A 60,948-nucleotide genomic window follows, 5' to 3' on the forward strand; every position below is an offset into this window, starting at 1 on the left:
GGATTAGCGTCGACCGGATGTCTTCGTCCCGTTCGGCCGGAAAGGAGATGGTGTCCTTTTGGGGGGGGGGAAAGCGTGTACGGTTTTGTGTCGGGGATTAGTGTTGGAGCAGAAGAAGCTCAACATTCAACAGTAACTTCTCACACACACACGCACACAGATACACATACAGGATTCATCAAACGTGTTTCAAGAAATGGTTCCCCCTTCAAGATGGGGCGTTTGTTTGAGCAAGGGATTAAGGGAGCCTTGGCTCGCGAAGTGAGGTTAGCAAAGGATTCACTCGTTAGTGGACTTGTTTCAAAGGTCAACAAACATTGGCAGGATAATCGAAACCGATGTAAGATAGAGCGAGCAATCATTATTATCCTCTTTGGATTATTTGCTACTTTCAAACCACTATCGGCCCCACACTTCTCGATGCGGACGACACACAACACACACACAAATACAGCAAACACAGCAAACAACCACTTAATGCGCTGCGGTGCATTATGATCCGGTTTAGTAGTGCTGCGATGCGCCCTTCGCCTTTGCAGCTTATTATGCTTCGGTACTTTTCATTTAGATTGATTGCTGCTCGGTTCTGTCTTTATCGCCGGCACCGTGCAGCTTTCCTTTCCACGTCAACCACGCCACGTAGCTGACCTTTGGTGCAGTTTGTCTGGTCCAGTTTTTGCTCTAACGCGATGCTCACGATCGCTTTCGTTAATAGGCCCTGTGCATCATACACAACCTTACGCAGGGCCCGAGACCTATCAATTTCCTCTTTATGCGCGTCCCCAAGGGGAGCATAAATTGATAAACACATAACAACACACACACACACACACGGCCCCTGATTGGTTTCTCGGCCGCGTGTGTTTGCGCGCGCGTTTCTGCGCAGACCATATTTGCATTCATAAATCCGGGAAAGTGCCTTATTTTATGCGCCACGCGTCAATAACCGCGAGGAGGTTGTTTGTTGCTTTTTTGTACGTTTTGTTCATTTTTTTTTGTTATTACATTTTTGCTACCGTTTGCGTAGCTAGTGATTACCGTAAACATCTCTTTAATGGTATGGTGTTTGTCGTAGAACTTTATCTTGAAGCCTACGGTAAGCCTTAACTCAAACGTACTTGCTTAGGCTTGATATTTTACTGCAGGGTTCTTGCTTTTAGTTTTTGTTTGTGTTTCAGTATTGTATATTATAACATTTACTCATACTTTTGCCTTTTAATTATGTTTTTTACTGATCATTCAATATAATTTTGGATTTAATTATGTTTCTTGTTATGTGTTATAACTTTGTTTGCTTCTTTATTCATTATTTTTAGCTATTTCAAATAATTTTAGTCAAAGAAACATTAAAATATGCACTTATTCAACATCTATACCATCTTTTAGATACAAACACTTGACAAATAAATTGGATGAAGAATAAAACAATAAAATAACGAACGAATTTAAGCCCGAAACAAAGCAAAACTAGCAAAACTTAAAGAAAATAAAATAACAAAATAAGAAAATAAAATAAAGTAAAACCAACATCATGTTATGTTGGTAAACTACCTCACTAACCTACTCCAATGCAAAAGGAAACCCTGTACCGATCCCTAAGCCCGGCTCATGGCAATCGAGTCCATAATTTGTGATCGTTTATGCTTGTTTCGCCAATTGGAAAACGCCACCTGCAGCATTCTCCTTTCCCGTTTGTAATCGTAAAATCAAACAACCTAACATCGACAGCAGCTTCCATGTTTATGGTCGCCTGATCAAACGGTTTGGGGTGGGCCTTCTACCCGACCAATATACTAATATTTTCCATTTTCCACCGATGCCCTTTACACCGATTCAGCGCCTGCAGTGGGGAGCTGCAATCCCGATAGCTGCCCAAGCCCTGTCAGCAGGAATATGGCGGGGGATGATAAAATTGTTGCATTGTTTCCATATTTAAAGCAAGCACACATCTCATACATTTATAGGTGTTATCAAAAAAACAAGCAACCGAACGACAAAAGCAGCTTCCGCTGTGGCGCTACCAAAGCGACCGATTTCAAACGTATAAAGTGAACAGATTTTATCGTCCCCGTTCCATCATAACTCTTTATGGCAATATTAAATATGCCACGGTTACGGTACGCCAGGCAACACTGCAGACACCACAGCGTCCACAACAATTTCGTTCCCAATGCCGCCCCAATTCCCCCAAAAAGGGGGAAAGTGTTTATATGTGAGACATGATGCTGCTGGTAAGCCTCGCCAGGCACAATCGCTTCCAAATGGGATTCTAAACGGGTCTAAGCCATCGTTCCCACTGTGAAACACTGTGCCACAGTAGTTTTGGCGTCGCAAAAGTTCCCTACCATTTCGGGTCTTTCGGGCATGAGTGTGTTCATTCCAGCACAGCTAAATCTTGCTCCAACTTTGCGCTCTACCGGCAGAAGCCACTCGATTTGATAGCACTATCAAATGCCGGCACAACGTCGCTTCGTCTTTGCCGAACGCATTATCATTCCATCATCCCCATCATCATCATCATCATCATCATCAACTTCATCAACATTATAATCGGTAATGACCTTCCCCAGGTTTTTACTCCGTGCAGCGGTTTAAAAGGCAACACACCCGGCAACCCCCTTGGTACTATCCGTACAAAACAAAGCGTATTTGCATAGGCACAGCATAAATTCTACCTTTCCCGGCATGTTTGTGCCGTAGCTCCGTACCGATGTTCTTATCAAAATTCAGTGTCCTCTGGTACACGGGTACAAGTTTTTAAGCCAGAACCTCCCAAACACACACACAATCCACCTGCGATCCGGCGAGCGACGTACCGGTGCAAAAAAAACATGCCCGAACAGTGCAAATATTCTTACCAACAAACAATTTGCATTTGAGCATAAGCACAATAGCCCCCGCCCTTTCGCCCCGTCACACCACACTGCTCCCCGCATGCTGGACGATCAGGATCAACCGTGGTCGTGAAGTGTTCGGGATTAGAGCACGGTCGGCCGGCTCGTCACGGAGGGCAGCGATGACGAGCAATGCGGCCGTGGTCCGTTTGTGCCAAGCGGCGAAACGGTCTGTAATTTGCATGCATTAAAAAGCAGCTTGCCCCAACAGAACACACAGGCGGGAACGGGAACGGGTGACGCGTCGAGATTGTTCCGATGCAGCGCCATCGTTGTTGGCCTGCGCGGGTGCATCATTAGCAATGCCCATCTATAGTATCGCATGGCAAACGGTGCCCGCTGCACTATTCGGAGCCTCTCGAGCATTGAGCAGCGCGATTTGGCGAGTTTAGTGCTCTCTTTCTTTTCATTTGGTTCAATATTTCTCCGGTTTTTTTTGTGTTCTTCTCTTTTGGCTCCGTGCTTTTAGAGCTCCGCTGAGCTTTACGCAGATTCTTTTTCTCTCTTATTTTTGCATATTTATTCTCCCTTTTCCGTCTTTACCTTCCCATTTCACTGACTGTCAAGTTCGATCAAGTGTTCAACCAGCGGAAAATCAACCGTTGAGGTACTTAGCCAAAAAACACCACCCCTCTCCCCCGCGAAAGAGGACAACGGGATAACGATTATGTGTACGCGGAAAATCGACTATACATCTGGAGTGTCCTCACTCAAACACAGCGACGAGCGTGCACCACAGCCTCGGTTCAGTTCACCACCAGAGTTTAAATATGAAAATGATGATGCTCTCTGTTGGTTGAACTCTCTAATACGAACGAAAGTCGAAGCAAAAGCAGTACAATCTCTCTTCCTATCCTGTTAGAGCAATGGCTAGAACTGCTTGCGATAGAGTTCGAACGTTCTTTGATGGAAAGAAAAAAGTCAAACACTGATCCCGAATGATATTGCACACCGTGGTTTGTCCCCCCTCTCGATCCCATATCGGACCGATGTGGAGTACATTTTGCTTCTTGTTTTTTTTTTTCGGAGGGTGCAGCGAGCTTTATTATTTAAGCACACGTGCCCGAGCGCTCATCTGCATTCTGGAGTGTTTCGAGCATGACCATGATGGTGGTGTGCGTCACAGGGATGGAGCGTGTATTGACCAGCTTCATTTTATGCTGCCGCCTGGATGGTTTCTATCTGTTTGTGGGGTGTAAAAAAAATCCCTCCAAAAAGCATTTCCCTTTTCAATATCACCTATTGGGGTAGTGTCCGTAACTGGCAAGGCTATTGGATGGATGAGTTTATTTGCACTTTGTGCACACAGAAGCACAGAGTAACACTGCCATGGTTAGCCTCGTGCTAGGTGGCATTTTTGAATGGGAAATCCCCATAATGCACCACGACTCTCGCGGTTCATTTTCCATGGAAATATGATGCCAATTTTAAGGGAAAATGACCTACAGAGTGCTTTCCGATAGCAGTTGACCTATTAACAGGACTTTAATGTTAACTGGACATCGTTTGACACAGTTTTCTACACATTACCGGAGAGAATGAGATTTGTTTAATTTATTTAAGTAGATCGTAAAAATGATCTTTGAACGATTGTTATTTTGCATTCAATTCGTAAAATATTTTCGCTTTTGTAAAGCAAAATACATTTTCTCCATCTAAATATTTAATTACTACTTTACAGCAAGGGTCATAATGCTCCATCTGTCATGCAACCTTCCATCACGATCCCAAAAGCCATCACGCGAACAACAAGAAATGATCAAACCTTCTTGTTTAAAGAAATTGAAAATGAAGCATAAAAAAAAATACGGGACAAATTTAAACCTCATTTTCGACGATGACCCCGCTCATAGCATTATCCTTTTTCTGTCCGTACTTCCTATGAAAATCCTTTCGTCGAATTAATCCTTCACGCTCCATTACGCTTCATTCGAAATTGACACAGACGAAGTTTTTCCGCCCTTTCTGTGGTGGACGCAGCATTTTCTATTATTTTTCTATTTTTCTACAAATAAAAGGAATGCCTTACAGCCCCTTTGGCACATTGTTCTTCGGTCGAAATGAGTAACAAAAAAAGGGCGGTTGCGGTTTTTTTTGCGATCGCGAGCTGTGATAAAAGTTTATGCTTTATTGCTCACGCAGACAAATACATACCGTTCCGGCTATTCACAATAGAATGTCCTTGTCCTTCCCGCAACGCAAAGCGCAACTTGCGAACCGAACAAGGGTTTGACTTTTCATTTTACCTTTTTTTTCTACCTTATGCCCCAGGCTAAAAGGCTCTAAAAGTCGGAGAAAAGAATTCATTCTTCCTCCACCCACTGTGCGTTCTTTTGAGCTACTAACGACCATGCGACCAATGGAGGTGGGTGAGGTGTTAATTTAACGTCTAAATACGTACGTAAGTAAATGACAGCCGGAACAACGATCGGCGCCACGACAGCAATGGTCCACGGCATTCCAAGGACGGGAAGGGAGCGCGTGAGCAATAAAGAGCAGGGAGAGTGAATCAGATTAATACCAACCACCGATAGACCGTCGGTGGGTGGGTTTAGGGCGGAGGGGGTAGTAGCAAATAAAACTGTAAAAAAGGAGTTTTGGTAACAGTAATTCTAACCGTACATAATAGTCCTTCCCTTGTGTTTATGTTGTAAAAGTTTCTAAAGGAAAACCCGTCTCATAAAACACGCCCAACTTCACGCATCACTCATTAAGCTTAACGAGACTCGCTGTGTATTGTGAAAAAAACGACGATCAAACGACGAATCGGTTGCAAAACGGGGTAAACTAAACTGCAGACGAGAAAAAAAAAACGAAGCAGAAAATAGATAACCAACGAGTCTCATAATAAAGTTGTCTTTGGGATATAATGATATTGAATGTGGTGGATAAGAGTGCGAGAAAGAGAGAGAGAGTCAAATAGAGAGAAGGAGAGAAAAGGAGAGTATCGTTTTAGTCGTGCAATAAATTCCATAAATCAAAGCAAGAACCCTAAACCTCAGCCAACTTAGATCCCGTGGAAGGGGTTGCAATTACAGTTTACAGGCTGTCTGGCTGTATTTTAAGGGTGTGCCTTACCACACTTAATGTCATCAAAATTGTGTAACCAATTATGCTAACAGTCTAAGTGCAGCCTTCATGCATGTCTGTGGATGTGCTATACTTCTCAATAAGTACAGTTTTACCCCTGTTTTCACTTCAAAAAAAGGTTCCTGAATTCGTTCTTTCTAGCTGAAATTAATGGCCAACCCTGTACCTGTAACAAGCAACCCCCGCACACCTTATCACATGATCGCTTCTCTTTGGGTTCTGTTTGAACAAAACAAAAAAAAAATCCCGGGAACCACTGTAAACCTCAACCTAACGAACAAGAACCCAGCCCAGTCTTGATGGAGAACTTTTAATTACGGATCCGCTTCTATGGGGACACACGTTCCCGCCGGTGTCACCGGCCTGGGCCATGGCGGCAGGGGCATCGAACAGGTGTGAGCAACCCCCCCTCCCTCTTTGTTCAAGACACGCCACGGGGCCATACTCCCGGACGGTTCCCGCTGGCTATGTGCAAAACCGTTTTCTTTAATTAGAATCCGGTTCAAGCCCATCTGAGGTTGAGATTTTCTTCACAAACACCTCACAAGCCCCTTACCTTTTCCTGCTTTTTTTGTTTGTGCTCCTCAACAAGGGGGTACTTGTTGGTCTCTCTTTGTCCGTACGGCGGTCGCGCCCAGCGCCCACAGAACACCCGTACCCGGTAAAGGATAACAAAGTTCAGTTTTTTTCTTGAGCTGTTTGTTTGTTTCTTTGCTTGTGTCACCTGAAGAGGTTTGTGCGTAGCGTACACATCCTTTCACACCGTGGCCGTGGCCGGTAGCCCCCCGCCGTTAATTAATAATTATCATCACCGTCACCAGAAGCGTTACAGTCGTCGCCATTTGATGCTGGTGCTGGTGCTGCTCTGTGACAACCTCGCCGCTTTGAGATGAATTCTTTCACGCTGGTGTCGTCCGCTTTGATGGTCCGCTTTGGTGGGACCTTCTTCAACGGTTCGCTGAGTATTCTAGTCATTCGTTTGGCTCGCCCGCTTGAGGAATGCTTGCCTGGTGGGGGTTTGGGTTTACTATGCGTTTTTATCACACCTGCCCTGCCTTCCTTTGCTGGTGCTGCTACACCTTCAAGCTCCATACAAGTTAGTGCCTTCAGGCCTTCATAAAACTCAAAATCCTTCGACAGATCTTGTTTACTGGCCGGGAGAAGTTTAATGCATTTCTTTGCCTACCACCCTACCAGGCGCTTTCCCCGGCTCGGCGCCGAAAGCATCTCCGGTTCCGGTTCCGAACGACGCCAAAGGACCATCATAAAACACACAGAAAGAGAGAGAGAAAGAGGAGAGAGAGAGAGACAGTGAAAGATAGAGAGACAGCGCCGGGTGGTGCCTTCCTGCTGGTTTTAGTTTTTATGGTACACCTTCCAAGCACCTGTGGCGAAAGAGTCCAACGATTCATACGCAAAAAAAGGACTTTGAAACCGAGATCTTCCCGCTCAGACAGCAACTCTATTGCCATCTGCTTGCCTTGGAACGTCCTTTTTTTTTGGTTGTTGCTGCTGCTACTACTACTGCCCACACCGGACATCCTGGCGCAAGCGTGTGCACACCTTCCCCGATAGAGCGAAAGTGAGCCGGGCAAGCGAAAAGGGCTTTATCAGTGTCGTTAATTTTTATTCATGAAAAACCGCACAAATAATGCTTGCCCCGTTTCTCTCCCGGAACACCGTTTTTCGTTCCGTTTTCTTTGGTAGGTTTTTTTGTGTATGCCTTTAGAATAGCAACATCCTTTGGCTGGCGTGCTAAGGAAGCCTTCCCAGACCGACCGACGGTTTACGGTTTTAATGAACAGCTCTTAAGCTCGGGCTCTTCCAATTTCCGGCTGGCCGGAGAAAAGGGCCCGACTCGTAAAACTTGGGGGGGGGGGGGGGATGGTACAGTTTGTACAATTTTTTGGCACGAGTCTCGGGGTGGGCAAATTAAGAAGAGTCTGAGAATGGTGGTGGTAGACAACTGTGTCGTTTCTTAAATTGCGACCCAAAATTATTCATCATTCACCGAGTGTTTATGTAATTGAAAGTAAATTTTAAGGCTTTTTGGGAGTTTAGAAAAAAACACACAAGCGTCAATTTGAATTGCACTTGCTAAAACCACCCACAAGGCCTGCAAATGCTTCCCACACTTTATGGGGGTTAACAGTATAAACTGGTGCATATAAATCTTCCCTTTTGCCGGAGTGATGTGCATACCTTTTCTGCATCTTAAAATAAACGAACCGGGAGCTTCTGACGCATAGAAATTGACGCATTAAACCACTTTCAAACGAACTCTGCCCGGCCCGGCACGCCAGATGAGGATTCATTTCCATTCCACGAAACACACGGACGAGGGGCGGGGGCCGCCGTAAATGTAGGTCACAACTGCTGACTGCTGCACGTACGATGAGTTTTTACACCAGAGACAAACATACAGCGAGAAGAAAGTCATCGCTGTGGGATGGTAAACCCTGTTTGGCTATTTGTTGATAATTAGGTAAATGTCTTGGGCAGCCTACATGCTTGGGTGAAAGAGAGTGAGAGAGAGATCGCACTGGGAGTGGGTGTTAAATGTGTGAATTTTATGACACATATAACGGAACTCAGGTTCCTCTAACTCTCGTAGTGCAGCGTACTGATGTTTGTCTTCTTTTTTCCCCCTTTTTTATGAACAGGTCATGTGTTGAGAGACACCCTGCTTCTCTGTAAAGCAAACAAGAAGCTGATCGTCTGGCAGTGGTTGTACAACAACACAACGACGACGCGACGACGACGACACGACGACGACGACCGCGGTGCAAAACAGTAGCGGGGAGCATTCACCCGTGGTACAGCCGGCAGCCGCGGTGCCACCGTGCAACCGCCGAAAACGGCGCTCAGCGGCAGCAGCATCATACTGCAACGGCGGCATCGACGCGGGCCCTCGCCGTCAGCGCAATCGGTCGAAAATGTGATAGACCCATCCGCGGACGGACGCTCCGGAACCTCGATCGGGCAGCAGATCGCCAACTACTTTCTGCGCATCCGGCGCAGCCGCTCGTCCCACGCCGTCACACACACGCCGATCCGACCGGTAGCCGGAACCGGACGAACAGTAGCGGTACGGGCCAGCAGCAGCAGCAGCAGCAGCATCATCACCATCACCATCACCACCGTCCAACGTCGTACGGTGGGCAGCTGACGAGCTCGGCAAGCTGCAGCTTCGGCAGTCAGCACGGCGACGGTGACGAGGACGACGAGGACGCGCGCGTGGAGGAGAAGCAGCGGCTGCACCAGACGGTAACCGTGGGCAACAGCACCCAGCCGTCCGCCGGCATGGCCGCCACCGATGGGCAGATCATACTGGCCGCGTCCCGCTTTGCGCCGGACACACCGCCCGCCTACCTGCGCGACTTTGCCAAGTGCGATCTGCCGGCCGTCGGCAAGATCGTGAAGGGCCAGTACTACAGCCTGGGCGTGCCGACCCTATCGAATCCGTCGCTGCAGAGCACGGCCCTGTTTCTCAACGCCGGCCGCAAGTACCAGATCCTCGCGCAGCCGATCAAAATCAAGGAGGGGCGCAAAAACACGCACGTCGGCCCGAAGGTGCTGATACCGGAGACGTACCCGGGGTACTTCGAGCTGCTGAGCGAGGACGGCCGGCGGACGCGCTGCATCGAGAGCGTGCTGGAGCTGTCCCGGCGGCGCAACTTCCGCGTGCTGGTGCGCGAAACGGTGCGCTGCAACCACAACAGCAAGTCGCTGCACGCGGGCGAAATACTCACCACGATCTCAGACAATGGCAAGTACCTGCAGTGCCGCACGTCCAAGGACGAGGTCGTCAGCCTGCCATTAGAAGCCAAAGCGAAGTTTTCCCGATCGCGAAGGAGGACAGCATCAGCGGCGTGCACACGGTGCGCAATCTGCTCAGAAGCGCATGCCGGTGACGGTGCGGCTGGTGCACGGGGCCGCCCCGAAGGGGCTGAAGCAACCGTTCGTGCCCGAGCTGCGGCTGCTCGGGTGCGTGGAGGTCGATCGGATATTCGCGCTGCCGCTGCAGAAGGACATGGATTTGGTGTCGGTGCCGCTGAACGCGAAGATCAAGATACAGCGGGCGAAGAACATGGAGCAGCTGGACCATTTCATCGAGTACTCGCGCTTCCTGGACAAGGCGCAGCGGCTGCTGGTGGATGCGCGCGACCGGCTCCAGATCATCGACCTGAAGCTGACGGACAAGGAGAAGAAGGACTCGGCGAAGGCGGTCGCGGCGCCCAAAAACGATGGCCTCCACCCTGTCCGGGCTGACGGCGAACGGGTACGTGCTGAAGAAGAGCAGCAGCTGTGATTCGAACCGCTACTCGCCCGAGATTGCGAGCGGAAGTGGCGGTGGTGGTGGAGGGGGTGGCAGCCAGAACGGTTCGATCGCGGACGAGTAGACGAGACGACGAGATCGACCAGATCTACGACTACGTGCGCGGGTTGGCCCGCTGCCAAGAATCTGTACAAGTTTGAGGCGATCGAGCCACCGCCACCGGGTGGATCTTCACCGCCGACCGGTGCCACGACGCCACTCTCGAACGTGCGCTCGGGCCGGCGACGCACCAGCACAGCCTCAAGACGGTGGAAAACATGAAGACGGCCCAATCGAACGTCCTGAACAACAAACAACAACAACAATCACTACGACACGAGCAACAACAATTATTGCAACATTATCAAGTACTCCAACACACCCAGCAACAGCCGTCACAGCAGCAGCAGCAGCCGCAGGCGCATCACCACCATCATCATGGCCATCACCATCACAGCCATCATCAGCACACGGCTTCCAACAGTCTCGAGTCATCGTCCAAGCACGCCCTCAACGCCATTAACAACAACAACCATCACAGTGGGCACAGTGCGACTACCACAGGGCCGATCGATCACAAACCGATCCCGCCTCCGATCGAGACGATACCGGGCAAGAAGCTGCCGGAGAAGCGGCAACGACCAACGCTGCCGAAGCTGTACTTCAAGAGCAGCATCGGGATGCATCAGAAGAGTCCTACACCTGGCACGACGCGCGATCAGTCCACTAAGCGGTGGTGGTGCTAATGGAGGCATAGTGCATCATCCGCCGATCGCCATCACGCCCAAGGAGATCGCGGTGGAGCCGCAGAGTCCGCTGTTTCACATCCGGTAAGAAACTTCAGAATTCTCCAAAAAAAAAAAATCCAACTCCTAACTGAGTGGCTTCTCGCTCCATTTCAGATACAAAAGCCTGAGCAGCCTGCAGCTGGCCGCGACCACACCGCAGCAAGACACCCATCCAGTCACACCGATCTCACCCTCGCCGAAGGGCCAGTCGTCCGGCCAGGACAAGAACCATCTGCTCTCCAAGTCGGCCAGTGCGGCGGGGGCCGGCCGGGCGCCCGCGAAGGTACGCTCGACTCGTCGCGCAGCGGTGGCCGTACGTCGGGCGATTCGGGCAAGCTGCCGGAGAAGAAGTCCCGCCGGCTCAGCCGGCGCGCGCCTCTCGAACCTGGTGTGGGATCTGCGGCCCCACAAATCGTCGACCGAAAAGTCCAAGAAGAAGCTGTACCTGCACCAGTTCGACCGGCAGCAGGGTACGCTCTACCTGTAACGTGTGGATGATTTTTTTTTTTGTTCTGTTGTTGTCCAGATTTCCTTCCAGAGTATAGTACGGTTTAGTCAAAGCGATTGATGGCGAGCGCTATGGGATATGTCCAGAGCAGGGGAAATAGGTGGCGTATGTTGTGTGCGAAGAAGATAGGGCATTTTGAAGAAAGAGAGAGAGTGTGAGGAGAGAGAGAGAGAGAGAGAGAGGGAAAACCCCCTCCGGAAACAACACAACAGTTTGTGCGCCCAGCTTTTAAAGTCTTCTCCTTCCAAACTCTACTCCTCCTTCATGAACCTTCTCTTTAGTCGTCTCACAACTCAACTCACTGTGTCTTTCTCACTTGTCCAATGTGATCCATTTGTGTGTGTGTGTGTGTGCGTGTGTGTCTATGTATTGTGTAATAGTAGAATGGATTATAAACAGCAGTTAGTAGTCTAGCTTCCTCTTCCCCCCCAAAGTAGAGGTAGACAGTAGCCGTAGTAGAGTGGCAATGATAGTAGCAGCAGCCGCAGCAGCAGCAGCAGAACGTGTCAATCCACAGATGATTTGCTCGATGTTTAGACACAACACCTACAAGAAAGCAGAAAGGATAGTAGGAGAGGATAGTACAGATCGGCAAACAGTACCGGTCAAATGGCCAGCATCTGCAGTACACGGCACGCTTGTTATTGTTGTTGTTGTTGATCGGGTGCGCTCCACAGGGAGCTGCAAGTAACAAGATTCCAATTGGAAAAGAGCTTCACACAGGGAGGATCGAGTGATTAGTAACGAACGGACGAAAGGCTGGAAATTAGTGTATTAGTAGTAGGGGTTTTTTCTCTCTCTCCCTCTCTCTCTCTCTCTATCTCTTCTTTCTCTTGGTGTTTATTTTTTCCCCCAAATGTTCGATTGTCAAACTTCTTTTTTTTTCAACTCCTCAGTTTAGTTTGCTATTTAATTTTATTTGCCATCGTCGTCGCTAAAGGCTGTGTGTGGTGTTTTGAGAAACGTTTCAGTTTACAAGTTTAGTGAATAGAAGTTTAACGTGTAACGCCGCCCGATTAGGCTCGATTTGGTCGAGCTTTTCCCACTCCTCTTCGGTTGAATTAGGCTTTTCAATTAAGTGATTCGGTTAGAAGGCGCACCATAAAGCGCATACAGTAGTAGTAGTAGTAGTAGTAGTAGTAGTAGTACATTTATACACACTGCCCGGTGCACACGACCGCGAGACCATGGCTTTCCCGCGCGCTTTCCAGTGTGCAAAGGAAGGAAGAGTCCGGACAGGAAGACTCAAACGGACGAACGAACGAACGAACGAACGAACGAACGAATGAAGTATTTGGTGTATGTGTGTGTGTGTGCGTTGTTTTAATTCAGTTTAATTAACAAAATCCCTCTTAATAGACGCCCTGTTTGGGGGCAGCCAACCCCTCCGCGCACACAGGTGCAAGTGCATTTCCGTGTTTGAAAAATCCAAGTTCGCTTGCTAATCGACTTGCAACAGGTGTATGGGGTGTGCAAGTGCATCTTGGCCACCTGTTTGCAAAACAGCAGCAGATGAAATTTTTATTTTTCAACACATAATTTCTCTAGAAAAACAAACACACACTTAAAAACATAAAAAGAGAACCAAAACCACCACAAACCACACAATGTGCGACAATCTGGATACAGTGCGTGTGTTAGGAATGTGTGATTGTGCTTTTTTGTTTTGGATTAGTGTCCCCTTGTTTGTTGTGCTTAAGATTTAGTGCTCTCCCTTTTCATTTCGTCTGCCTCACTGCTCACTACTACTACTAGGTCTGCTTACACTGCTAAGTAATTGATGATGATGATGATGATGATATCCTCACCAGAGTGGTGAGGAGGCAGAACCTTCCACACGCTAGGTGTGCTAGGTGCCGCGCGCTAAGGAACAGTCATTTTTTAGTTCTTAATTTAAGTCACTATGAATTAATCCCCCCCTCGTTCTTTTTAAATAAACAAAAAATGCTCTATCAACAAACGATGCGCGTGAGTGAGTTTTTGTTGCGATGTTTTGTGTAGCGAAAATGCATCCCGAAAGCGTCCTATTCTATGATTTAGTTTTAAGTACTGAGAATCACATTGAAGTACGCATCTTTTAGGGTACTTAAAAAATCACCATAAAAATATACATCACACTGTAAAAGTCAGCTGAGAGACAATGCACTTAAAACATCTCCTCCAACCTATACCGGATTTTATTAAACTGCATATCGTGTATGTGTATCTGGCTAAAGCAAAAGCGACACAACACCGTAACTAATTAATAAAATTTAAAGACGATTTGTTTCCATTAAATTAACACACTAAAATAAAATAAAATAGACAACGATAACAAAACGAACAAGCTATGTGGAGGCATACATAATTCCTTCACCTTCGCACACAAACCATCCTGACTGTCCTCTGGCTGCTCGTTGATGCTGCAAGTAGTAAACAATAAGGGCATTAGTATGCGATGTCGCGCTCTTGCTGTACTTAAACACAATCCACACTTACTAACTCTCGATCAGTACCAGCTTGTTGAAGTAATACTCGCGCGACATCTCCACGTTCTGCATTTGCATCGCTAGTTCGTTAATCTCCGCACTGAGCGCACTGATCCGATCGTTCGTTTTCTCTCCGCCGGCAGCTTGTGCTGTGCAGATAGCATTGCATGATTTGTTATCGATACAAACACTCCTCTAATCCTCAGAAAGCACACATCCAACACTCGCACTTACCTCCCGCAGCATCACCAACTCCACCGCCAGCGGCACCCTTTTGCTCCTCTGCGTGCTTTCGTCCCGCCGACCCGTTCGTGTCACCCGCCCGCTTTACCGGCCGACCAGACGAAACCGGCCGAGCCGAAACCGGGTTGAGCCGTTGGGTCGGCCTGAGGTGCTCGGCGTACCGTACCCCATCGGGGCATTGTTTCTCGCCAGCTGCGGATCGTACTCCTTCCCATCGTAGTTGGCGTCGTAAAAACTTCTTGAACCACTGCAGAAACTCAAAGTTATCCTGAAACCGGCCTTGGCCAACCGATCGATCGGTACGGCTTTGTTCACCTTCATCTGGTTCAGCGCGTTCTGGAACATGCGCAGATTGTTCAGGAAGTCGTGCTCCACGTTCGTGCAGAACTTGACGCGCCTCAGCGCCAGACAGCCCGGAAACAGGACGTCCATCAGCTGACAGTAGGCGGCGCCGGTGCACAGCTCCTCCACCTTCTTAAACTCGGACAGCAGCGTCCGGTTGACCCAGGCCAGCAGCTCGATGCGCGACAAGTTCTCCGTCGTCTGGCCGGTAAAGTGTACGTTGACGGCCATTTCTAATCACACAAACAAAACGAGGACACAAACTAACAACGGCGATGCGCGAGGATTCACGATTCTGTTCTGCAGTGAAACGGGCAAAGCTTGCTGAGGTGTTTTGTGCAGGTCAATGAGACAATGGTGTACTTTATCGTTTGATCGTGGTTAGGTTCAAAGTAAGCAGGTGTATCTCTCTCGCTCTCTCTCTTCTTTCTCTCTCTCTCTCTCTCTCTCTCTCTCTCTCTCTTCTCTCTCTCTCTCTCTCTATCCCGCTCTCGAAACTAATGAAAGTCTGCTGAAAGACTTTTCGACAAGCGATGCTACTACATACTTTCATTGAAGCTCGGTCAGAAATACACGAAAGAAAGAAAATTAATATGATTGTTTATCAATTATGGCATTTAAACAAGCAGTTTTATTAATCAAAAATTCTTTTATTAGTGTTTGAAATTGAATAAAAATAAAATAAAATAATAAAAAACGTGTAGTTTCCCTCCTTGCTTCGCGTACAGCGACCCCTAGTGGTTAATAGCCGAAACTGTGTCGGTTGCGTACGAGAAGTTGCGTGAAAGATTGCGTTTACCAGTACGAGCTCTCGCGTTTTTCGGTGCGTAGCTGCTGAGAGAATTTAGTTCTGCTGCACAATGAGCAAAAAAACTAGTAATGAATAGAATGTTTGAAAAATGTCGAATCTTTCAAACCGCAGTAAGAAGCAGGAGGATAATATCAATTGGCGTCAAAGTATCAGAAAACAAGTTAATTCCTCCCTTGAAGGTAGACTAACAAACTGCTACGAAGCCGGACGTGGTTCTATTCATAGAAGAGATTGTGTTGCTGTGAGTAAAACTAAGCCTAAGATGTTGTTAACTGTTGTTGAACCTAAGAGTAAGATGAAATATTCATAAAAATCTTCCTTTCATCTTTTTGGTAGTGAGAAAATAAGTAAAAAAAATATTTAATGGCTTGAAAAGTTGAGGAAGAAATAGTCAACCATCACAATGCACAATCAATTTAGCAAAGGTTAGTTCACACCAACAAGTGTAGAGATAATGTGGAAGTACTTTTTTTCTAACTAAAACTTCAAGCAGCCAAACATCGAACCGAAAGAGCGCCACAAATGTGACGCACGCCTGTTGCCTGGTGTCGCCTAAAGTTGATCACACACTGTTTTCTCAGCGGAGAGACTCACCTCGCGTAGGGTCTCGCGCTAAGCCTTTCTCACGCTGCTCTTCAGTTTCTCAACAGCGTGAACCGTGCGGACGCAAAGCTAATTCGCTCCCCCCGAAGAAAGCCGCTCAAACATTTCTTGGGAAAATTGTAACTGGTGACTTCCTTTACTCTCTCGTGTGTGTGTGTGTTTGTAGGTGTGTGAGTGTGTGTTTGTGTGTGTCTGTGCTCTGCTAGTCAGCACAGTGTGTGGTACAAGGGAAAATTCGTTCAGTGCGTAAGGCGTGAAAAATCATTCCATTGCCGTTGGGCTTACTCGCTCCCAGCGCTTTGTGGTGCGTTCACGCTCTCGTGTGTCTGTGCTCCGTGACATCATCATCATCACCGTCATCGCCATCATCACCAGCAGCAGCATCATCTGGGCGCGTTTGCATCCATCGGCGGTGGTGTGTAAAAGAGTAGTAGGCCGTGCCGAAGTGACCGGTTGATCAAATCGTGCAGAAGCGTTACGAATTTAGTGAAAAGTTTGTATTTTAGAAAAAACTGTTTTCAACCACCAACACACTACTCACGGGTGAACAAGTGAAGAAGCTGCGGCAGACAAGCGAATCATCTGGTAAGTGCCGTTTTCCTAGCATGCCCTCTTTCATCATCAAATTTTCCTTACACGCGGTAGATATTTTTACCAGTCAAGATGTGTTTAAGTCTTTTCCCTTCTTCTACGAAACACTCAATGACGAAGAGGAAACGGTTTTTGCATACAAAGAAGGAAAGAAATGCCAGACAGTCAGCATTCCTTCCACTCGGGCTCTCCAAACACAGTCCGGCAGCCATGTTCGATTTTTCCTCCCAGCCCACTTGGATGCTGTGCACGGGGTGGAGCAGGCCCATAAACGCGCCTACCGCGGTCTACTTCTTCTCGCCACCTTTTCGGGCTTTTAGGCGTATAAGGCGCCCAGACCTCGTCCTCACGATGAGTATTGATTTTTCCTGCTCGCCAGGAAGAAAACAAGCCCTGCGAGTGCGTGCCTGCTGGAAACTAATTTCACTCTGACAAATGCGAATAGAAATGTCAACTCGCTCGGGTGTTGTCGTCGTTTGATAACTTCCAGCAGTTTTGCCCATTTCATGCCTGTCGCCGCATCTAATTACACTGCAAGTCAGGCCCGTTTGGATGTTCTCGAACCATTCTACCGGGGGCCCCCTCCCCCCACCACCAACCCGGCTAGTAAATGGCCATGTTGGGCTAGCGCGCGCGCCAACGCAGACACTATCGCGGGTTTCTTCCGCAAAACCTTGCGTGTGCTGCCAAATATGGTGATGCGGTTGCTCTTGAAACTGTCGCCGTCCCTTCAGCGCCTGGCAGCGCCGCCCTGCTGTTGACCATCGCTTCACAGCTCCATTCCTGGGCCGGGATGGTGTAACCCCTTTAATGCAAAGTCAGTAGATCGGAAACAGTAGATGACTTGTGCGGGGATGATGCTGACTCGTGCGTTTCGTCACGAGCCAGGGGCGTCATGTTTGGAGTGATCGAGCCAGAGATTTGCTTATTTTGCAGTTGTGTATTTTATTTACATATATTGCTTTCCTTCAAAGCACGGGACGATCGGCGTCTTGGTAAGAGCTCACCGGAGCTTGTTTACCTTGTCGGGGGGGAAGATCACGGAACGATCGAAACGTGTCCGTGTGGGAGAAGTTTCTAGTATGGATGGCGAGACGCTGACTGCATTCTGGAAATGTTTGGAGAGTTTTCGACAGCCATAAAAATGCAAAAAAAAACACCGACTTGAAATGAATTGAATTGATGAATTGAAGGAATTTCTTTGGATTGGAGCTCCTTTAGTCATTACGGCATATGCATCCAAATATGTAATGTATATCTGTCACATTATCAGCGTATTAAACACACATCCTTTAGGTGATTTCTGTGATGAATGTTACGTTATTTAAATTTACCCATATTAAGTATTTTGCCACGTTTCTGGATTTTTTTTGCAAATGCACGATACGTTTTAAGGTCATAATTGAATCGCCATAAACCGAACACCCACGAGAGCCGACGACTAGGACGTCTAACCCACCTTCACACTGGGCGGTTCAATTCGATCGATCGATAAGTCTAGACTCCAGGCACCGATAACACCCACAAAGATATCAAACCGACCTGCAGTTTGTCAGTTTGAGTTCCATTTCTGGTAGTACTATTTCTTTTGCTTCTCAGTCTCTATTTAACAAAAAAAAAACGTCCACAAATGCGTCGTGATGAATCAAAGCAACTCACGGAACAGATGCGTTACCCTCCCGTACCCGTGACCCGGATGGCCTTGGCCTGTTTTGCAATTAAAGCAGCTTTCGGGCCGGGCAGCAGAGAAGATCCTGCATCCGCCTTCCGGTTTACCTCGCGAAGATACACCAAGATCGTGACCCGCATACTACCGCTTACAACCAGTTTGCCGATTCGAGCGATTGTCGTGTTGCAGCGGATGTGGTGGCACACTGATGCTGGTGGTGTTTTGGGGTTATTTTTTATTGCTCTTTCATTCCTGCTGGCCACATAAGCGAAAACTCCCATGACGTAAGCGCAACCTTCGAGCTCAATCAGCGAACGTTTGCGCCAGAATACCGGTTTATGCTTCAATGCGCGGTGTAGTAAGCCATGAACTGACGAGCCAACGGCCACTTCTTTTGTTGATGAATTTGGCAAAAGTACGGTAAAAATGGGTGCGAGATTTTGTTGCATTCGTTCGCGTGGTTACTTTCAAATCTTATGTTTTAGTTTTGGTTAAATGTTTGAGATCATACTTGAAACATTCCTTTCCAATACGTTTTATCTTTTATTTATTTAAAATGATTTAAACAATTGCAAAAAAAAAATACATCTTTTTGCTAACTTTTCTTAGTAGATTATTCTTTTTATTGCTTTTATACAATTAAAAATCTTTCTTTCTCTGAAGACTTTCATTTAACATTTTGGGCAGCATACAATACATTAACCATTCTACATCACAACTCCCTCCCTCATCTAATTCAGACCGATTGCAGTTGTATTAGTGAAGCTGTTATAGACTTCAGAGAGCGAGAAGGAGAGAAGAAAAGAGAGTAAGAGCACGAAAATCAGCTGAAAGCGCATCATCAGATGTGGTGGCGAGTATTGTACGGTCCAAAACAGTTACCTGCTCCAACATTAGATCAGTCGGCGGAAGCTGTGAACATCGTTCGACAGACAAAACATACCGCAACCGGTGAGTGGTTGGGAAAGTGCAACAAAGGGGGTGGAAAGGTATGGAGAGTAGAGGGTAGAAGGGTGGCTCTCGCCCTTTTTGTGTACGATTGGAGTATTGGAGAGTGCGATTCCCTCTTGTTTGGGGATTGTTTTTTGTAGTACCACTACCATCATTAACGCTCTCCGCAAAGCACACACACAAGCGATACAATGGACAATTAGAAGGAGAAAGAGAGAGATGGAAAGGAGAAGAGAGAGAGAGAGAATGTGTGTAGGCATTAGCAAAAATTGTTTGAAGAGACAGAAGAGCGCTCCATAAAATCGCATGGAGCAGATGGGAATGTATTTCGCTCTAACAATCTCACGGGTGCTCCATCAAAGTTGGAGTGCTCTCTTTCTCTCTCTCTCTAATTCAAGAAACCATACGAGATGTATGGGATAGTGGGGGCAACGGGTGATACTTTTTTAGATGGCTCATACATTTGTTGAACGATGCACTTTGTAGTATTAAAAATGATATTTCTTTATATTAAATTTATGTGGATCAGTTAAAAAATAATGTTTATAAAATATAAATAATTGCTTTGGTTCACAAGGCAAAGTTGTTCGTTCGGTTGTGGTGTTGTTTATTTTAATAGAATTGAATTTAATTGAATTGAATTTAATAGAATTTCCTTTCATTTTCAATCTTCTTTCAACATAACAACTAACAACTATGAACTGGATCAATCTCGCACAAAAAAATAAATTGTAAGCAAATACACTCAAAAAAATGGCAAGAAAAGAGAGTCTCCTTTGTGCCCACGCTCCCTATATACACCACGTCAAACCGCGTTGAATGCGGCGCACTAGTTTTTTCGCTCAAATCGTGTTGAACGTCCCAGACGGAAAGGTTTGTACTTCGTCGCGAGCACACGGGCTCACCGTGTATTAGAAGCGCCATAGTGGAATTTTAGTGTGCTACACCTTTGTGCTACAGATGCTTGTAGCCTTTTTTTCTGTGAAGCCTTGTGAGCCATGGACCGCAAGAGTGTGTTGTGAACAGTGAAGTGATTGTTACTTTATCGTAATTTTGTTTGAACAGGAAGATAAGCGGATTTTAAAAGCAAAATGAAACGACAAATGCAAATGCACCGCAAAAACCACTCAATTACCTCGTGACGGTGTGTGTGTGTGTGAGTGTACGCAAGCACGCTAATGTGTTGGAGTGTTGAACCAGTGGGTGTTAGTGATGCGGCACGCCGTACTGCTTTCGCTGGTGTTGTTGCCACAACAACCAACAACAACCAGGCAGGAGGCGCTGGAAAAGTCGCTCAAGACGTTTTTTTAAGTTGGTGGAAAAATCGGTTCCTTCCCTCAGAAGTCGTCCTACATTTCGGTGTCCCACCCTGAGGGATAGAGGGAAAATAACGCTTCGAAGTTGGAATTTTTATGTGTTTGAATGTTGTGCTCCCTTTTTTGCGCTCGGTAGTGTTGTCTCTAACGAAATGTTTGGTGTGGTTGTTGGTGTGGTTAGTGCGCAAGGGTTTCACAGAAGGGACGCCCAATAGCGCCCGGTTGCCGTCGGAATGGTCTGGGTTGTTGTTATTTCGTACCGGGGGTACATGGTCCCTTTTGCGGTTTCACGCCCGGGTGTATCGGGTTTCAATCACCAAGCCGCGGGGCGACCAGGCAACGACCAGGGAACGAATCCTCGTGACTCATACAACCGGAGTGGGTCTTGTTGGGTTTGTTGGATCAAATAAATATGAACCACTGTTGGCTCCGTTGCCCCTTACTTTGTGTGCGGTGACTCACGTACCTTCAGACGGTTGGACGGGATTTATCCAACCGAAAGGAACGTGCCGGACCGAGTCGTCGTCATTACGTCTGCGACACACGCGAGAAGTCATGCATATTGGGGTGGCTCCCAATAGCTATAAATCTTTCTCTTTCATGCCAGACGAATCGCTAGATTGTTGATTTGGGAGTGTGTTAATGTGGCGGATTGCGTTTTGCGAATATTGTCCCCATTCCCCATCCGTATGGTTTGGTTTTCTAGGCTCCACGTCAACTGCTGCAAACTTTGTGCGGAAAGGTGACAGACGTAGCAATGCGAAAAAAAAAACAACCAAAATAAACAGGCAAACAACCAACCGGCACCACCGTCCGTTATCTCGTCTGAAATTCCATGCCACCGTTATCATGCCGTGCTCTGTGCCGTGGTCGTTGGGGAAGTGCGCGAGCGCGTTATATTTATCGAGCCTCTCCTTCCAATGCCCTTGATGCATCACCAATGAGAGTGGTATAAAAATAAAAAAAAAAACTCATATGCAGTTTCTTGAACAACCGTTCTCCCATTGCCCGCGTTTCAGCTTTTTCCCCTGGACTAGGGCAGAGAAAAATAGGCTTTTTCCGACTGCCGTGCCTTTTTACCGTTGCGGGGAATGAGTTGGGAACGCGTGGCGTGCAATATAGTAGCAGCAGCAGCGGAGAAACTGCGCCTTCGCCCCACCGGTATTGAGTACGGTAAAGATTATAATAGACCGCACGGTTGAATGTAATTAAGATCTTGGGAGGGTGGAAAATAACAAACAAAAAGGTAAACACAACTACCGCCAGCTGTGTAGCTTCTTCTTTCACTCCACTGATATGCTCCAACGCCAGATCGGTTTACGATTAATGAACACACACACAACACAGACAGTGGTACGGAAGGTAGGAAAGGTTGTAAAAGAAAATTTACTACACACGCTTTCACTTTTCACCGACCTTATCTTTGGATGATTTGATTGTGATTTGCAAGGCATCATCAAGCGAACCTTTTCTCCTATTATTTATTTATTACCATGAAAAGAGATTAATTGCTAACAGTGTGTCATTCAACTCGTAGCAGTGAAGAAGATGTAGGCTCCGTAAGAAGAAGTTCTCACTGAATGCTACAACCAACCAATCAGACACGTATGCAGATTGCTGAATGCTTCTTGAGATATGTCTGAAGTAGGAGCTGGGAGTGTGCTGAATGTTGGTCAAGTGGAAAATGTCTTCTCCTCTGCGGGTTGTGCTTTAGATACTATCGACCACTGAAGTGGAATGAACCCACATCTAGTGTAACCTTAGGCGCTGTAACAACCTCCTCAAGTACTCGTCGTGGCATGTCTTCATCGTCTTTCGCCTTCTCGATCAAGTGCTATTCACAGTGCACTTAATGCATCGTCTAATAAACCGCCGTTTCGGCATCGGCATCAAATCCGGAAGCTGTGCAGCCAGCTGGAACACGCGCCAGCCTTACAAGGTAGCGTTCAGGTCAGGTGCTGCAGTCGGAAACGACAAGCGTAAACACACAAGACGACAGGTTGGTTTCCATGCCGGTCATGCCCGAACGCACAAGACGTTACGAATCGCTGGCCAAAGACAAGTAGTAGCAGTCGATAGATCAGATTTGAGCGGATCTGAATGGCAAACGCTACACAACCGGGGACCGTTGAATGTCAATCAATAGGCAATGGCTTCCGGAAAAATAGATCCTCTGATAGCTATGGTTGGAAGTGGTATCATGACTTTTCTATGCTACACATCACACTCCATGCAGACAGCAACCTCAATTGTCTGGATTGCTTTTATTTGGGAATTGGGATTGGGTTGAAGTTCGACTCGAAATGGTGTGACCCCTCCTCTGTGGAAGCTTCAAGTGTTGAACTTCTGTTCTGTGCCCGAATTGTGACCTCCTTTTTTTCTTGTTCCTGACGCAATCCGGAACTAGACTAGCAGCACGAATTCTGACGAGTTGCTAGTTCTAGCCAACCAAAGACAACTCAGCTCCAAATGCCACAATGATGCAGTAGGTTTATTCATCCACGCAAGCAAGTAGCGCAACAAAACAGTCCCCCCTTACCAACAGACCCCAGCGCATTTATGTCATCATTTGCTTGGTAGTCGGCAAGTCGGCGACTTATTTGGACGTGATTTTATTTCCAGCTGCGGTGCGAAACTAATTAACATATCCATCACCATCGATCCGTGCTCATCGTGGGGAGGTTGTGAAGTAACGTTTCTTACCGCACGTTACGTGTATTCCTTCAAAAAATCCGCCAGCAAGTCTATCGATCGCAGTGCTGGGGGAGCTACTGCAAAGAACCTTTATTGGTGTGGGTGCCGAACAAACAAAAAAAAAACATCGTAGGATCGATTAATGAAAGTAGTAAAAATGTCCTTCGCATAGGGTAAGGAAAGGATTTCACTTCAGGTCACCCACCCCTAAAGGTGTTGAGGAAAAAAACAACGATAGGGGAAATATAGCATGACTCCTTCAACTTGACTCGTTGGGGAGTGCTCGACTGCTAAGACGGAGCTACTAGATTCCTCCTTCAACTTGATCCTGAAACTTGTTCGGTTGGTTTCCTATTAGAAATATGAATTTGTATTTTCTAGCATTTAAGCCCTCTTGGAGTATCGTTTATTTCATTGATTTCCACCAAATGTTTAATGCAATTTTAGTTTTCATTTTAGAGAAACACAATTTCTACTATACCCCGTACCAGATGAAAGTTGAATTAATTTCCTTTCTCTACTTGCCCTACCTTTTTTGCGGTGATCCCTCGATGTCCCTCGGCCATCGAACGAGTTCAAGTTCGCGTTTCCCGATTTGTGCATTTCGTGCTCGTTCGTGTGGAAATTATTGCATCATGTCGGCTGCGGCCGGCTACAGGCATCGATGACCGCAGGTGCTACGCTATAACAAACTTTCCCTTTTACTTTGCGCCGTTTTCAATGTTCCACCGCGCGAACGCAAGCTCGAATCGAATGGTGTGTAATTGAAAAATGCATTGAATTTTAAAGCAGAATGAGGGAAAAGAAAAGGAGTCTCACGAACAGCACGATGGATGAGTTTATCAGATAAAAGGAAGAGTGGTGGAAGAAATGGGATGAATGCTTAATCGATCCTGTCATTAGCCAACTTCCAATAGAGCTTGAATGCGAGCGAGTCAACACAATTATTCGGGAAAATTATGCTTGTTTTTTTGGGATTGGGATTTGTGATTGATCCATTGTGGCGGCCTTATTAGTGGGGTGATTTTGTAATACATTCCCCCCGTTGATCCACCGGACCAAACTGGATCAACCAAACTCTGGAGAGCGTTCCGAAAAAGAAAGCAAAAAAAAAGCTCTCACTGCCTTCCCTTCACTCATAATATCACTCGTATCACGTTTGAATTGATGGCTTAAATATTCATGAATGTCACCCTTTGCTGGGAAAGGTGGACGACGCGTTATGTGTGTGGTGGGCATGGAAAAACGGGTCAATGGACGGGTGTGCGATGTTGTGGCTCTCTTTCTTCCGCAAATGATGAAAAGCCAACGGACCGAAAGCCACAAACACACGCTCCCGTGGTGGGTCCGATGCCGGTGGTGCCTACCTGTCGTAAAGTCAGCGAAATGTAACGTAGCCAAGGTTGTGGGGGGGTTTTGTTGCTGGACAAACGGCAAAGAAGGGCTGTGGCACCGGAGCAAGGGAAAGAAAGTGGAAAGGAAAACTCATTTTTCTAAGCTTAATAACATTTACGATGTTTTTTCTACTCCATTTTCATTTCCATTTGCCTTTGCCTTACCCTGCACAGAGTTAAGATGTGGGTGTAGTAGAGAGAAGAGTTGATTTTCTCATTTCCCGATGTGTTTTTTTTCTTTTCCTTTTCTTTGCATTTCAGTTTCAATTTGTCGTCGTTAAGTGGGGAAAGAATTTATTCTCCTCCCAGCACGAAGTATTAGGACGGAGGTTCGCCCGGAAGCTACAGGCGCTCAACGACATCGCAAACGAACGGAGTGCAATCATTTGTGATATTAATATTTACCTATTTATTACTACTGCAAAGCTCTGCTGGTCTAACTGGCCTCTAGTGAGCCGCGACGGTGTTCGATTGTTGGCAGTGTGTTGTGAAGTTAGCGTGAAGTGATATTGTAACGAAATCGGTGACTAATTGTGTAACAAAACAAAACAAACAAACAAAAAACCATTCCAAAATCATGGAGTTCCGCTTCAACATGCATCCCCTGTTCCGGGCACGGATTGTTCGGATAAATAACTCGCTGCTGCCGACCGGCTTCGTTGCACAGTCCCGCCGCGTTGCACTGTAAGTAGTCATTTTTTGAAATATCCCGATTTTTTATTACATTTTTTGTTTGGTGACTGCCTTTCTCACGGTTTAGTTTCACGTCACAAACAACAAATCGGCAAAAATTAGTTTCAATGCTTACTACCAAATTTAGCGCCCCGCGTCGTGGCCAGCAAGTCATTAGTCTTTTATATTCTCGGAACGGAAAGTTAAGCCATTCAATTTTATTACACAATTTTATTCCACTTCCTTCGTTGCTGTTGACAATTGTGTCGATAGCTGCTGTGTTTCCCTTGCTTTTGCTGTGTCCACCTTTCGTGTGAGAATAATGGCAAAAATTATAAGCTATTAGCGAAATTTGTCCGCTTTCTGTTCCGCTGTTTTCGCGTGCCAAAAATGTGGTAAAATTTATTGCTCTATTGTTACGATCGTTTGCTCTTTTTTTCTCAGTTTTTGTGTGTTTTTTATGTTCCTGTGTTTTCTATTCCTTTTGCTAAACCCAGGCCCAGGAAAATTGCAAAAGTGAAGTTATTTTAAAAGCATTTGGTGTTGGGCTTAAGACAGTTTAGATGGCTTATAGAAATCATGTTATGCTACAGTGAGATTCCCGATCAAGACCAGCTGAAGCCAGTTTAGTATCCAAAAAAATATAAAAATATTATAAATACGTTTGCGTAGTTAACTGATCTCAATTTGATCTCAATTTTGAAGGAGATCTTCCATTTTTTTAAAGGACAAACTCTTGGGGGCGCCCCTTGTGGCAAAATGTGCAAATTATAATGGTGGAAAGCAATAAATAACCACTTTATGAAGATAGCCACTTTAAAATATTCAACTTGAACCACTACAACCACCAAAACTGCCATTAAATTGAATCAAATAAAGCCCAAATCAGTATTCGGGTCATTTTTAGTTTCTCATTTTCTTAGGTACACTCTCAATCCTATTCTCACTAGCCTCAACTACCCCCAAAATGTCCTAGTGATTATCATTTTTATTGCCATAATTATTGCACATTAAATCTTGTTTGGTCCCCAAAAAAACACCATGAAACAACCATCGTCCCGAGTCCAAACCAAGGCACCATTACTCAGAGCACAACTCCTTTCACACAACGCTGCCCTGTGCACAGAGTTTAAACACGTGTTTGTGACCATTTTTGCCCACTTCCAAAATTAGCGAAACCATTAATCATACCCGGGTGGAGCATCTAGGTGTGTCTGGGAAGGGGTTTCCTTGCTTTTTTTTTTGGATTTTGTTGGCTCTGTGTAGCATCACGTCAACACCTTGTTTTGTTCGTGCGGAAGCTCAACACCTCGGGCACCCCGCGGTACTGTTTGGTAGTGTTGATGAGCATTAGCATGCGACGGGTGTTTCCGACACAAGCAGCAGCAGCAGCAGCAGCAGCAGCAGTCCATCATGTATTAGATCACGATCAGTATTTTTCGTTGTTGTTTCGATTGAAAACTGTGCCGGTGTGTGTCGGTGCAAGGTGGCAAATGATTTATGGCCGGAAGGAAAGGTGTTGTTAGTTTTTCCCTTGCCCACGATCCTGTCCAAAACAAGCGAAAGGCGATCAAAATTCGATTAACACTCTCTTCCGTCCGCTGGTGTGTAATTATGCTATGCACTATGCTCTTTTTGTTGCTGATTTATCGACAAAATAATTCCTTTTTGCCCTTTACATTCTCTTTTTATGTGTTTTTGTTTTTTTTTTTGCAGCGATGCCACGGCACAGATTTCGGAGATCATTAACACGATCGGCTCGATGTCGGCACAGGCACAGGGGCTTTCCGTTCCGGTAACGACCGCCCAAAAGCTGCGCAACTCGGACCATCACATCTATCTGATGTTTGAATCGAACGACAGAAAGTAAGTTGCTCCCGGATAGCTTTCAATCATTTTCCCTTTCCAAAGGATTGCTTATAAACCTTCACTTCATGATCCTTTTTTTCTTCTTTTAGTGGTTTCGTCGTCGGCATACTGAAGGTGGGCCGCAAATCGCTGTACGTGTTTGATCCGTCCGGCGAGACGGTCAACGTGACGGCACCGTGTGTGCTCGACTTTTACGTGCACGAGTCCCGCCAGCGCGGCGGTCTTGGGCGCGAACTGTTTGAGCATATGCTGCGGGAGGAAAACATACAGCCGGACGAGCTGGCGATCGATCGGCCGTCCGAGAAGTTGCTCGGTTTCCTGCAGAAGCATTACGGTAAGGGCGCGCTGTAGGGTGTAACCGACGCCACGGATAAGGTCGACGTGCGTGATTTGTTCGCGGGCGAAGTGGCCACCGCGATGGTCCTTTGGTTCCGCACGCTTCTCCGATAACTGAGGGAGTGGAGTGGTGTTGTAGGTTGTGCTATAGGTAGGCTTTGGAGGAGCACATCACCTCTGATGGATGGTGTTTAAATCACGCGATTTCGCTGCACTGCGCTACCGGCGGCACGCGAAAGGAGCGTGCAGCGTGCGATTGGAATGGAATAAGTGCTTGCAGTGATAGCTCACGTCCTTACTAGAGGGTTAGGGATAGAGGAAAATAGATGTAAAAAGGAATATATCGTTTAAAAATATCCAGAATTTATAACTATCCATTAGCCATACATTTACAAGGAAACAAGACTCAGAAATTCAAAGAAAACTTCAAGAATTCATATAGACATTCAGATTTTTATGATCATAGCTTGCTTCTTGTACTGAACGACTTCTACTCTGCTCTATTCCCACACAGGACTGTCCAAGAAGATTCCACAGATGAACAACTTTGTCGTGTATGAAGGCTTCTTTGCCAGCAAGGCCCAAAACTCGACCGACATCGATGGTCGTCGCATGCACATCACTGCTAGGTAAGTTTTGAAGAGCTGAAGCACTCTGCCTAAACCACCGTCTAACAAATTCTGTTGGATAACTCATAGGCTTCATGAGAAGAGTAGGACACTAAACGGACGGGCGCAATGGGTGTGGTAGCGGGCACTACCTTTAACATCCGACTAGCAAAACCTGTTTGCAATACTAATGCTAATCCACTTCTCAATATTCATCTTTTTCTCTTCACACTTCTGTAACCTCCTGTAACCCAATCCTTTCTTATCCTTACAAACACATCCTCAACACATACAAACAATACACACACATCTGCCAAAATGCACCACCGGCTGTCACAGTCCTAACACGAACCTGTTCGGGCCAACGTTTACCACGACGGAGGAGAGGCGTCGTTCCACCTCGCAGACCCGAACGAACGTCGCGCCGATGCCGATCATTGCCCAACCGCCGGTCGGTCGCTATGCGGCCAAGCGGCCAACATGCAGCATGGCACAGGTAAATTACTTTTCCAGCCTGGTTGGTAAAATGAGCTTTCCCGAGGAAAACATGGCGAACGGACACAGTATCCGTTTTTTTTGTAAGGATGTAATTGTCGCGTGTACACGTGCCGGAAAATTTGCATTTTTAACCCCTTTTGATGCTTCGCTTGTGCTAAATATTTCTATTTCAAACAGCTTTTCTGTGTGTATGTGTGTGACATTAATCGGGACATTAAAAATGCAAGAAATTAGATTTTATCACCTGTCAGGGGGAGAAAAACGACAAAGGAATGTAACATTCCGGCTGCTTATATGTTGCGTGCCTTTCGAATCAACGTGAAACTCTGAAGTTTTAGTTTTATTTCTTTACTTTTGCTTTAAAGCAGGGTGAAATTCTTGGAAGGAATGGAACAATATCTTTCCCTCATAGTTGGAAATTACTGTCATAGCGTTTGGGGTGAAATTGTTGCATGTTTAATGTAACTGTTTGCAATCACGCCAACAAACTGTGTGGTATGTGGGAAGAAATTCTGTATTGTTTCTTCGCCGGCCAGCAAAGCACCTTATGGAACTGTCGTGAAAGTGATGAAGAACAATTTAGGCAAATAGTTCATGGACAATTTCCGAGTGTGCACAGTTTTGTTTAGTTCAGGTGTTGGGGCTCTGGTCCCAGTTCTTTGTTTGGTTTGCTTCCAATAATGAGGAATTTCAGGAAAATTCTTTAGAAATTAACATTACGAGGTCCTATTTTGGTGTTACTGCAAACTTGGACCTCGCAACATAAAGTTAGTATCGTACAATTCGAATTGTTTCAGTTGGTATGGATTGGTTATTGAGCTTACTTAAAGTCCCTAAAGTTTGCATGAACACCAACAAACCTTAGCAGTGCTGAGAAGATATCTTATACCAATTGCTCTAAGATCTTTTATCAAGATCGTTGTCTGGCAGATCTACATTTCTTTAAATGCAAGTCTGCAGTTCTATGTTATGATGTGTAGTTTACTGCTATATCTGCAATATCTTCAAGATCTGGTATAAAAATTAACAAAATCATGTTATTCTACGTTCAAAGAATGTCAGATCTTAATTGTTGGTCTCTTAGATACTCCCCAATTGACATTTTCGAGCACGTATAACCGGGAATTTGAATTCCCTTAAACTGGAGCCTTAAACTTCCTTGAAACTGCACCAGTTTCAGGAAATTTAGAAAAAAATCCTGTAAAATCAACTGTTATGCGACTTTTTTTTTTTGCTTTCTTCCAAATTCGATCGGAAATTATGTTTCCTATCGTTATTGTGGGTCATGTTGCCATTTTATACTTCAATAGTATCGAATTTTTTATAAAACAACGTCACACAAAATTCGATTTTGTTTTTCATGAAAAATCAAAGCTACGAATTTAAATGAGCTCGACGGCATAGTCCATCGATAGAAGAGAGTCTAATTTACGAACACGCCAAATCTTAGCGCTTTCAACACACTTGATCACTCACAAATCCACAATTTCAGGCGTATCGAATACTAATCGAGCAGATATGGAAAAACATTATCGAGCAAATGTCACTTGGGTCCTTATCTACCCGTTTAGGTAGTTTCCTCATGTTTCTCCCTTGAAGGTTTGCCTTACAAAGGCATCACTGTGTTGTAAAATTGCATATCAATACTGATAAATCATCACTTTGTAATGATCTGATTGCTTCATCGTTTATGCAAACACCAACACCAACCACGCCTGCTGCTGTCACGGCAATCGATTACACATGCCTCCGGCCTCTTCCGGCAGGACGTCCGCCTAGTTGCATTTCAATTAAACGCCCACTAATCCCCGGCCGGCAGTGTTTCGCATGCATCCGATAGTCTAACTACTGCCCAGCGTCAGCGTACCAATGGCCATGTTGGTGGTAATAAATCTTTGCGCTCCTTTTTCCCTTTGCTTTCCTTTCCAAAACAACCTTCCAAGGACGCGTTCGCTTTACAGTACTCGTTATCGTGCGGCGGGCGCACGGTTTGCGGAACTGCTCGTGCTAACTTAGGTGTGAACTGTGGCCGCAAGACTGCATCGACTTTGCGATAGGATCAGATCGGATACATGCAAAGCAAGCAAACATGGCACATACACAGACACACACACACACTGCTTGCAATTTACTTGTGCAAAGTGTGATGGTTCAAAGGAAAAGAAAATTACCACTTTTTGCTTGGATCGTTAATAGGAACTCCTCGTACGTTATGCGAAGGTTCTTGATTTGCCCGATTGATTGCTCAGTTTTTGTGGAGCAGGGCAAGCTATCCTCCTGATCCCTGGCCTTTTGCGCGGAATTGCTTCAGGTCAGGAAACATTTCTTTGATTTGCGATGGCAACCAGTTATGTCCTTGATTGCGCGGTTGCACATTTTCTTGATCGTTTGTTGTGGTCCAATTTTGAAGAAACTCCTGCACCCTTTGCTGGAGCTCTCCCGTACAACTACCCACAATCATGCAATCTAACCGCCGTTGGTCAGTTTTTCACGCAAATGATCATTTTTAAAGTAGTTGGCCTCATTTCTTGGCTCGATTGTAAAATACACTGCGAACGCTTTCACGCAAACGCCAAACTGGACGCTTGATGGTTGTTTCTGAAGGAACCTAGTTTTCCCACACGCAACCAGGGAGGAGCAGCAGTGCAGTGCGATGGTGTGCAGCTTGTGTTTTTAAAGCCATTTAACTTTAAAAAGCATGTCACAAATGTGGACCACGAGACACACGATTCTCACTTTCAGCGGGAACATTGGTAATGGGTCACGCGAACGGTGTGTTCTACTATGCCTTGTGCCCGCCACCGTGTTAGCTGCATTTTCATTGTCAATTTCGGAACGTTTGAATATTCGTTATGAATTAATTAGCCGCAGGTGGAGAAGGCTTCTAACAGCTTCTCATTTTTTTTTTCGGTTTATGCTTGTTGCTAACTGCTTTTTTGTCAAAACTAAACCAAACAATAGGTGCAAAATGTCGTAACGCAATTATAGTACCATGCAGATTGCAGCATTTTAGGCGGTTTGTCACGCATACTGGATACAGCATTTAAATCCGCCCCAAGGTATGCAATTTGCATCACCATTTCGTCTTAATTTAGCACTGCAAAGTTTCCCCAATTGAAAAAAAATTTGTTTTGTGTTTGTGTTCTAAATACAATCATTTTAACATTTTTCTATTTATATTCGCAATAAATTATAATTAATATCCTTTTTTTTACAGATAATTCACAACAGCCCCACAACAGTTTCTACGGAACCGAACAGGTAATATTCAATTTTTGGGCATCTTTACAACGATTCTCGATAAAAGAGCAACAATGTACCCCCTGCTACCTAAAAAAAACACCACCATTACGGTAGCTTATTTAGCAAACAAAAGATCATCAGCTTACATGCACGCTTTTGTCTTTCGTTTCAAACAGTTGTTTCCCTTCTCTGTTCATTATTTACCCCATTTGTTTGATTTTGTTTGTTTTATACATGTTTTTTTTTATTTATTTATTTCTTTCCAGCAATTTTACCTAAAAAAAACACTCACCCAAAGGCCGGAGGTCACTGATTGGCTTGTAATGTATGTCTTTGGTTTGTCCCTACCCCCCCAATGATGGTTCGTGTATTAAAATTCGTCTAGGTCTTTGCGAAATCTAGCCACACTGCGATACCTGCGTACTCTAATATCGTGTTAAGCACCAGTAGCAATTAATGTACCGTGTCTAAATTAAATCTTCCCCGGTCGAAGCAGGATTTACTTTAAGTTGTACGGCCCTTTGCCCCTAATATTAAGCTCACTGTATTCGTTCGTCGTCTTCGGATCTGCTTTGCAGAAAGTTTATAAAATGTTGAAAGTAATTTATTAAACTCCCAAGTGCAATTCCTGTTCAGGCAGGGTTCGGTTCCGTTCAAGTGTTGTGTTTGTGTACGCGTAAAAATTGTTGTGCCGAGCTGTGGCCAACAGCACCCCACGGCAGAGCAACACAGAATAAAATCGCACATTGTTCGCTTGTTACGCAAAGTGTCTGTTTTCTTTTCTCTTCCCTTCCTATTGTGTGTGTTTTGTATATCGTTTGTTTAATTAAAGGTTTCGTTTTTGCTCGTTTAAGGATGTGTTTTGTATTACCATTTGAAGTGTGTTGCTCATCAACCGCAGGCAGCTCTTCCTTTTCCGCTTAGAGTAGTGCAAAAGTAGTGACTTTGTAGCTGGGTAGCGTGGTTTGGTAGCGCACTATGACTGGAATTGGTTTTTTTCGCTTTCTCTCTCTCTTCCTTTTCTTTTCCTTCTCTGTCCTTCTCTTTCCTGTGGCAAATGTTTCCTTTTCCCACCTCCCCGTTTTCTAGCACCGCTAACGCTAACGCTAATGCTGCTAATGGACACGCTGCCGGTAACGGTAGCAATGGGCATGAGGCCGAGGACGATGCCGCTCATCAGCACCGGTACGAGACGGACTCGATCGAGGGCGGCGGCGGCGACGGTGGCGTCGGCGAGGAGCAGGAGCTCGATCAACGGTTGGCCGACGAGATGGAGCGCTGCGTCGAGCTCGGTGCCGGTGGTGATGAGCCGGACGCCTCGCGCTACACGCCGCACCACGGGCTGGAGGTCAAGTTTGCCGACCAGCCGGAAACGCTACCGTACGACGATATGCCCGAGCCCGGTCCCGACCCGGATCCGTACGATTTCCATCCGCACCATCTCGAGCTGCACGACGACACGGAGGGTGGTGGTGGTGGTGGCTCGCACCGGGACCAGTCCTTATCGCCTCAATCTGTCAGCCAGCAGGCGTCGCCGGTGCATCCGGCCGGCAGCGACTACGGCGTGCTGGGCAGCAGGAAGCCGGCCCGCTACACCAAGCAGAACACCGGGCTGAAGAACATCTCGTTCGGCGTCGGGGCGGCGGTCATGCCGAGCGGCAAGATGGAGTTCGACCAGGAGGAGAACGAGGGCTTCGGCTCGGTCAAGATCAACCGGCCGATCGGGAAGTCGGGCACGCGGGGCAGCCTGCACGATGACAACGAGTCGGTGCACTCGAACGGCAGCCAGCCGGGTGGGGGCCACTTTGATCTCAAGTTTTACCACAACAAGCTGTGGTAAAGTAATGGTTACCGATGGGGATGGCGAAGAATGGTGTGGCGTGGTTTGCAGTGAAGTAGCCTGCTCACAGTAGATCCTAAAGAGAGAGAGAGAGAGTGAAAGTAAAGAAGTAGTTAGAAGAGTGGTTGGTAAAAAGCACAAATGCTAAGATCGAACCGATTGTAATGGTTAGCAGATGATCTTCCTGATAGCTTCCTGCTGCTTTCCCCCGAATTGTTTTGCGCTTCGTGTAGGGGTGGGGGTGGGGGGGGGGAAAGCATCCCACGTGTTACCGAGATTGTTTGTTTCGTTAAGTTGTTGGCTTTTTTGTGGGTGTAGAGTGTGTTGTTTTTGTTTGTTTTCTGCGTACCGGAAGTTAGACGACGACTTCGTGTGGTGTGTTACTTTAAAGCTGTTTTGTTTTGTGTCATGCGCCTTTCGTTGCAGCAATGTGCAGCAAGACTTTCTGAAGGATTACATTATTCATTGAGCGGAGTTGTGAGTGTGGGTTGTGTGACACACGGGCTAGAACCTGAAAACAACCGTACACATCTATTTGTTAGATTTAAGGGAGTGCAGTGCAGTATATAAGGCTCACCTGCAATGGTGGTTTATCATCGTCAACCGATCTTTAGCGAATACTACTACCTACTACACCTACTGTCTAGTGTAATAATGCGTCTATAAAGTGAGATAATACACAGTAGCAAACCTCCTGTCTTACATTCCGCGTCCGTAAGATTCTACATTCCAGTAGTGGCAGTATAATGCAGTAACAGTGTTAGAGCGAGGGTCTCGCGTAGGGAAAATCAAACAAATAAGAAAAAAACCGTGTAATTCGCTAATTCCAACGCCCAGCCCCTGTCGCTTTATCGTCCCCCTTCCTGAACAATTCTCTCTATTCTACTATACAAAAAAAAACAAAATGTATGTCGACGTATAATAACCATTTGAAAAGAAAGAAAAAAAACAATAAACAAAACAGAAAGAAACACTTCCTGGTGGCGGCATGGTGTTTGTTTTTTCTCATTTTCATCATAATGAATTAACAGAAAACTGTCTCCTTTTTTTTCGCTGCTCAAAGTGTCCAGTAGCATTGTTTTATTTGCGCTAAATAAGAGTAAACATTGTGTAAACGTTCTATCTAACGAGAGTAACGGGACCCACGGAGAGCAAAAAAAAAACAGGGTGGAAAATGGGGGGAAACAACACGCAGATTGTTTGCCGCGTGTTCTGTTAACAGCTTTTGGGGCCAGCGATTAAAGTGTAAAGAGCTTTGCGAGACAAAATATCAACATTCAAGTACACGTTGTATAATGATGCACGGGTATGAAAAGTCATGTCAAAAGAAAGATATAAAAAAAACGGTAAGAACTAGTAAAAATGCAAAAGAAACAGTACTTGTGCTTGTTTTTCGGTGGTTTTGTGTAGCGTTTTGCTTTAAAAGAAGCAAAAACCGATTCCACTCCACCAACAAGCAAACACGCGGTTTGTGTGTTCGTTGTGCCTCTCTGATTGTGTGTCCCCCCGAAAGTGCTGTCGTCTATTACTCACGTTGTTGTAGTAGTAATTATAATAATAATAATTGGATGCCTATCCGTAATCGCCCTATCCTAATCTTACAGCGCCGTATTTTGTTCAACCGGTTGTGCTGTATGCTTAAATTGCGGTTTAAAAATGCAATCACCGATCGCGTCTCGTTCGCTTTTACGTGTAAATGCTTCCACCTACCTCTTCCTCTTCCTTCTGGTAAATAATTTCCTTCTTTTTTTCTCGATCTCTACCAAACCGTTCCCATTTTCGTACGCTCCTTCTCTAGTGTTTCGAAATCACAGGCATACGGGCGCGGGGAGGCCACGCGTCCATATCATTGTTTAGAGTGCTTCTGCTAAACTGCTTTATAATGTGCTTGTTACCGGTATACAGCATATTTCCAATATGTTTTTTTTTTTTGTTCATGTATTTTCGCTAGAAGATAGAGAATGAATTTGATATTTCCTAGTTGCGTAAAAGTAATTGCGCAATGCGCAAAACTGTTCCCTAATGAAAAGCTTACGAAGTAGGAAGAAGTAGGGTTAAGGCAGAAATTCTTGCAATAATTGCACTTAGCGTAGTAGTGTTGTGTATCCTTTTCTAGTAATAGTGTTTCAGTTTCATCCATTCGTGCTCCGTTTCCTTCTCCCGTGCTACATTTCCACCAGTCTTTCCATGTGCGTATATGTTAGCGAGTCCATCATGTTCCCGTGTTCCCAACATTCGAGGGAATTGGAGTTGTAGCAAAAGCAAAAATTGGAAAAAGCGACAAGCCAATGAAAGGCGGAAGACCGAATATATGTGTTGGATATGAATCGCGCACACACCCTTCGACCCTTCGAAAAGCATTTGCGCTGGTCGCGTCTAAGACGTTTGATCCTTTAGGCGGGATTGTGCGCGCGTCAGTTCCGAGTCGGCGCGGACCCGATTGAACGCGTCCGTTTTAACGAAATCGACCGTCGTGTACGGTGTGCGGCTTGTCTGTATGGTGGGCTTCGCTGTGCCCGTTTCGCCACCGTCCCGATGATGCCGAGCAGATGTGCCACCGTGATGACCGCCGGTACTGTCGTGCGATAGCGAGCTGGTCGACGCTACCGGATGATGGTGGTTTTGTTGCTGGTGGTGGTGATTTTTTCCATTACTGCCACCACCGTGCGCCGCAGATGCTCCTGATGCTCCTTGTCCTGCACCGACGATACTGCTGCTAGGACCGGCCGAGTAGATGGCATTTTGGTTGGATCCTTTCTGTGGGCTGTTCGAGTGATCCAGATCGAGATACTGTAGGCGATCTTCGTTCTTACTGGTAGCGCGTGGCGATATCACCGAGAGCTGCACGTGAAGAGGAAGCGAAAGAGTTGAGTTAATGCAAAAAGAGGCAACAAGAGTTGTACTTCCAACTTACCATTGAAATGCTCGCATCCTGTGTGTTACCGTACGTGCTTTCGGTCGCTTGATTGGAGGCGAGATTTAACGATACCGGTCCACCCTTCCGACGCATCGAATTAGTACCGATCTGGCGGGAATACAAAGAGCACAGCATTAAAATCACTTTCTATCGGTTCTTTCCCCTTTTCTCTGCTGCTGCAGCTCGATCGTTTGCTACCTTTGGAGTTGCGGGCTTGCGCGTACGATCAACCGTCGGTGGACTCTTGGCAGATTGACCGCCCCCGTTAGCACTGCCACCGTTTGGGATGGGCACTGGCGGTGCCGTCGTACCAGCGCCACCGAGCGACATCTGCTGCTTAACGCCCTGCGTCACGGACTCGATCGATCGATTTGGTGATATCGAACGACGAGCGTGGCTTTAAGCGGCGATTAATGGCCGGGGCTGATGCGTCGGACTGTATTATTATTGTAAAATAAACGAATAAAATGATTATTATTGAAACACTTAAAAAGGAGTTATCTTTAAATGTATGCGTACCTGTTCACTGAAATCGAAACGAAACACATTGCCTTCGATCTTTGTCGGGGCAGCATTGGTGTAGCAGTGGGGCCGGGGGCGTCCCAGCGTACCGCACTGGCTGCCCGACCCGAAATCGCTGATCAGATTTGGCGTGCTGGAAGCGACCAGATCGCACTGGCTTAATGGTGACAGCAGATCGCCATCGGGAAGGTGCATACTACTGCCAGTGTACGGGTGCTGATGGGAACGTGGAATATCGTAGAACTGTTCAATGTGCTAAGGAGAATCATAATAAGGAGCAAAAAAAAAACAGATTAGTATGGAAGTTATAGAAAGGTCATTGCGACTCATTAGTCTAGTGTTGGGTAAAGCTGTCTCGACTCCGAATGTCTCCGGGCGACTCCGATCCGACTGTGATAATTTAGGAACCGATTCCAGCATCGCCCGGAGTCGTCCAGAGTGTTTCGGAATCGTCCCGAGTCCGGAGTCATCCGGCGTCGTTCGGAGTTGTCCGGATTCGCCCGGAGTCTTTTGGAGTTGGAGCGATCCGGAGTCGTCCGATTTCAGTTGAGGTGGAAGTTATTTGGAGTCGGAGTCGTCCGGATACGTCCGGATACGTCCGGATTCGTCCGGAGTCGCCAGGGGTCGTCAGGAGTCGTCCGGTATCGGTTGGGGTCAGAGTCGTCTAGAGTCGTCCGGTATCGATTGGGGTCGGAGTCGCACATTGCACCGAATGGCTTCTGTTGACTCCAATCCGACTCTGTACGACTCTGAATGACTCCAACTTCGGTAAACTCACTCCGGCCGACTCTTAACGACTCCAAATCCGAACGTTTCTGAACGAATTCGGACGATTATGGATAACTCCGAATTATTCCGGACGACTCCGAACGACTCCGGACTACTCTCCAGACGACTCCGACTACGAACGACTCCAACTCCAATTGACTCGGACAATTCCGGACAATTCCGAATTACTCCGGACGACTCCTGACGATTCCAACTCCAAACAACTCTGGACAACTCCGAACGTTTCCCAACGATTTCGGACGACTCTGAACGACTTCGGGTGACTCTGGACAACTCCGAACTATTCTGAACGACTCCGGACGACATCGGACGACTATAGACGACTCCGAACGACTCCGAACGACTCCGGAAGACTCCGGACGACTCCGAATAACTCCGAACAACTTCGGACGACTCCAACTCCGAGCAGAAATAGTGGCTCGAATATTGCCAGAGTCGGAATCGGACTAACAATAGCCGCAGTCGGGTCGGAGTCGTGGGTGCGTTCCAAAGAGCACATCACTATATTAGTCCCTCGGGCAACACTTACCGCGCTTGCTTCTTTCGGTCCGATGGCAGGTGAAACGTTCTCCGTGTCGGAAGATATTATGTCCTTGGTTCTGAAATTCAAAACAATACTTTCATCAAGAACATTTCTTCAATTTTGAAGGATCTTTTCAATGTTTACTCACTTTTCTATACCCTCCAAGTTCAGACTGGTCCGTTTCGGCGGTCTTGGTGGAGCGCCGGGGGCATTCCCAGCGCTAGCACCTTGCACTTGCTTCAACTGTTGCTGCTGCTGCTGCTGCTGCTGCTGCTGCTGCTGTGTTTCTCCTCCGTGTTGGGCACTTTGGAGAAGCGCTGCACATACGTCCACCCGACCGCATCATTCTCGATCGAACTGTCCGACGGCCGGGTGCTTCTATCGATCGTACCACCAGCCCCTCCTGTACCTCCACGAACACCACCACCTCCGTTCGTAGCTCCCTCACGACCACCACGCATTCCATCGCTCGGCGACCCAGCAGTCCACTCATCGTCCGTAAACACGCTCTCCGAATCGGACGGGCTCGATTTACCACTGCAGCTCGGACCAATGCCTTTTGGCACTGTGTTACCGGCTCCTCCCGAGCTCCCATCACAAGTGACGAGGGTCCGGTGGCTAGTGGCCCTCCACCGACGTTGTTTCTCTTTGGTGAGTACGGCTGCTCGTTGTTGACGAGATTGAAGCCGATGTTGGTGTGACTGCGCGGCGTTTCGTAGAAGCGTGGATCGAGCGAGTTCAGCGGCGTCACCGGGCTGCCCGAGTAGCACTCGCTGATCGGGATGTACGGTCCGGACGAGGTGCTCAGGGCCGGGGACGGTTGCTCTGGCCCACTATCGAACGCACTGGTCGACGGGGAACGGTCGGTGAGTTTCAGATTTTCCGGAATCTTTTTACCACCACGTTGCTGCTGCTGCTGCTGCTGTGCTGCTGATGGTCAATATTGAGCGACTGTGTACGCATATGATGCCCCATCGAGCTGGCCGTACCCGTACCGATACCGTTCGTCATTGTTGACGAGCTGGAGGGTTCGCCATTCTTCGCCGTCGGCTTACCACGCAACGACTGGGAGCGTTCGATGATGACGTCCAGGTTCGAGTACGCCTCCGCGTTCGGTACCGTTTGTCCCAGCTTTGCCTCGCAAATGATCGTCTCCCGGTTGGTGTAGTCCATCGAGCGAAAGCCCATCATTTCCTCGTTCTGGTACGTGCCGTACGGGTTGTAGGCCGCCGGTGGTGTACGCTTTGCCGCCTGTTGGCTGTTGTGATGGTGCTGTGACGGATCCGCTGCGGCTGCCTCTCCCACCACCGAATGATTCAGCATGGTCGTTTCGGTTTCGTTTGACACGTCCGTCGTTTCCATTACTGCTGCTGCCCCGTTGCTCGTCGATCGGGTCGGTGCCCTCGTCTCTACCACCGTGTCCGCCATGTTGACCGCATCCGCCATATTGATTGCGCCGATGTTGTAATCTACAATGCAGAAAAGCGAGGATATTCGGTAGAGTTGGGAGCACGGAATGAAAAAAAACCAACAGCAAATTGCTTACATGGCCGATCGTCCACGGTTTGCGTTTCCTGCAGGCTGCACACCTGGCAGATACAGTTCACCCAGCCGCGCATGTCCTCCTCGGTGTCCGCGGCCAGATAGTAGGTGCGGGTCGGCGTCTTCACGTCGAACATGTGCGCGTACTTTTCCTTCTGCCGGTCGAGCCGCAGCCCCGCGTCCACCTGCTCACACTGGTCGAGATCGATGATGCCCTTCAGCTTGCGGCATTTGCGATCGGTGTAGTACTCGAGAAAGAACTGACCGGGCAGCTCACCCTGCTTGAGCGTGAACCAGCGCCGTCGCCATCGCTGCAATGGAGAAAATGAAATGGACAACAGTTAGCAGGGCGTCGAAACGAGACAACTCTAGAACGCCCCCGGGGGGGGAGGAACACCATCCCACATATGGACATATGGCATGTGGGTGACGCCCGAGATGGCTGCGACAAAAACAATAACAGTCACAAAATCGAGTCGACCACAAATATGGGCACACACACAGCATAAGGAAATCGGTTCGGAAAAGGATGACATAATTTTTGCTCACATTGTTGGAAATCGGCTGAAAACTGAGAACTGACAACAACTGTGCCAACGTGTTAGAAATCGATAAACAAAAACGGCACGCTCCTCACTATGTTGCGGGCACGGGAGGTAATGTGCATGTGCGCAGAATATGCAATGAATCATCCGGCATATGGGAAGAAGGTGCCGCTGGGCGATTATAACTGGGCGTAGTACACCACAACAGCACACACAGCCGCGTTAAAAGAAAGAAACAGACAACATCGACTGCGTTTCCGGCGTTGCGAAGATGGCGGCGTTTGTTTGGTCACATGATTCTCCAAGAAACCCCTAGCGATCGCAGGAAGCGATGTTTACATCACAAAACCACCACAAAAAAAAAATTGCACACAACACGCGATCAAAGAGAAATAGGGTGGTCGGTCGGTCTCCCGTAGCAACCACACACATGTTACAACTACCCCAAAAACGCGCAGCGCTACAAAAAAAGTTTTCCCTTCTCTCCTTCGAACCGGATTTGAACCAGTGACCTATGGATTTCTACTTTCTGCATCATCTCTCTCTCTACAGTCCACCGCTCTACCAACTGAGCTATCGAAGGCACTTGTCTCTCCCTCACTCACAACGCGAACCCATTCACAGCACGAACATGGCGCGCGCACTCTGCTTTATCGCCACACTCTCCTCCCTCTTTTGCCAACATCAGCATAAACTGGCCAGCCCACTCGAGTGCGCGTTCAACATACAAAACATGCGTGTATGTGTCCACCTCCAACCCCTCCATACACTGACCAGACACACACACGCGCGCGCGAACAGCACGAACCAAACCGAAGCGAACGGTTAACTTGAATGAGCGCGCCGCGAAAACTGTCTCGCGTGTCATCTGTAAAACTTCGAAAAGTGAATGGACGACAACACGCGGGTCCCCGCCCTCTTCCCGACAGTTTTGGAGGGTTTGTTTTGGAGAAGAAAAATAAACGGTAGTGGGGAGATCAGTCCAGTTTGTCTAGTGCGGGAGGGGGAGAGCGCCCGCTAAACGGAGCTATTTTTAGCATAAACAGTGAACCGTTCGCACAGGTTCGTGATCAAATATCTATGAAAAGGTTTTGTGTTCGCGGGAGGTCAGTTATGGCCCAGTAAGTGCGCGAGCGAGAGAGGTCTGAGGTCCAGTCACTTTGTAAACACACATAAGGGCAATCTGTTTTTTTCCAAGCTGCCGAAGCAAGGATGAGCCTTCCAAGATTCCATTGCAGATGATGATGATGATCGCGTTCGCCAGCCAAGCCAGCACACCACCATTCACATTCCAAATGTAATTGAGTGGATGTGCCTGTAGACGATTGAGTAGATGTGAGATAACGGTCGCACCCAATCTGATAGGAGGCTGACTCTGGAAGATAAACGACAGTCCCTTTGGCCATGCGCCATGTGGATGGGGAAGAGAATTAAGCTCCTACTGAAGCGTCTCAATGAAAGCGGCTAATTAAGCTGATCTGCGCTACAAATCGAGTCGAGTGTGGAGCGGGGTTCCGAAAATTTGTGTCTTCTGCGCGATCGAGATCGAGACACAACAAAACGCACACGACGCAAACGCGTCTCTCGTGTGATCTTTCATCTCGCTTCGCATACGTTCTTCTGCACCAATTCCAATTTAGGGGGACAACGCCATGGACGACTCTCGGTTGAGAAAGTTAAGTTGATGATGGTCACATGGGTTCTTCGCCAGCATTAAGAGACAATTTGGAGCGAAGCCTGTCAGCGGTTTAATATTAGTTGAATGTGTTTGAACTGTCTAATAACATTGAAATGCTGATATTGTATGGAAACGAATTGGTAAATGGATTTTTTTTAAACAAATTGAATTTGACCCCAGTTACATTGTCCAGCTAAGACATAAAATTATCCTATTAATCATTTTCTTGCCTCTAAAATTTAACCTTATATAGCATTGTAGCTAATGTATGTTAAAATATACACTAGTAACGCCTTCAACATTATCTAATCGCTCAGTGCTTTCAAGCAAACTCCAAGGAGCGTCCCATTTCAATTTAAAACACTCTATCTTGATGTCTGAACCTTCAACTAACCCTCCCCGCTCCATTACAAAAAAAAGATGCGTAAAAAAGCAGCAAAGTTATCGGACCAAAGGTCACCGAAATTGCGTGTACCACCCCTTCTTCCACCGCGAATGCACAGCCAACCAAACAACAACGGCGCGTTTGTTTATCTACCGCCGTTCATTTCGATTTAGCAGTTCCCACCCTCCCCACTCTCTAACGGAGGAGGCCACACCAAATTGCGTCGAATGTGCACTGTGTGCATCCCTCCTCTTCAACGGTCTGTCTCATCTCCATCGAGCTAGTAATTTTTCATTGAACGCGAGAGTGCATGTTATGCATGCGGTCAGACCCGTCAGCGGCAGACGAGCCCCAACCGACTGGCCTTCACCATCAACAGGGAGTAGCAATTGTATTGGTGGCACGGCTATCATCGCTGTCGCACGATAGCGATCATCCAAAAAAGCGGTAAGAGCAGCAGGAACTAGAAGGGACTGTCTCATCACTGCTCCGACCGGCCAACGAGGTGGCGGATTATGGGGCACATAAAACGGCTTCATTACGGTATCGGTTGTTCGTGAGCTAGCGAAGCCAAGCGATTGTGACGCCTCGTCATCCTAGCCGGATTATCGTTCCAATATTAGTGCGGAAAGTTCCTTGTTTTGCTCGTGCTTGTGTTAGGTTAGGGGTTCCGTTGCAATGGCGTTTAATTGAACCAATGCGGGTTTCCCTCATTCCATCGATGTAACAAACACCAATACTTTTTTATGCAATCGAGATCTAATTTTCAACTCGAATATCGTTTAATCTGATCCGTCATCTATGGTGTATTATTTCATCTTCCGCTCTAGCTGGTTCCGGGATAGCTGCCAATACAATGCACCTAAAAAATAGAAATGTGTTAAATTATAACTAAATAACACAAAAAGTATAAAAATGCAGCTTTAACTATGTCATCCTAACATTAAGATCTCAAACAAACGCTTACACACCCATGTGTGCTGCAGGCTAATCACCCCCGCCAAAGATCATCTCATCAGCTCTCGGACGGTTTAGACATCACCAGACAACAGGCCAGAGAGTACGCGCGCACTGGTCTACCTGGGTGGGCTGATTTATCCACCAGTCGCGGATACAAGAAGAGTATCGAACCGGATCATCGTCGATGGAAAACAGAGAGCGAAAGCGAGAAAGAGACAGAGTGTCATCCCGCAGCGGGGTCCGGCCAACAAGATCACAGGGCGCAAATGCCGCACACGCCGAGGGAGGGATGAACGCACCACGCAACAAAAATACAGCACACGCTCGATCGTTCCTGCTTCGATCGTATTTCGACAACCAACGCCAATAGAATGTGTGTGTGTGTGTTTCTTCCCTTTCTCGCTGTTTTTAAATACACGGATATTATGATGGGTAGCTAATTAGAGGTACTGTTCTCCGGCTTGGTCGATCCGGAACCGGCGAACGGAATGGAGACAGCTTTAGAAGACGATGGACGGGGAGCTGGATTGAGACCTGATTGAGCTCGACATTTTCCAAACCCCAGTGGAAAATGATTCAAAGTTTTCATTTGTAGCGTTGAGAAATGGAGTTTCGTTCTCTTTTCCATTTCCATAGTGAGCTAATACATAAAACAGCCCTTAATTGCCGTGGGATTGTCTGGGTTGACATTCAAATCAATTAAATATGGGGAAAGGCCCTGTCCCAAAGGCGCCACACATCCCAGTTGGGGTGCGGTAAAGTGACCACGACAACTCGTGGTCCAATGTCGCATGTTTCGTTTGTGTCCTTCTCCTCCTCTTCATCTTCTTTCATTTTGTCCCACAGTTCAGACATTCATATGGTCCGCTTTCTTCCAAACATCATTTCCCATGGCATCTCGTGCGATCACTTCTCTGTGTGTGTGTGCGTATGCACGCTCCGTCACACTTCTATTTCTGGTGTTAATTTCAGCAGCGCCTACTCTACAAGAAAACAAGCAGAATTGTTGGATAAAGACGGGTTATGCGTGTGTGTAGCAGCAGGCACCTTTCCGATCATCTCCACCGGTCCACCGGTCAAGGACGGCCGCCACAGCCTGCTTGCTTACCAGCTACAACCGGAGGCGTTCGCGAATCCTCGCAAATCCTATTGCAAAAATAAAGCCCCCCTAACCCCCTCCCTTTGAAAGACGGTGCTAGAACGGAGAAGAGGAGTGGGAAATCATACACCCCACAGCAAAAGAGAATATAAATGGTGACTCACCGCGCGCCAGATACGTTTCGTCGGTGGCGATTGATGAGCCAGCCTTCGTGGTAGACCTCTTTATTCGTCGTCGCCATCTGGCCGCTTCTCTCCCTCTCTTTCGCACACTCAATTTGCAAACGTCGCACGAATTCTGTGTTCCGATGCTGCTGCTTCTTCCTTTCGGTCCTCGGGCCGACGGTCTGGCGGCGATGGTCGCTTCAAATGTCGCTCGAAATTAAATTCCCGGTGCGTGTGTTTGTGTAGTTCCTCTGCAGTATTGCTTGCCGTTTTCGGTCCGGGAAATTTCGACTGTTGCTCCTATCTCCTTTTCTCTAAATGTATTATTGCTTATTGTTCCGAACGAACTCCCTTCGAAGCAGGGCTTCCCTTTTCCGGCGGGTGCGTCGTTCACCGGTGTTAGAGGAATATCAATTCGAACCGCGGTGTCCGCGCCCCTCAGACCGGTCGTCCCCAATTTCGGCACCTTCGGACCGAGGTTAATAGGTACGGGAGTTCCGTTCTAATCGACCACCGGCAGCAACGTTCGATCGATTGGCCGCGACCATTATTATAATTACAATTTTTATGCTTCGACGGCACCACCTCTCCCTGTTAGGCACTTGCGTGTGTGTCTGTGTGTCTTTATAGCGTTTGCGGTTCTCCTTTCTAGCGCCGGGTGCTGCCGTCCACGCCCATCATCGTCACCAGAGCGAGAGAGAGAGAGAGAGACAGAGAGGGAGTGCGCGGTTCGAGTTTGTTTGCGATGATCTTGTTTCCTCTTGGCCAGTTTAATCTGCTGCTGCTCCTTCTTGCTTAGCCTACTGTTCCTTGTTCACCTGCCTGCGCATCAGCTGCTAAAGCAAAGGCCGCCGGAGGTTCGTTCGGCGGGTGTTGCTGCGATGGCGCTGGTCGATGATTCGCAAAGGGTGGCCGTGCTGTTGTTTTTTTTTTCTGCTCCTGTCGATACTGAACCAGCTGGTGTTGATTCATTCGCTAAATATGCATACACACCACACAGTGCGCTTCGGAATGAAACTAATCGCGAAAGGGTGGTGGATGCACATTTACAATGGATTCTTTTTATCAATGCTTCTCGGCAAAGCTCGCTGTCACAAAGGCACAAACAGATGGGGGTTTGCCCCTTTATTCCACTGTCTACTGGCTACTGCGATCGATGCGTACAGTAAATCCCAGCCAAAGGGCGAGACGGCACACACACACACACACTTGTGCTGTGTTTCAGAAAGGGGGTGGTTGGAAGCGGGTTTGATAAGGCCCTGCCCGGGTACAGTGTCGGGACGGGAAGTACGGGCAATAGCAAACAGGGGATGGTGCGGGGACGGTCGAACCGAAACGGAACACGAAACTCGATAACTTGTGCGATGATAACGCGCGGAAACGACGAAAACCGAAACACAGCGCCTACCAGGACGTACACATTTGAGGGAAATCAATTCCAGCCCCGCGATGGCGGAAGCAGCAGAATAGAGAACGATCACGCACTGTACGCTTTCGGTAAGCAACGGAAACGGATCGATAAATGACGTACCCGTACAACTTTACATTTTCACCACCACCACTCACACACACAGTATCCGATTTTCCTCTTTCGCGCACACAATATTGTGGAATTCACATCAAATCGCATCACCACATTGGCTTAATGTGCCGCCTCACTCACGATCGCTCGACATCTTGGAATATGAGAACCACACAGCAGCCAGACAGACACCACCCGAAACACCAGCGGACCAGGGGAAGGCAACGACGGCAAAATATCACTCGACACACAGAACTCCGGAGAACGATCGGGCGAACCCGAATCTTCATCTCATCTTTCCCACTTCACCTCCATCATCCGCGCCAGACCACGGATGCAGCGGAATTGGCTTGCCGATGGGTGAGCAAAAATAAGGGAACAACCAACAATGACGATGATGATGGCCGATGTAATGTGTGTGTGTGTGTGTGTGTATGTGCTGGTATGTGCCCCCTTTCGGTGTGCGTGCGTGTATCGGTATGTGTGTGTGTGTGTGTGTGTGTGTGTTTGCACTGTATGCACAGCAAGAACAGCAGCAGCAAGCAAGATGTCCGATGTTTTCCTGTGGTTCTGCGGATTGTTTTTCAACCACACACAATTTCAATCACTTTCCAACACCGGCTAAACGAACGAGCGTAACATTTGTTTGCACCAGCTAAAGCACACGCGCACAATTAGCAGCAAACATTTTTCGGTGTGATGAACCTGCTCAGAATATTTATGCACTTCTGCTGCTGTCCCTGCTGTTTGACAACAAGCAGCCTCGGGTGCTGGCCTGCCGTACAACATGGCGCGGGTTTTTGACGTTCGAATATCGCTGCATCTCGCTCATTTTCTCTACCCGGCGTCCTTTACTCGCCAACAGTGCTCGGATTCGAAGTGAGCTTTTATGCCCTCCTCTCCCATTTCACTATAAACGCTTCGATTTCCACCTTTAAAGACAATAGTTCATATGCCTTTCGTTGCGTTGGTGATAATTTACCCGCACATCATATGACGATATGTGTACAGGCATTCCCCGATGTACACCATACTTGATATACGCGATTTCGTTACACGCGATATTTTGAATTTGACGGTTCTTTGAGCAAATTGATTTGATACAATAATTGTCAAATGCAACTAAATTCCAATTTGGGTGAATTTTAAATCCCATTTTGAGGGAAAAAATGGATTTTTTTAGCTGTAATTAGGTCCAACAATTAATGGAGTTGCTAACACCTACGACTTCAAACGAATTAAACTAAAATTTGCAATAATTTTACAGAAACCGTCTAAATCTGATACACGCTAATATTCAAGATACACGCGATTGCCTCTGCTCCGCATTCATACCGTAAATTGGGAATAAGTGTACATAAAAACCCACCACCGGATCAGCTGATGCAATCGGGGAACATGTATGAGCAAGTGACCCGGCGCTCTAGCACCAATCGAACACGATATCCGACTCGAACAAACCCATATAATCGGATGGAGGTGCACTGTAAGACACAAACAAACAAACAAGACAAACATGTCAAATCCCATACATTTTTCATGTTCGATGTCGTGTTCGATTGGTGCTAGAGCGCCGGGTGAGATGGCGAAGCTCAGATGCTAATATGGCACACATGAAATGTTGGACCCTGTGGTGTTCTGCATTTTTTTTTTTGGTCAATTAATTTTATCCACCAACACAGTCGTACACCGGCCATCTTAAACCCTCACAACGCCTTTCAAAAAACGCTCGCCAGCAAGGAAAACTCGCACCGATGTGGAGCATTGGTGAGCTCGTGCCAACGGTTTTTTGCATAGCGAGGTTCCCGTTTCCGAAGGGATGACAGCGGTTGTTTACATCTTACACAACCGAAACGTCATTTTTGCTCTCGCATTTTCAAAAGCACCACGATTTTTGGTGTGCACCACACTTTTTGAATAACATCATGTTTCGCCGGTAAAAAGGCACTCGCGGTTCCTTTTGGTGCAGCATTTTAGAAAAAGCTTTGCCCTTAAATCTCCACGATGGCATTTGGGATTCGGTTCGCGAAAGCCGTGCGCAACAACTGGAAGAAATCGACCGTCTTTGGAAAGCGCACTCGCCTACGGTGTGTCGTACTCGAACGAGAAATATGAGTAAGTTCCGTGGTGTATTTGTTCAATCAAAACGGCTCCCAATGGATGTGTTTTGTGTGTTGCAGGATCAACAGCTGATGCGCTACTACTGCACGGAAGCATCTCGGTAAGGGGACGTCAAGATAAACCTGAACCAAAGACACGCCGAAAGTGTTGGTGCTTCTCAACCCTGCTGCGAACGTAAATCGTCGGAGGAGGATGTTAGTAACTGAATTTGATTTCCATGTTCAAGTTTCGTATTCATAACTTCATAATCCCATTCTAGTTTCACGACTACTGCGAACCGATCCTGCATCTGGCCGGGTTTGAGGTGGATTTGGTTAAAACAGACTCCGAAGGGCACGCCCGGCCGGTACGTCGAGGAGCTGGCCACCCTTCCCGATGCGCTCATCGTCGGTGGCGGTGATGGAACGCTCCTCGGAAGCGTTTCCGGTATGAAGCGCCGCCAGGACGGTGCGCAATGTCCGATCGGAGTGCTTCCCCTGGGCCGCACACGAACACACTCGCGATGAAACTCTTCTCGGCGAGGGCTCCAGCAACTCCGATCTGGAGCATGTGCGCACCATGGCCAATGCGGCATACGCCGTCATCGCTGGCAAGAAGGAAAAAACGGACCTTATGCGCATTGAGGTGTTGCCGAGTGCGGCCGATGAAACGCCGCCGGAGAAACCCGTGTACGCCGTGGGTGCACTGCAGTGGGGCGCTTTCCGGGACATTCTAGCGCTGAGGGATAAGTACTGGTACACGGCCTCGCTGCGCGACTATACCGCCTTCCTGTTCAACGCGTTCGATGGAAAGCACACGTGGAGCTGCAAGGCAAAGATTGCGTACACGGAACCGTGCAGCGGGTGCAGCAACTGCTACAAGGACATGGACGACCAGTGGACGGCGGCCAAAAAGGCGGAACAGCAGCCACGCCGATGGTGTCGGTGTTTGTGCCGCGTGCGAAAACCGCAGCAAAGACGGATTACAGTAAAATCGTCAACGAAAAGTGCTCGGTGCGGCACGAGATTGAGGTGGAACCGTCGGAGCTTGTCATTAAAACGGGAACGTTGCGGTGGACGACCAGGAAGGTGAAAAGGGAACGGACAGCACGAAGCTGGATGTGGTCGTGGGGGAACAGGTGGACTCGAGCTTCGGTTTCATCGGTGGTGGCAGCTGGGGTCGGGTGAGGGGTCGAAAGTATTTCGACTGTCCGGCCAAGGATAGTATCAGCGTGCGCACTGTCGAGCTGCTGCCCGAGCGGCTGAAGGTGGAAGAGACCGACCCGAGCTGTACTACTCGATCGACAATGAGGCGTACGAGGTGCGCCCGGTGCGGATAACGGTTGTGCCGAAAGCGGTCGAAATATTTACCTTCTAGAAATCAATAAACTTAACAGACGCGCGTGTTTGGTGACAAAAGCTTTATAGTTTTTTTTTCGGGTTTAAATAGAGCACTCCACACACCTTACACAGCATATTCCGCACCCGCCACACGCTCGTCCGTAATCCAGTTGATCAGCCAGATGCTACCCTCCTGGTCGAACCAAAGGATCGATATCAGCAGCGCATTGAACAGTCCCAGCAAGATACCGCCCAGCACGTCCAGAATGTGGTGACGGTACAGAATCAGCCGGGAAATGCACAGCGCCACCGTCCACGCCATCAGCGGTGGCCAAAACACGACCGTCACCGGATCCAGCACGATCAAAAAGGTCGTAATAAACACACCGCGCGAAACGTGCCCCGATGGGAAGCTAAACTTATCCGGCCCAAAGCACAGCGGATCATCGTTTATCGCGGGCCGACGGCGACGCGTTGCCGCCTTAATAACCGCCACCATCACAATGTCCGTCAGCAGGCCAATGACAGGTTCACCTGCATCTGGTACCACTCCGGCTTGTCGATCATCCAGCAGAACGCGAGCCACCCGGCCGCCAGGCGATCCCATGGCACGAGTACTCCAGCACCTTGCAGTGCGTCCGGAGGGAGCGCAGTGGCACAAAGTTCAGCATAAAGCTGACAAACTGTTTCGTCATCACGACGTCCCATTCGAGCAGCTTCTTCAGCGCGGGCGGGATATTTCTGCCCTCCTCCAGGCGCGTCTTGGAATCGACCTGTGGTAGCGAAAGTAAGCAAAACGATCGTTAAAAGCAAGTGCAGAAAATGGCGAAAAGAAATAAAATTAGCTTCACTTACACTTTCACCCATCTTGGCACTTGATTGATATTCTTTTAAAAAATAAATTTCTTCGGGCCCTGTCGACGATGACGATGATGACGATGACGCAGATCGTGCGACAGATGCACACGGACAGGAGCAGCTGGACTGATTGTCGGCGGTCGAGATTGCTGACTGAGTCTGGTGTGTAAGATAAATTTGCTTTTATCTGACGCTTCTTATCGACCTTATCGGCCTATCAGCTGTACAAATTTTCCGTCCTCTTATTTCTCTCTTTTCTTTGGCTTTCTGCTGGTGTGATTAGGAAAATAAACACAGCACTCTGACAGCAGGGGGGCTTTGTTATGACAGCCATCCCTTCGGGAACGGCACCAAAGTGGAGTTGATAAAGAAAGAACTTTTTTTTTTCGCATTTCGCGTTCAAAAGCGTGTTTTCTGTTCACGCTTTTTAAAATAATAAAATTGTGGCCTCATTGCCAAACTTTAAAACACTGCCATTAACACGCTAATTGCAATAATCGCAACGGAGGAAGGAAACGTGTTGTTGTTTACAATCTCGCCCGGTCTCGAAACGTCATCACACTCTTCCGCTCTTTCCACGCGGGTTGTTCACACAGCGAGAAAAGAATCGTCCGAGTCTGAAATCGTTTATTTTCAGCCTATTTCTCATCGGCAGCCTTCCAGAGTAAGAGGTTTGTAGCGCTGAATTAATCAGATCCCTAGAGAGGGGTGAAACTTACCGGTTACTCGTTTTCCCCCTTCTCATCCACTACTCACAACCACCCAGGTCCACACCGTCGTCGTGTACACCACGCAAGAGATCGGTCGTGAAAATCTCTCAACCGCGCAAGATCACGAACACAGTTCACACGATCACGAACACAGGACGAGGAGGGCCTGTGTGAAACGACTCTCACGACACACAGAGCAAAAGTGTATAAGCGTCAGCTGCTCGCGGTGGAAATCAGTCAGTTTTTCACACGCATCCGGAACGGCCGTATCGTGCGAGACGGATCCATTTGCCATTCGTTTTGATTTGTGACCGCAGTGCGGAAGAACTTGCCGGTTTTGCATCTTGCAAGTGGAAGATTGTGCCGGAAAGCAGTTAAAGTAAACCATCCGGCGGCGCTCTTTCTGCATTTTCCAATCGCAAATTACATCATTGGTGCCAGCAGCAGAATGGACGATTCCATTGACGAGGAGGTGATTTCGGGCGGCTCAACGATCACCGTGGAGTTCAGGTAAGGCCGTGTGTGTATGTGCGTCAGAGAAGAACCTGACGGCATTGCCGTCATCCAGCAAAGGCAAAGCGAGCAAAGTGTTTCTTTAAAGATACAAAAAAAAAAAGAAGATCCTAAATCCTACGCGCGTCTTTTACCCCACTGTTGGTGCTTTCGTTAGGTTGAAGACACACTTTCTTTCACCGCGCACCGATGACCGAGATTTGAAATGTTTTATTTTATGTTCTCGCTTTTTCCGCCTTTTTTCTGTGTTTCTCCCTACTAAAGTGGTGGAGCGGAAACTCTTTTCGGTGGTGTGAAGGAACACATCGTACCGTTGGATGGATCGAAAATAGGTAAGCGTGCGCGCTTCCCCCGTGTCGTGCGCTGTTGCGTGTGTGTGTGTGTGTGCATCGGGCGAGGTTATTTGAAGGTGTTTTTTTTCTGCTTCACTAATCACCAGTATTGCTCGAGGAAATGCTCCGATGGCTAAGGGATCATCTGCTCACGGGTGATGCTGGTCTGTTCCTCCAGGAAAACACCGTCCGGCCCGGCATTCTGGTCATGATCAACGATACCGACTGGGATCTGATGGTGAGTGCAGACGCGAAGCGACAAAGGAAACCATTTCCTCCTAATTCCTTATTTATTTCCTTGTGCGTTTTGTTCCCGTTTTCCATTCCCAACACACAGGGCGAAACGGAGTACATCCTGCAGCCTGGCGATCATATCCTCTTCATTTCCACCCTCCATGGCGGATAAGCACCGTGGTCGGGAAACGATACCTGTGATATACACTACTTCTACTACTACTACTACTACCACTACTACTGCTAACACTGCAGTATCAAGTGCTGCTGCTTCTAACTACAACTACTTCAGCTGCTCCCGGTCTAGAAGCCGCATGGATCGTGAGATATTGTTATTAGATGGGATGGGCGGTTTTTGTTTTTAAATATTGCCTTAGTGTTAAGAGTGAACTGGTTTTCGTCCCTCTGTCTCCCCCTTTTTGACCGTACGATACGCGGTGTTGTTGTTGTGGTCGTTCGGTAGCAGCAGCACTCTCACATGCGCAGAGAGACACGCAAAGAGAACGGCGCGCCAAACAGGACGGACGATTAATCCTCGCTGCTGATAATAGAAAGTAAGGCTAACGTCACAGCACACTGAGAAGCTTCTCGAGCATTATCGTACTGATGATTGCGCGTTTTTATTTAACTCATTCGGCAACACAGCCCTCCCGTAGGCGTAGCTTTGATCGCGTGAAATGATCGCACTGTCGGCAGAAGCAGTTTAGATTGAAAGGAGGGAAGGAAGGGACACGAAACAGATGCACAAATTAACTCGTTTGATTTTGGTTTTTAAAATTAATACTAAGCAGATCACTGCTACTGTTTGTACAAGTAAACCCGCGACACACACGATTCGCGATTTCCCTCCCTGGGTAAGGATGGCGATGGGAAGTTTCTTTTTGTATACAAATATCCTATTCTTGTTTATATAGTACTGTGCAAGATAGAGGAAGGAATAGGAAAGATTCAGTGAAGGAGAGTGAGAGAGGGCGAGTTTAATGGAGAAATATATACCAATTTAAGCAGATTACTTCATCCTTGTTTGCATGTTTTCCCTTTCAACAGTTTCCAATGTTCGTGTTTTACTCTTGCTCTTCTCTCTGCTGCGTAGGTTTGCAAATGTTTTCCCGTACAGTTTTTGTTTTTTTTTCTCTCCAAGAACTTGCCCGCTTGCATCTGTTTTCCATACATTATCTTGGCGTCGGTGTTTAGCGTCCGTTGGTTTGCAAATTTATTATCCGCTTTACATTGTTGAAATGTGATATCGTTTATTGAAGCGTCCAGAAAAAACCCCTCTCCTCGCACGTTGTCCTTGAGTGTGGGCGGAAGATGTTTTCCGTTTTAGCAAAGAAAAAAAAACACTCCCCGGCAATAACATGTCCACACGACACGAACACGACCCGATCGATATGTGGGATGGAAAAGCGAACCGGGGTTTGGGCGGACAGGGAAGCGCAAATGCCACTCGTGCGCACCACTCAGCACGCGTGTGTAACAGATTTGGAGGTCTAAATGAGGTGCGATATTGAACCAAAAGAAACTAACCAATCCAAAACAGACGAACACCCAGAACAAGGGTCGAAAGGCGGAAGTGGGGAAGACAGTTTAAAATAACATCCATCCCTTCACACGGCTGTTTTTGGAGGAGCACTGCTCCACCCGAAAGCGCAGGGGCCAACCAACCTGTCCCAGCGGAAGCAGCACGTGAAGACACGCCAGTACGCGCGCTTCCACCACGAGCTGGACGTTTTGGTGTACGATTTATTTGCCAAACAAAAGATACAAACGCGCGATGCTGATGTTGTTGTTTTGGCATGAACCAGCGTGGGACGATATAGTTTATGTGGGCAAATGGTTTTCGAGCACGGTTGATCGTTGACGGGCGGTAAATTTATTATTCGCAAAAATTAGACGAAAAAAGAAGCCGGAGCGAGTGGCTATGAACGCGGTTTTGCTGCCAGCTGCTGTCCTGCCTAATTGGCTTTTGTGTGGGAAACGAACACGGCTTTTTGAAACGGGAAACGGGACGGGCGATCTATTTTTGCCGGATGATTACCGGCGTAAGAGGCGTCAAATCTTCCCCTCCAACTAAATGTGGGAGGGGAAAAGGGGTAAGTGCAACGGGGTAAGTTGAAAGGAAAAATGGAAAAACATCTTAATTGCACATGCAAACGCTTTGTTTTGTTTAAATATAAATTAAGCAAATAAATCTCGCTTTAATTTTAGGAAGGATCGTTCGAAACATTCAATCAAATGTCATTAATTCGTTTCCCGTGCTCTGACTACGATCAACGATCAGCGAATCGATCGAGGAAAGGCACACAGCACAACACGCCTAGGTGCTTGATCTGGGGCCAGCATACACACACACCACACCACACGGATCAAACATTGCCGGTACCCGTTGAACTCTTCGAGATTTTACCGCCAGACCCCGTTTGTCTGGCAGCGCGTTTACCCTTTTGTACACCGATCACGCTTTTACCTTCTTTTTTTCAAGTTCAATGAAATTACAATCCGGCTTCAGAGCGAGAGAGAGAGAAGAGAGAGAGAGAGGGCATAAAACGCTTTCTACTACAACTGATCTAAGATGGCTTACGATACTCATTTCACGATCATCTAGCTCAGTGGGGAGCGTTCCACTACAATCATCATCATCAGCACGATCGTACACACAGAGAAAGAGAGAGAGAGAGAGGGAGAGCCGGTTGTATATTTTTAGAACCTTCAAATCACCTTTTTCCCACACCGTCGTCGGACTTACGGTCGTGTTCAACGCTGCAGGAAGCGGTGCAGCTAAACCCGAACGTCAGCGGCCGGGTAGCAAGCAGCAGGCACGAGCACCAAACGCATTGGCGGTCTGACCGGTGGCACGATTTATTGCACATCCCGAAGACTCGACAACGATCGGGCGATTGCATGGGGAGACGGGGAAGGGCCCACCGTTTGGTTTAAAAATAGTACCACACCGTGTGTAGTGCGCCAGTGCGCTTGGCATTGAGTTGGGTGTATTTTGAGGAAGGGACAAAAAGGAAGTGTCGTTGGTTTTTGGGGGTTTCCCCCCCGCTTGTGCACTTTCCTGGCGGTGCGCAGCCCGAAAGCCAACATGATAAAATACTGCAATTTTTCTGGTGGTTTTCCAGGGTTTTTTTTTTTGGTGTAGCATTATGAGGATCTTACGGTCGCGCGATCGTCGCCTCAAACCGTCGTCTGTGTTGATAAATACATCAGCATGTGACATAATTTGTAGCGTAAACAACATTTATCTTCCCATCAACCGGATGATACGCGAGAAGGACGAGCGCGAAGGAAGCTCTGCAACAAAGTGTGCGATCGTTTAAGGTGGCTTCCCGATCACGTTGGCTTTAGCGCTCAGTGTTAGTTTGCATTCTTGAGATGTTTCAAATGTTTCAGCCACATTCCGGCTGCACCGTGGCTCTGCCGGTGGCACACGCCAAACGAATGCGTCCTTTTGTGTACCGGCACATACCTACGCGCACATACGCGTGTCACCCCGGAAGCAGCTACGAACGAACGCCGTTCCTCGTTCCGTTATTGACAGGCCACGCGGGTCACGGGTTGCGCTTTGCTCGGAAGCTTGGCGTCGGTGTCTAGCCGAACGGGGCGAAGGTGAATGTCGCACGCTGACCATGATGATCGAAGCGGACGGAACTGATGCTGTGATGAACTGTGCATCGTGTGTGCGCGCGCGCTCGTGCTCGTAAGTAGGACAGCCATAGGCGCGCGTGATGAAACTGCGCCAACCACTCTTCAAGGTTGGTTTTGCAGTAAACTTCTTCCCACGGCACTGTTCCAATGCTCCCCACTGGGTGTGTGTGGAAATTACCCACGGCCCGTACTAGTTGCCCGAGGGTTGCCGCCGCCCTTGAGCTGCCAAAGTGTGTGATGCGATTGTTTGTTTCCTTTTCGGTTGAATTGAACGCTCGCGCAACTGGACTTGGACGCTGGGAGCGCTTGCGAGTTGTGGATGAGTTGCATTTGAGTCATGCTGTGGTGCTGCTGTGCATGTTTTGTTGTTCTTTTTCCCATTTTTTTAAAGGTGCAATCGTTCTTTTAAAGATGAAAATATTGAATGGAAAATGCGGGATTAGAGAAATTTGAAACTTTGACAGATAGTTTTACAAACTTAAAGCGACATTAATAATACTGAAAAAAATTATCCACACAGAAAAGTTGGAAATGATAGAATTTATCGTCTTTTTTTTAATAATTTACAATTTTTTATGTATTTCTTTCTTCTTTCTCCTTAACGTCATAAAGCATGTATGGTTGTTCTCCGTCATTTGTGCGTCACGCAATCCAATACGCCACTGCCACAGTTTCCACATTTGGGGTTTTGCACCAAGATGGATGGCCCTTGCGATGACAGAACCGGTGGGTGGTCAACAATTCCTCTTAACAAGCGTGTCTTCATTTCCTTAATGTTTCAACCCACCCACCCATCTTTCCTGCAGGCAATAAGGGACCACTTTTTCCATGTTGCTTTCAAAGGTAATATATGTGCCAAGAAAAGAAGCGCTCTGTGCTGTTCAAAGCAGATCGGTCACTTAAACGATCGAGTTTTGTTTTTCATGTTTTCGTGGTTTTCGACAACGGCTTCAATTTCAACGAAAAAGGGGGGAGGTTTCCCGTTTAGCTCGTACGATCGTACCAGCTTTACTTAAGCCTTGTGAGAAAACATCTCGACAGCCCGAACTTGATACCGTTGCTTTTCACGCATGGCGTGTTTTGACAGTGAAACTGACCGCAACCGTCGTTTGTATCAACTGAGGGCAGAAGCAAAAATTGACAAAGCCAACGAGGATTGGGAGGGCAACGGAAAAGAACAACAAACCCAACCAGATGGTGATATTTTTAAATGGTGACGTTTGGTGTGCGGAAAGCTACCCACAATTACGGAAAACCCCGCCACCGAGCAGGGTTCCAAGATCGTTCGGTCCGTTGACGTACGTGCAGTGACGATTGTCCCGGGAGAAAGAAACTGTCACTCCCGGTTGATATACGGTCGGAGCAGCCCTGCGATAGGTGCTGCAGGAAGTGTTCAGGCTCGGAGGTAGTGGAGTAGTTTATTCCACCTCGATCGACTGCGACAGTGAAGCGCCAACAACGGTTGGACGTCATCGTGAAACAAACACACACTTATACAGACACAAACTGCGTTTGGTCAATGATCTCGCTTTTTCCATCGTCGTTGCCCGCCGATCGTGTGTGGTGATCGTGAGTGGACATGTGTTTGTACGATGTCACGCGAACGATCTTACTTGCGGACGGTTGGTGAAGACGATCATGCAAGTGGAGGTGTCGGAGGTGTAGGAGGAGTCTGTTGGACCAAATCGTACCAGACGAACAGACGACACGCGATGCCGCAGCGTGTGTGTGTTTTTTTTGTTGCTTCGCTGCTTACTTGGAAGAGTATATTCAAGCGCGGAATGGGTTATTTTGGCTTGCAAGGATCGCTTTATAAGTTTTTTGATTTGAGATGAAACGAAAAAGCGTGTCCAAGAGAAGTAAATAACTCAACATTTAAGTTTGCTTCAAACCATTATCGAAGATTCTGTTTATGGTACAACAAAGCGGTTTATCGTTTAACTTTGACACACTTAAATGGGCGACGGCTCGTCCAGTTTTTTTATACACATAATTGATAAATTCGACAAAAATTGATGACGTTTATTGTGTTCTTTTAGAGCAAGATATTATGGAAGACAATGTTCACAATCATTCCACGCCCAATAAATTCGTAACAACGCAAATTGATGGAGACGCCTAGTGGTTTGTTATTTAAGAGATTTTCTTCATGCATTCGTCGGGATTGTGGACCAGATATAATATTGCTCAAATGTACGAAAACATTCAAAACTTTACATTTTAATCATCCTGTAATTATAACACAAAAAAATTTTTGTTATTAATAATTAATCAATTTATTTAAATTCTTTAATAAAAACCCATTATTTCGTAACAAAAGAGCATGTCCGTTTCATGTCCGATCCACTGCAGATTTGATGGTACTGCACGCCTGAAATTGCTTTGCAATGAGCTTGAATGCAAACTTGCATGCAAGCTTTAGTAGACCATGCAAACTTGCACTCAACCTGACTTCATGGCATTAGGTGGAGGAACAAGCTTGGTTTTAGTGTTTATTTGTTTTTTATCCGTAAAAGCAGTAAAAGTAAGAATTGTTGTTTCAATCAGTATATTGCGTGGGAAAATGATCACAGGTAAATACATAGTATTATTTGCCTTCTTTTATTGCCCTGTACTGCCAAAAATGGTAAAAATGTAACAAGCTACCATGCGCCTCCATCGGTTATATCCTTGCTCTGTTTGTTAACACTGAGCGCTGTGTGGCTCGCTTTGGAATCACAGCTTTGCCTCCCCTTCTCTGTGATTGGTCTCTCAGCAACTCTCAGCAGAGCGCATTGCAGCGGGAAGAAAGAGAGAGCGCATATTGCAGAAGTGGCATCGTACATCGGACATGAACGTCGTTAGCCAATGAAACGCTCTCATCGCTCTCTTATATTGTACTGTTTTCTCCGCAGAAAGCCGATGCAAAATGCAGCGCAGATGTTACAGTCAATTGATTAATTATAAACCCTATTTGCCACTTGATTCACTTTTGCCATAAATTGAGCTGCGATGTACATATTTAACCACTAATCCATTATCATCTTGGTCTAGCATTGGCAATATGATTAAATAAGTTTCTATACACTCGAAAAAGAATCTTCTCGTTTTTTCAACGTTGTAATGATGCGCTCGTTTAGGATTTAATACATATACATTTTCAACGCTTTTTTTTCATTTTACATCGTAACAAAATTCCTTAATTAATTACCGCTGCTCATTCAAATCTCCAGTGCAGCAACAGTTGCAGTGCTGAGCAACGGTCGCAACAAAGGCTTTACTCGCAACAAAATTGCATCGCGCTAAACCATTTTGAAACCGGAAGCAAACGCGGTCAAAGCGAGAAGATAAAGTTTCCTCCACCGTTAGTGCATTCGATTTGCGGGTTTCCAATGGTTCCATTGCACAAAAGGCCGTCGTTGGCAGAATTTGAAGAAATTAAACGCCATTTCATAGAGGTACAGAGGCTTAACTGCACTGAAAATTCCAGCAGCATGTATTTTACTCCACTCTCCATGCCAGTCTCAGCGCATAGAACGATTAAATAGTTTTTCAGTGCGCAACATCTACCGAAAAACTTAATTTACTGCTCACTGTTATCCTTTGAGCAGGTTGGCAAAGTTTGATGTCCAACAGAATCAACTACTACAGGGACCCGAACACAAACCACCAGAAAGGGACTAAAATCGAACCACCAAATAGTAAAATTGATCAATGCTCGGACGAATTGGAGATTTTGTTGCAGTATCGCGTTTCTCTCCATTTACACCTCGGTAGGTAAACTCGTCTTCTGGCCCGATACCGAAAAACTGTTAACGACAAACTTCGTGTCTCTATTAAACCGTCGTCGCCGTCCGTTGTCGTTGTCGTCGTGTCGTTTGTCGCTGTCACTGTCATTGTCCCGCAGTAGTTTCGCCGTCTCCGGGCCGATTGTTGCTGGTGGTAATTAAAAGTTTTTAGTTTAATTTTACAACCCATCCGAAAATGGTTCCACTTCTCGCTAAATGGTTTCAACCGTTCACAGATACAGAGAGAGAGAGGGAGGCTACAGTGACCAAAAGCAAGGACCAGACCGGGGTCCAGTGCAAGCGTTGGTAGCAAAATGCGGTGTGCGAAACATCTCGCGCCCGTTTTGTGTTACGAAAAAGACGGACTTCATTTTCGGGGTTCGTCTGCAATGCAATTGCTTCCGATGGTTTTGGCCCTGGATGTGTGTGTGTGTGTGAGCGTGTAAAGTGTCCGTGAAGCTGGTCATGCGACAATGTTGGAAATTAATTAATTTCCCTAACTCCCAACTTGGCGAATCAACTATTTCGGCGCGCTTGCAGCAATTGGGACAAATTTCAAATTCAAAAACCCGAAACGGTTGCCACAGCAATCGAGCCTTTTCTGGGGGGGGGGGGGGGGGAGTGTTGGAGGAGCTTTTTTGTGTGTGTGTGTTTTGCTATTGGGGAAAGGGTTGTAGTTGTGTGCAACACAATTTGATGCCCGGGCAGCTGTCTTAAGTGGTTGCCCGTTAGGCGGCAAAGGAATGCCCAAAAGTTGGATGAGTATTTTTGACTTCAATCGAAAACGTCGATGATTACAAAATGGACAGGAATGGTAGGTTTTGTGTTGTTTCTTTGTGTTTGTTAGTGAGTGTCATCCTCCTTTATGTCCCTTTTTTCGCGACGAAGGGAGCTGAAAGTTTAACGGTGATTAATGAAGCGTGTGCACGATTGCTGTGCCAGCATTCCTTTGCTCTTGTGATTTCGTATTGAATGGCACCAATTTTTGGGACGCCCGATCGGTGTCCAATGTACAAGAAGGATGAAAGGTACAAGACTAAAGATAGATGCG

At 47.0% G+C, this 60,948-nt stretch overlaps 3 protein-coding genes, 1 long non-coding RNA gene, 1 other non-coding gene and 4 pseudogenes across 6 annotated transcripts; 4 read left to right on the forward strand and 5 right to left on the reverse strand.

Moving 5' to 3' along the window:
- The first annotated feature begins 8,800 nt into the window (after positions 1-8,800).
- Positions 8,801-13,468, forward strand: LOC121593825 (annotated as a pseudogene).
- A 607-nt stretch (positions 13,469-14,075) lies between these two features.
- Positions 14,076-14,891, reverse strand: LOC121593295 (annotated as a pseudogene).
- A 1,237-nt stretch (positions 14,892-16,128) lies between these two features.
- LOC121591919 (alpha-tubulin N-acetyltransferase-like) lies at positions 16,129-33,950 on the forward strand. 2 transcript variants are annotated; one of them, XM_041913001.1, is made up of 9 exons: positions 16,129-16,650; positions 19,066-19,276; positions 24,942-25,364; positions 27,069-27,218; positions 27,311-27,555; positions 28,072-28,186; positions 28,505-28,661; positions 31,881-31,924; positions 32,996-33,950. In XM_041913001.1, exons 3-9 carry the CDS (start codon positions 25,258-25,260, stop codon positions 33,744-33,746), a joined length of 1,569 nt encoding a protein of 522 aa, XP_041768935.1. In that variant the 5' UTR covers positions 16,129-16,650; positions 19,066-19,276; positions 24,942-25,257; the 3' UTR covers positions 33,747-33,950. The 2 variants fall into 2 exon arrangements, with proteins under 2 accessions (XP_041768935.1, XP_041768934.1); XM_041913000.1 differs by lacking the exon at positions 19,066-19,276.
- A 188-nt stretch (positions 33,951-34,138) lies between these two features.
- Positions 34,139-35,849, reverse strand: LOC121591921. The gene is made up of 2 exons (XR_006004597.1): positions 35,457-35,849; positions 34,139-34,257 (listed from the first exon to the last, which is right to left on the reverse strand). It is a non-coding gene; the product is annotated as an uncharacterized LOC121591921 (long non-coding RNA).
- Positions 35,850-35,859: 10 nt separating this feature from the next.
- LOC121591920 (protein daughter of sevenless-like) lies at positions 35,860-46,224 on the reverse strand. The gene is given in 13 exon segments (XM_041913002.1): positions 35,860-36,587; positions 36,661-36,771; positions 36,862-37,029; positions 37,031-37,099; positions 37,183-37,440; positions 38,504-38,573; positions 38,646-38,785; positions 38,788-39,040; positions 39,103-39,392; positions 39,395-39,966; positions 40,044-40,350; positions 44,871-44,902; positions 44,905-46,224. Coding segments are annotated over 13 exon segments (2,778 nt in total). The 5' UTR covers positions 44,948-46,224; the 3' UTR covers positions 35,860-36,122.
- Trnay-gua lies at positions 41,069-41,167 on the reverse strand. Its single transcript has 2 exons — positions 41,131-41,167; positions 41,069-41,104 (listed from the first exon to the last, which is right to left on the reverse strand). It is a non-coding gene; the product is annotated as a tRNA-Tyr (tRNA).
- Positions 46,225-48,396: 2,172 nt separating the features above from the next.
- LOC121592868 lies at positions 48,397-49,869 on the forward strand (annotated as a pseudogene).
- Positions 49,870-49,895: 26 nt separating this feature from the next.
- LOC121592628 lies at positions 49,896-51,014 on the reverse strand (annotated as a pseudogene).
- A 792-nt stretch (positions 51,015-51,806) lies between these two features.
- LOC121592613 (ubiquitin-related modifier 1 homolog) lies at positions 51,807-52,914 on the forward strand. Its single transcript, XM_041914238.1, has 4 exons — positions 51,807-51,910; positions 52,178-52,245; positions 52,353-52,483; positions 52,583-52,914. The coding sequence occupies exons 1-4, from the start codon at positions 51,849-51,851 to the stop codon at positions 52,649-52,651; spliced, it is 330 nt and encodes a 109-aa protein (XP_041770172.1). The 5' UTR covers positions 51,807-51,848; the 3' UTR covers positions 52,652-52,914.
- Positions 52,915-60,948: the final 8,034 nt, after the last annotated feature.

The sequence above is a fragment of the Anopheles merus genome, chromosome 2L (assembly GCF_017562075.2).
Source record: "Anopheles merus strain MAF chromosome 2L, AmerM5.1, whole genome shotgun sequence".
Lineage (NCBI taxonomy): Eukaryota > Metazoa > Arthropoda > Insecta > Diptera > Culicidae > Anopheles > Anopheles merus.

What these genes read in the sequence shown, in the direction of transcription:
- LOC121591919 (XM_041913001.1), top strand. Translation starts at nt 25,258, where the DNA reads ATGGAGTTCCGCTTCAACATGCATCCCCTGTTCCGGGCACGGATTGTT. An exon ending in CAACATGCAGCATGGCACAG is followed by an intron (nt 28,662 to 31,880) that starts GTAAATTACTTT and finishes TTTTTTTTACAG; the next exon opens with ATAATTCACAACAGCCCCAC. An exon ending in GTTTCTACGGAACCGAACAG is followed by an intron (nt 31,925 to 32,995) that starts GTAATATTCAAT and finishes CCCGTTTTCTAG; the next exon opens with CACCGCTAACGCTAACGCTA.
- LOC121592613 (XM_041914238.1), top strand. Translation starts at nt 51,849, where the DNA reads ATGGACGATTCCATTGACGAGGAGGTGATTTCGGGCGGCTCAACGATC. An exon ending in GTTGGATGGATCGAAAATAG is followed by an intron (nt 52,246 to 52,352) that starts GTAAGCGTGCGC and finishes ACTAATCACCAG; the next exon opens with TATTGCTCGAGGAAATGCTC. An exon ending in ATACCGACTGGGATCTGATG is followed by an intron (nt 52,484 to 52,582) that starts GTGAGTGCAGAC and finishes CCCAACACACAG; the next exon opens with GGCGAAACGGAGTACATCCT.